Source organism: Xenopus laevis, chromosome 3S, assembly GCF_017654675.1.
Source record: "Xenopus laevis strain J_2021 chromosome 3S, Xenopus_laevis_v10.1, whole genome shotgun sequence".
Classification (NCBI taxonomy): domain Eukaryota; kingdom Metazoa; phylum Chordata; class Amphibia; order Anura; family Pipidae; genus Xenopus; species Xenopus laevis.
The window spans coordinates 23,129,037-23,189,984 of record NC_054376.1 but is presented as its reverse complement, the minus strand read 5'-3'; the positions used below and the strand labels follow the sequence as shown (position 1 = coordinate 23,189,984).

Below are 60,948 nucleotides of genomic sequence, written 5' to 3'. Positions count from 1 at the left end.
TTCATTTTATTCTATCCATTGCCCCACCCCCATTATTTCTGTTCTGTATTTCACTTTTAAAGCCCATTTACAGCAAGTTCCTTCCAAAATCTTATTTAGCAGGTGTGCCATGTGTTAATGTTGACAACTTGCATGTCTAAGCCATACAAAGGCAAAATACCTTCTTATCAGTCTCTTCTGGGCACGGGACATTCCTCCGCACGGTTACAGTTCTGCACAATTGGGTAGCATTTTTGATATACTTGTTGCATGTGTGGGCTGGGGGAAGCTATTTCTATGGCATCATGCTGTCTCTTCGCATAAAAGGTAACTGGACTTCTGATCAGGAAGTGAGCAGTGCAAACAGTGGCATAACTAGATGTTACTGGGCCCCACAGCAAAATAATTTTAGGGGCCCCCAAACTCTCCTGTTTTACCAATATATATTAAAAATACTTATTAATAAGAGCCTCATGGGACCCCTATACCTCCTGGGCCCCCTTGCAGCTGCAGGGTCTGCTTCCTCTGTAGTTACACCCCTGAGTGCAAAGACAAACGCTCTCCCCGGGCAGTGTGCTACAGTGTGCCCCTTCTCTATTATGCAACGTGTAGGATGGCTGTCCCTTTAATTATCCTGCATAATGCTGCCTACTCGTTTGTTCTGCATCACTCATTCTTTCCCATTACGAGTGCATTTCTTTATCCCTCACTCTGGGTCTCTCTTTTTCTTTCAAGCCGCAACTGTTTTGCCAATTCTGATTCTTTGCCTGTCCACTTTCCCACCCTAATCTCACTCTGTGTCTCCCATTTGTAACCCCCATTACCCCATTTTGTTTTGTTCTGTTCCTCCATTAATAAATTCTTTTTTTCACCCCTCCAATGCACTTTCTTTCCCCCTCCCCACTCTCATTCTCTTTCCCACACTTATTCTTCTACCATTGTCATTCTCTATCTCCGGCATTATTATCTCCTAATTTGTGACCTTTGTTGGCTGACTTGTTAAACATTCATCTGAGTGCAAGGGCAGAGTTCAAATGGGACCAGCAGAAACAGAGCAGGGTGTGTTTGGAAATGGAAAAAGAAAGGGGTGTGAGTAATCAGAGCTGGGTGTGTGCTTTGGAAGAATAGAGCATAGCAGTAAATACGTGGTGGAGCAGATACATTAGGGACTTTCTGAGAATATAGCCGGAGGTATACCTGATGTAAGTGAAGGGTTGTCATGCTCTGGGCTTTTGTAGCGCTGTGCTTCTGCATTTTTCTTTCTTCTTTTTCTGAAATCTGATGTGCACATTGGCTTATAAGAACAATATTTTGGTTAATATTAAATAATGGCAATGGTTTATTAGAAGAACTGAGTGTTCACCATGTTCATATAATGATGCTCATTGCATGGTTGCTTATTAGTTTCTCTTGCAAGATGTTTTGTTTTGTAATCAGCAGATGGACATAATGGACCTACAGGAGGTGATGAATGAGTTCTTGTTGACGCTGGATGATTTCATCCCTCCCCACCTGCAAAAAAAACAGCATTCCCCACTCAGTCCTTCAGAGCACAAGGTGAGACTACATGGGATGCTGAGGCATTCTTCATTGAGTTGCCTTGCTTAGCCTTTCTCAGAGTTGCCTGCCAATCAGGAACCCCAAAAAACTGTTACCCTAGGCTTCATTTCAGGGTATAGAGGAACCGCCAGCCTGTTAACTAGAAAATGACCTATATGATATCACAAATGACATTGCGTAGTGACTTATAGATTTTAATTAGACTTTTAGAGGTCTGGCTGCTACTGAATATACTTTACTCCCCCCTGAACTCTAGCAGTTGCCAGAGGAAAACTGCGAAGCAAGGGAGCAGATATCCAGGACCCATGTATCCTCCATCACCCAGGAGGCACTTGGCAGCCCAGGACAGTGTCGGAAAAGGCACTGGATTCGCTTTGATGGCATTGGCCCTACAGACAAGGATGGCATGCCCTTTGCGTCCAGATCGGTGAGTGTGCTTATTTAGTTCACCAAGACTGGGGTGATATCTGATTGCCATTGTTATTATAAAGTATTATAAAGTAGTGCTTCTAATAGGATGTCAGTCTTTTCCATGCCTCTCAGTTTAGCCCCAGACTTGTGCTGGTACATGGCCACTTTGCACTTCTGCATCCTTGGTGGTGGAGAGGCCTGTAGCAAGATACCCACTGTGCCCACCACATTATTTATGATTCAAATTGCAGCTCTCCAGCTCTAGCTGAACTACAGATCCCAGAATCCCTGCTCTCATATATATACAAATATATAGGATGTGTAACCCTTATTTGGATACAGCACAAAATGGCCCCATTGAAGGAATAGCAGAGGGAGTTGAAGTATACACCTTCCAGGTTGTCAGTACTTCATGTGGTCTGGATCCCTGCAATAGATGGGAAACAAAGATAACTGAATCCCTTGTCAGTACTGTATTCCTGCACCTAAGGCAAGCAGGGCCTGGGGGAGAGATACTCATGTCTATTCTCCTAGGTGGAGCTCAAAACTGCTCTTGCTAACTAAACTGACTCACCGACTCACTCATCCTAGAGAGTTCTATGACAGTGGCTATCCTGCATACTAGCTAACCTCACTCACAGGGTCCTTGCTCCCTGACTTCACTAAAGGGGTTGTCCCTTTAGGGCCTAACACTTCTGGGTCCTTGTTGACTCAAGACTCAGTGGACATCCACCCAGTTAAATTGTTGCAGGCCAACAAGGAAGGACCTCCCCCTGCCAAGAATTATGGTACAGTGAGGTAGGATATGGTCATCAACCTACGGGCCAATGAACTGGGTATGCAAAATAAGTAGAAATGGTTACATGGGTTTTAAGCCAGCAACATAGAAATGAGGTACTGGTAGGGACTGATTCCATATGGGCCATTGATCCTACGGGTCATTACAGATCCTTAGGGTGCAGTCTTCTGGTTGCAAACACAAGATTTTTCTGGTACAAGTGGCACCATTTTCAGCATGCCGATCTGCATGGTTTCAAAAATGTAGTTAGTGTGTGATTTGTTAGGTGCAAGTGAATTGCTTGTGTAGGTTTCAACTTGGAAACCCTAGATGTTTGCCATGTATGAGCCCCATATGTTGCAGATTGGGTGCTCTTCATTAGAACAGGCTGAACTAATACATAGCTGAGAAGTAATAAAATTACTTTGTGTTGTTTCAGAGTGTCGACAAACCAAGGGACTGGTACCGAAGCATGTTCAGAGTCCTGCACCGATTGTCAGGTTAGAGATCTAATAGTTATGGGACCAAAGAAGCAGGCTCATAAAATGGAATGAAAACAAAAAACAGAACTTGATCACCTTCATGTCTGTGCTGAAGTGGGGGGGTCACTCTATTATAAATTGATCCCCACTGTTGATCCCTCATTCTAAAGCTTGGTGCAACAAAGTCAGTATTGGAGTTCTAATGACTGAGCAATCACCAATCAGTCAGATCAGAATTAATCTCTAAAAATATAAGATGATACACCATTATTGTTTGTATAGGGAATGTCATTGATCAACCTTCATCCTTAAACATCTTTCAGCGGATTATTTTTATTAAATGACATTTGCTACCTTTATGGTCATCTTTAGATAGGTAGCTAAGGGTGAAAGCCAGAAGCTATTTGGTACAAAGTACCAATATCTAGGGCTGATTTATTGACATAGTCTCTCAGTTGCACCAGTGCAGATACCCATAGCAATGAGAAAGCATCAGGTTTCTGCTTACATTTTCTAACCTGTAGTAGTGATCTGATCAAACCTAATTCCTGGTTGGTTGCTGCTGGTAGCACTGATAGCAAATGAGCCATTCTGTATTAAGTTTTACTTTTCTTGCATGGATGTGGGTAAAGCTGCAAACCTAAACTTCCCTTTGGGCTATGTAAAATCTGAGCTCCATTTCAGGAATCTGTTAGTGAAACTGATAAGGTGTGACAGGATATACAGTTCTGCAGATACAGTGGTTTATGATCTTTTAGATCCACTTGACACTGATCACTATGCTATACAAGACTGGGGAGGGTTCAGTGGCCACTGGTCCTTCAGACTGTATACTTTCATATTATTGATTCTTGTCCAGCTGATTATGGGACTAAAACTATTCTTCAATTTACACATGGGGAGGGAGGGATGTTAGCATCACATAGGAGAGCCTTGTAATGACAATTCTCCTGGCTATGCTTGCAGATTCAGATGAGAGTGACAATGAAAGCAAAGAGAAAGAGACTATCACACTCCACAAGTCAGGGTAAGTATGTATTTACTTAGTACTGCTTCATTCATCCTTCTCTTCTTTTATATTGTGCATCATCTCTACATACCACCACAAATTTACTTCTTGGCTGTGGCTTTGGGATAGCAGGTATAGTAGTGTGAGATGGTGCCTATAGTAACAGTGGATTAATAGTCTCTGGGAAGGGACTGTGGCTGTGGGATAGCAAGTATAGTAGGGGGAGATGGTGCCTATAGTAGCAGTGGATAATAGTCTCTGGGAAGGGACTGTGGCTGTGGGATAGCAGGTATAGTAGGGAGAGATGGTGCCTATAGTAACGGGTATAAAAGTCTCTGGAAAGGGACTGTGGCTGTGGGATAGCAGGTGTAGTAGGGAGAGATGGTGCCTATAGTAACAGTGGGGATAATAGTCTCTGGGAAGGGACTGTGGCTGTGGGATAACAGGTATAGTAGGGAGAGATGGTGCCTATAGTAGCAGTGGATAATAGTCTCTGGGAAGGGACTGTGGCTGTGGGATAGCAGGTATAGTAGGGAGAGATGGTGCCTATAGTAACAGTGTGGATAATAGTCTCTGGGAAGAGACTGTGGCTGTGGGATAACAGGTATAGTAGGGAGAGATGGTGCCTATAGTAGCAGTGGATAATAGTCTCTGGGAAGGGACTGTGGCTGTGGGATAGCAGGTATAGTAGGGAGAGATGGTGCCTATAGTAACAGTGGGGATAATAGTCTCTGGGAAGGGACTGTGGCTGTGGGATAACAGGTATAGTAGGGAGAGATGGTGCCTAAAGTAGCAGTGGATAATAGTCTCTGGGAAGGGACTGTGGCTGTGGGATAGCATTATAGTAGGGAGAGATGGCGCCTATAGTAACAGTGGGATAATAGTCTCTGGGAAGGGACTGTGGCTGTGGGATAGCAGGTATAGTAGGCAGAGATGGTGCCAATAGTAGCAGTTGGATAATAGTTTCTGGGATAGCAGGTATGGGATGTTTTGTTGTCAGGTCCGAATTTCCTCCAGACAAAACATCCAAAATACCTTTACATATAAATTTTTGCTGGTTAAATATTTAAATCCCATCAGCACCAGAAAATGCCTGCTCCTGCATTTTTCAGTTAATTCACAAACCAATTCAGAGATATTTTCAGATGTTTTGTTGCTCATACTGGATGAAATTTATGCTGCCAAAAAAACTAAATCTTGTCTGCCATACCCTTAGAGGTGCTGGTAGTTGTAGGTGAGGAGCAGCTGGGGTCACAGGCTGGAAACTCCTACCGGATAAATGATTGGTGCCTCCTGCATACAAGGTAACTGCATTTGTAGTGCAGGGGTCCCCAATATTTTTTCCCATGAGACACATTCAGATGTAAAAAGGAGCAACATAATCATTAATATATTTCTGTGTGGTTCATAATAAGGACTGTGATTGGCTATTTGGTGGCTCTATGTAGACTGGCAGCCTAAAGGAGGCTCTGTTTGGCAGTACACCAGTTTTTAATGCAACCACAACTTGCCTTCAAGCCAGGAATTAAAATTAAGCAGCTGCTTTGAGGCCACTGGGAGATGTTGAGCAACAAGTTCATTCACTGTGGTAGAGTATCGCACTACTTTTATATGCCACACTAAACTTACATTTGAATACAATCAGTTTGCCATCAGTATAGCCCAGTAACTTTTAGAGTTATTCTGCCAATGATCTGGTAATCTTACTCTGCACAGCTCTAATTTAGCTCTGTCCATATATTCATTTATTCACAACTGAATGGAAGGGTTAACCATTTATTTCTTTAGTCATACAGATCACAAACAATGGAATCATGATGATAGAGTGGGACATGCAACCACTTCAAGCCCAATAAAACAGAGCTCCAACAGAACATTTAACCCTAACTCCAGAGAGTTGGAAAGATCACAAAGTTTTACCCTGAGTGACCCAAAAAGAACAATAAGCCCCATCCCCAGAACACCAGAGAGGACACTTTACTCCCCTACCATAGAATCACCAATCAGCTTAACGTCTACAGAGTTACAGCGGACCCCCAGCTCCAAATCCAGAGAACAACAGAGAGCACCCAGATCTCTACCAATAGACCCATACTCTGCACAGACCTTCACTTCCAAGAAGACACAAGGGACTGTAAACGCTACTCCCAGTGAGACACATAGGACACTATTCTTTGCTTCCAGTGAGCCAAGGAAGACACATAATTCAATATCCAGTCAGGGGAATAGAACCTTAAACCACTCAGCCAGTACACAAAGCTCATATTGTGGTGCTTTCTCTACACCACCTTCATCCAACCAGTCTTCATGTAAACAATTGCCCCCTGGTTTATCCAACCAGGGAACAAACTCAACATTTGAACGAAAACCATTCACTGTGTCAAGTAAAGCCTCCAGAGAACCACAGCGTGGGCTCTATAGCAGGCCTGTGCATACCTGCCCTGGAATGGTACCCGAATTACAGGAATTCTACCCTACAGATATAGAGTCACTGTTTTCACATTGCTTCTCCACAAAAGATAAAGTCCATTCATCAGATTCTACCCAGATGGAACCTACTTCTTCTATAAGTCCTATTGCCAAGAAAGCAGGTCTCTCTAAGAGTTCCACCTCCAAGGCCTTGGTAAGTGGCATCTGGACACTGTTTGTGTCCCTTAAGGCTGGTAGCACACAATAAGATTCGGGGGAAATTAGTCGCCCAGCCCATTGCCAAATCTCCTCTTCTTTGGGTGACTAATCTCCCCGTAATGTTTTACCGCCAGCTAGAATGTGAATTGTAGCTTTTAGTTTTTCCGAAGTTTCCTCGTAAGGCAACTTCGGGCAACTTTACAAAATTAATCATGTATGCCATTCTGCCGGCGTTTCGAATGCTTACGTCGGGAAGGCATTTGTGGAGATTAGTTTCCAGAAGAAGAGGAGATTTGTCGCTGGGCAACTAATCTTACCGTGTGCCACCAGCCTTAAGAGATTACTATAATATTTCATATTTTATATCATGCATGCTATTTGTAACGTGAGTCACTATTTACTCTTAGTTGGAGACTAAAAATGGCTGTTATGCAATATGTATTGTTTAGGATGTCATGGCTCTAGAAAAATAGAGCAATAAGTTCAATGGGACTATAGGGGACATAATTAATAAAATAATTAACACAGTTAGTTGTATGCAACTGGCCAAATTTGGAACCAATTAAAACACTAGTTTGAACAAGCCTGCTCTTGGACCCACCTATGTTTTTTTTGTGTAGCCTTAAAAATGCATCTTTTTTGGATTCCAATAAGTGACAGTTTGTACTGCTGCTCACTAACACTATGTACACATGGGACGTGTAGTTTCATTTGCAAAGTCCACATCGCGTGTGTATGGGTGCTTCTAATGCATGCCAAACACAGGACCTATGCTTGTCATGGGCAACACAATGAAAACACTCTGTGTCATTTTTGTGTTTTGCATGGACGTATTACACTTAGTAAGAACACAAATATTTACCTTGATTCTCTCTGTTTGCCCTACAGGAGAAACTAGAGGCTGAGCTACAACTGTTTAATGAGGAGCTGAATAGGGACCTGGTGGATCATATGCATACAACTGTGTATACATCATACGTGGTAAGTCTGCCTTGTGTAACTCTCCAAATCCTGGGGTCAGAATACTGCACCACTATTGTGTATAATGTTTAAATGATGCTAGTACTGATACACTTCTGTATCTATGTCTCTCCAAAACATTGTCCTTTGTTACTGTCTAGGGCTGTTGCACAAATCACCAGTGACCGTTGCATCCTAAATTATAACATTCTCCATTATACCCAAAATGTGCTGCTCAGCAGTAGTATATCATTTACCTTACATGCCCACCTTGGGAGATATTCGGCTGATCCGTTCATGGCCCCTTGGGCCCAACAATTGGATTACAATGCAGGAAATAAAGGCTGTCAGATGGAATACACAATCAATGAACTGATGCAGTCCTCAATCTGATGGGATTTTTAAACCTGGCCAATTGACATCTGCCGGAGATGTTTAAGGCCCCCATATACGGACCGATAAAAGCTGCAGACTCGGTCTGCCTTATTGGCCTCAAATGAGCCGATCTCTATGTCTATGGCCACCTTAACTCGCTAAATTAACTGATAAATAAAGAATACAACTGTATGCTTTAAGGCACTCAGAACAGACCCAGATAACAATACGTACATTGGGGGTGGGTATATTTCTTGCCAGGAGCTAATGGTGTTTGTTGGGGGTGTAGCAATATTCTAAATATCAGAACAATACAGGTTCAACTGAACTGAAGAAGTTTCTCAGAAAGAAAACTCCAGTTGCTTTAGACTTACCTCTACTAAATACTGTATATCATGACTTGGATGAATGAGAATCTCCATAGATTAAAAGCACTTTGGGAATGAAAAAGACAACCAGATTCTGCACAAGGATCCACTGGCCCCATCTACAGCCTTGTCACTGTTAGGGGGCCTTGCCAATGCTCCAAGGCATAGTAATAAGAAGGGGAGGGAAATTAGAATATGTGGTTTCGGGTTGCAGTTGCAGCAGTGGTGGTTTGTAGCAAGGCAAGTAGTTGGTCTTATTCTGTGTGTCTCTATGTGCAGGATATGCCAATGCAGAAATCTCCCGCCATGATAGGTAAGTAGATGTTCTTTTAGAGAAAATATTAAATAATACTATTTATCCATGAAGAAATATTAAATATAGACTGAGCCTTGTTAGCTTGTTATAGCATGGAGTGAATTGTAGTAATTGTTGTTGAACACCCCAAACTAGCCGGTAACCTGTGTGTGTTCTGTATCCTATGTCAATGGCTTCTGTAGGAGGAAGTCGCAGATCAGAATCCTGTAGGACAGTGGACACTCCCAGTACCTTGGAGGAGAAACTGGTCAGTGAACTGTTTCATTCTGTTGATATTCTGTCCTTTCAGTCTTTCTCCTAATCTCTTTCACTGTGTGTTTTCCACTGTCTCTGGAGCATCTCTTAAAGATAAATAGTGATGGATAATGACAAAACCATGAGTTTGTCCTTTTACTGCTGCGTTTTGTCTGTATTTCCGTTGCTCTCATAACAATTTCTGATGACCTCTCCTTCTGGCTCACAATTTCTTGCTCTCTCTCCCCTGTTTCTCTCATATTCACTGGGAGGTCTCGTTCCCTGAGAAAATCATTTCCTCTCTAAAGTCTATCATTTTCTTGCAATAAGTGCAAGAGTGATAGGTTTTTAAAATAATAAAGTCCAGTCTACACTCCAACCCTGCTGCTCTCTAGTCTCTCCATTCTAGGGTTGCCACCTTTTATGGAAAAAAATACCGGCCTTCCTATATATTTATCTTTTTTCCCTATTAATAACATTAGGATCAACCAGGTGGCAACCCTACTCCGTTCCATCATAACTCAATAAATGTGTCCCCCAATTGCATCCAAGGCACATGTCTCATTTGCCTAGCCACAGTTATGACCCTGGGGGCTTTAAAGTGATATGGACACTTGTAAATTATTGGCAATGCTGGATTCCCTGGATTTACAAAAAAAAAGGTGGTTTAACTCCTAAAACAGATTTACCAAGTCCTTAGTAATGACAGGCAGGAAGTCTTGCTATGTTCCAATAACAATGCCTCCAGTCTGTCAGTGCATCGCACCTCCCACAAACAAGAAAGCTCCTTCCTGTGACCCTCTGTAGAAAAGAGATATAGGCTATGTCAGGAAATATAATATTGTCTTTAAACTAATCTGAATTTATGACCATATGTCATCTAGGAAAGACCTACTGGTAAATAAAGTACTAGAGAGATTATTATATGATACCCTTATAAATTTATACATAGTTATCATATCACCCCTTTAAATGCCTCTTCAGGTTGAACATCCCCAATTTGGCCAGTCTTTCCTCATAGCTAAGATTTTCCATACCTTTTCCCAGCTTAGTTGGCATTCTCTGTACTCTCCTCTCTAATACAATAATGTCCTGTTTGAGCTTGGGAATGTTATGATGATTAAATGATGAGGAATAACTTTAGGGGTGATATAGAAAACAGTCTTGGTTGTCAGATCTTGCATTCCTGATAGTCTCTAGCTGACAGTTTCTCATATAAATTTCTCTCTCTCTCTCTCTCTCTCTCTCTCTCTCTCTCTCTCTCTCCCTCTCTCTGTCCAATATTGATCTTTACAGTGTCTCTTTCTCTTAGTTAGCGAGAGCTGTGGTCAAGTTTGATTTCTCAGCTGAGTCACCAAAGTGAGTACCCTGCTTCTTTTTCATGTCAGACGCTGTGTGGCCAACTTGTGTTCTTTGAATGAAAGGTCCTGGAGAGTTCTCTTTAAAAAATAACTGTGCCTACAGAGTTTGCCTTGCTTTGAATATATGTGTCCAAGTATAATAAATAAAAGATTGAACGCCAGAAATGATATATGACATACCTCCCAACCGTCCCGTTTTAGGCGGGACAGTCCCGCTTTTGTCCCCCTGTCCCGCTGTCCCGGAATGTGGCCTTGATTGTCCCGCACTGTGCTTGTGTGAGAGCGGCCGCCCGGATAAGCTCTCGGCCGGGCTTGGTTCTGGGCGTATAGGCATAATGAGATTAACAGGGACATTTGGGAGCTTCCTTGGGATCAGTTTGGGGTGCCCTATTGATCCGGTAGCGGCTAATTCCTATGCTTTCAATCACGTTCTTGCGATCACTCACTTCCTGTTAGAGAGGCGACACTTCCGTTTCCCTTCTGGTCACGTGGGTGCGAGATCACAAAGTGGCGTGTTTAGCGAAGCAGGAATATCGGCAACATGTCTGCGGCATTTAGAAAAGCTCTGAAGTCCCGGCAAAGGGATCACAAGGAGAGATCTCAGGTGGGAATGGGATGGGCAATGGGAAGGGTTCCGGAATGGGGAGATACGTTCTAAGAATGCGGTTCTTTGGGGGTGGGAGTTGTAGTTTAGTGACACTTTGAGACCATGTTATTGGGATAAGGGACCAGTGAAATTGATTGAACTATTCTGCTGTACATCTATTCCAGTTCACCTGTCCCCATTATGGCGTATTGTACTTAGAAATGACTATCGTTTTCACACTACTAAGTTACATTTATTGCAATTGGAACATGTATTTGCTAGAAGAAGCCGGACTGAAGAACACAACATGATAGATGAATACTATCATTTTAAGCTTCCTTTAACTACCCACTGTTTGTTGATGGCACACACTATAAAACGTCACTGTGTGTGTGTCATTGTATGTATGTGTTTCACTGTGTGTGTGTATCTGCCTGTATGTGTGTTTGTATGTGTGTGTTACTTATTTACAATTTGTAAAATGAACATGGTAATTAGGGGGTGTGGCCACAAAAATGGGCGTGGCCCAAAAATTTGCCGCGCTACGCACGGCACTACTTTTTGTCCCTCTTTTGAGTTCCAAAATGTTGGGAGGTATGTATGTATAGTGTTAAATATGAGTTAAAGTAATTGTGCCTGTTGAATCTGCTGATGCTGTTCTAGTACTAGAGTCTTATGTATAAGGCTTCCTGTTGAATCTGCTGTTATGTTTTCTATGCTACTTTTATCTTACTGAGTTATGGAGTTTCCTTCCTGTTAAGCATTACACAATTACTCCAGCAGCTACTTGTCTGTGTGTTTCACTATATTCCATGGACACAACAGATTGGTGACAAGGATGAGATTTTAGGAAGATCTGCTAAATGTGAGACACCAAAAGCTGCAGCTAAAAAAAAAAAAAAAAAAAAAAAAAGACAGAACAGTGGTAAGTCCCTGCAGAGAGAGTTGTATGCTATCTGGAAATATGGCTGGACATATTGGGAAAGTGGAAGCATTTGACAGCTCAATAGAGGACTGGGCTACATATATAGAGAGACTGGAACAGTAATTGGAAGTAAATGACATACCCCTAGAGAAACATGTGGCAGCATTACTCAGTGTAATAGGGGGCAAAACGTACAGCCTTGTGCGCAACTTAACAGCACCAGAAAAACCATCTTCTAAAAGCTTTAAAGAAATAGTGCAAATTGTTCAGGAACACATGTCACCTAAGCCCCTGGTTATAGCAGAAAGATTCAGATTCACAAAAGGAACCAGCAGGAGGGTGAGACAGTTTGTGTGTTTGCAGCAGAGTTAAGGAAACTGGCAGAACACTGTGATTTTAAGGATGGACTGAATGATGCACTAAGGGACAGATTTGTATGTGGTTTATGCAGTGAAAACATACAGAAAAGGCTGCTAACAGAGGATAACATCACATTTAAACGAGCAATAGAAATTGCAGTAGCAATGGAGACCGCTGCTAAGGACACATTAGAATTACAGAACAGAAGCAAAGCAGAAACACTAGAGAAAGCAGCAACTGATGTGCATAGAGTGGTGGCAGGTCAAAATAAAAGATATTCTAATCAGAATTCTGGATCTTGCTACAGGTGTGGGAAAGGATTCCATAATGCAGCAACCTGCAAATTCAAGAATGCTTACTGCAGAAAATGTAATAAAAAGGGCCATATCCAAGCAGTATGCCTAAGTGACAAAATGAGCTTCCCTGTTTCAAAACAGCCTTTTACAAATACACATGATGTTCATAATGCTTGTTTAGCTGATAGCACTGATTCTGAACTTGGAAGTATTGATGTGTATCATGCAGATACCGGTGACCGATCTGTCATCTGGCTAACACCAAAAATAGCTGGTATTCCAGTTAAGATGGAATTAGACACAGGGTCTGCTGTGTCAATAATAACACACCTGGAATATAAAAAAATATTTAAAGACACACCTCTTCAGAAAAGAAAACTGCTACTAAAAACATACACTGGACAGAAGATAGTGCCACTTGGAGTTTTAAATGCTGAGGTAGAGTACAACAATTTTAATTGCCAGCTGGACTTATATGTGGTGGAGACAGGTGGTCCTGCATTATGGGGCCGGGAGTGGTTACACAAAATACCCATTGACTAGAAATCCATAAAAATGTTACATTCAGTGTCTGCTGATAACACCAAACCAGTGGAACAATTAAAGGCCATTTTAGCTCAAGCCTCAGAAGTATTTAAAGAAGGCATGGGTACTTTAAAACACATCAAGGCTAATCTATGCACAGCCCAAATTTCACAAAGCTCGTCTAGTGCCTTATAGTATTCGTCCAAAAGTGGAAGCAGAATTGGATCGTCTAGAACAAGATGGAGTAATTTCAAAAGTCTCTTGGAGTGACTGGGGCACACCTATTGTGCCTATTATAAAAAGGGATGGTTCAGTTAGAATATGTGGAGATTTTAAAGTTTCCATTAACCCAGTTCTACAGTCTGATAAGTATCCCTTACCTTTGATTGAGGATATATTTGCCTCTCTTGCGGGTGGACTAAAATTCAGCAAAATTGATCTTGCTCAAGCCTACTTACAAATGGAGGTAGTGGAAAATGCCAAACACTACCTTACAATCAACACGCCAAAAGGACTATACCGATACAACAGATTAGTATTTGGCGTGGCCTCGGCACCTGCCATATGGCAAAGAGCCATGGATCAAGTTCTACAAGGCATTCCACATACTAAATGTTATCTGGATGACATAATTGTGACAGGCACAGATGATACAGAATATTTGGAAAACCTAAAGAGGGTTCTAACACGGCTGGAAGAATATGGGCTAAGAGCCAACAAAGAAAAATGTGCCTTCTTTAAGGACTCTATACAATATTGTGGACATATTATAGATGCCAATGGCTTGCACAAGTCTCCAGAGAAAATCCAAGCAGTGTTACAAGCACCACTGCCCAAGGATGTAACACAGCTCAGATCGTTTTTGGGATTTATTAATTATTACAGCCGGTTTGTTCCAAATCTTGCAACTGTGCTATACCCATTAAATCAATTGCTGCAGAAAGGTCAAAAATGGGAGTGGACTGTACAGTGTGACAAAGCCTTCAAGGAAGCAAAGACATTGGTCACGTCTGATGATGTCCTTGTGCATTTCAATGCTTCCTTGCCATTAAAACTGGCATGTGATGCTTCCCCATATGGCATTGGAGCTGTGATATCTCATGTTCTCCCAGACAAAAGTGAAAGGCCGATAGCATTTGCTTCAAGATCACTCACAAGTGCAGAACGCAACTATGCACAGATAGACAAGGAAGCACTTAGCCTTATCTGCGGAGTGAAAAGATTTAATCAATTTTTATATGGCCGGAAGTTTACACTCATAACAGACCATCAGCCATTGGTTGCAATACTTCATCCAAAGAAAGGAGTTTCTGCAACAGCTGCTGCACGCATGCAGCGCTGGGCTTTGTTTCTTGCTGGTTATGACTATGATATTGAGTTCAAGAGGACAGCTGCACACGCAAATGCAGATGGACTGTCACGTCTGCCACTACCAGATCAAGACAGTTCTGAGGAAAATTCTGAATATGTTAATGTACATCAGATTGATTGTCTTCCTCTAACCTGTAAAATGATTGAGAATGAAACCAAAAGAGATCCCACTCTAGCATGTGTCTATGAGGCAACTCTTAAAGGCTGGAAGTATACAGACAAGGCCCCACTAATTCCTTACTACTCACGTAGACATGAACTGACCATACATGAAGGATGTGTAATGTGGGGAGTTCGTGTTGTTATTCCCACAAAGTTGCAATCAAGAGTACTAGATGAGCTGCATGAAGGCCATCTAGGCATAGTAAAAATGAAGTCACTTGCAAGGAGTTTTGTGTGGTGGCCAGGAATTGATCAACAAATTGAGCAACTAGCAAACAAGTGCATTGGATGTCAAGAAGTGCAGTCTATGCCACAACCAGCTCCAGTTCATCTGTGGGAATGGCCCTCTGCTCCTTGGCAACGTATACACATTGATTTTGCTGGACCATTTCTGGGACTGATGTTTTTCATTATTGTGGATGCTCATTCTAAATGGCCAGAGGTTTTCTGCATGAAGTCTACTAGTACCTCATATACTATTGATATATTGAGAACCTTGTTTGCAAGAACTGGAATATCTGAACAGATTGTTAGTGATAATGGTCCTCAATTCATTTCTGAAGAATTTCAATTGTTTATGAAACGCAATGGAATTAAACATTCTACTTCAAATCCATACCATCCTGCAACAAATGGTTTAGCTGAAAGATTTGTACAAACTATGAAACAGTCACTGCGGTCAATGGCACATGACAGTGGATCCCTGCAGCATAAACTGGCAAGGTTTGTGTTATCCTATCGGAATTCAATTCATTCAACTACAAGCTGTACACCTGCAATGTTATTTATGGGCCGCAATCTTAGGTCTCGGTTAGACTTGCTGAAACCAGATCTCAATCGTCATGTGAGAAACCACCAATTTAAAATCAGGGGAGGAGAGAGGAGAACCTTGCGGCAGCTTAGTGTTGGGCAAACCGTCTTGGCAAGGAACTACAGAGGGCCTAATAAATGGCTACCAGCAATTGTCACTGCTCAAAGAGGTCCATGCAGTTACACCACGGTAAAAGTGGCAGGCAATCTATATTGGCGTCGTCATATTGACCAGCTACGTAATACTGCAGTTACCACTGAGCAAAACCAGACACAAAGCCTTGTTGGAATTCCCTATACTAATAACAACCCCTGCAAGTCCAACCGAAATGGAGAGTACATACTCTGAAGCATCGGTGGTACCTGATTGTTCCGAGCACCAGTTTCCTTCCATAGAAGAGGGCAACATTTCTAGGCGTTACCCACAAAGAGAGCATCGACCTCCTGATAGACTTAACTTATAACTTGTGACTTTTATTAACCATTTATTTTACAGGTGTTACCACCATGAATCTTGATGGGGGAGAGAACTGTTAAATATGAGTTAAAGGAATTGTGCCTGTTGAATCTGCTGATGCTGTTCTAGTACTAGAGTCTTATGTATAAGGCTTCCTGTTGAATCTGCTGTTATGTTTTCTATGCTACTTTTATCTTACTAAGTTATGGAGTTTCCTTCCTGTTAAGCATTACACAATTACTCCAGCAGCTACTTGTCTGTGTGTTTCACTATATTCCATGGACACAACATATAGGTAATGGGATTTGCTGCTTCCAGATCTTCATAAAAATGAAGCTATGTAAGTGTTGGTTTTAGATGATATTCTGGGCACTTTTATAGATATATCTGTATATAGCTATATTGACTGTATGTTAACTGGCCACAGTCTATGAATCATATCTCCTTTCTATTGTCTCTATAGAGAGCTATCGCTACAGCGAGGAACTACTCTCCTTATACTGAAGAGAGTGGATAAGAACTGGCTGCTGGGACAACAGGATGGCCGGAGGGGGCTCTTCCCCGAGAGCTACGTGAGGGTATCTAATGTTCCTCCAGTGCACAGTTTGTTTGTCTTTCTCAGTAGTTGGGTATTTAATGCTCCTCTTTTGTATAGTTTTTTGCTGTCTCAATAGCTAAGTAGTGTTGCCCTACACTGGTAAAACTGGCGTGTTTGCTTCAGAAACTCTGCTATAGTTTATATAAACAAGCTGCTGTGCAGCCATTCAGTTTTAAAAAAGGAGAAAAGCCACAAGATACATAGCAAATAACAGAAATGTTCTATAGCATACATTGGGATTTTATCTGCTTATCTGTTATCTGCCTGAGCAGTTTCCCCTTGAACAGTTGCTCCTATGGCTACACAGCAGCTATAGTAGTTTTTTGAAGCAAAACACACCAGTTTTACCAGTACAGGGCAACACTACTGTATATTTTCATTACTTAAATTTTTTTTTACATTTTTTGGTGTTACTGTTCCTTTAAACTGACCATAGATGTTCAGATTTTATTCTTAGCAGGGCAAACGTTCAGATGCCAATTGTTTGTTTTAATGCAGCAATCTAAAACAAAAACAAACTAAATAAATTGTAAGATTAAAGTGGGAAAAACAACAAATCAGACTACCTTCTAGCCAGGAATTGACAGCAATTGTACAAAAGTTATGTTGGAAATAGTAGTGATAGTCACTCATGGATATTGCCAGATAGGGAATACATGCAAATATATTATCCTTATCTGTCAAAAAATTTCTAACCTGTCTGATCGACTAAAAGGCCATGGTCCGAAAATTGTCAGAACTATGAAATGAACTGTATCTGTGCACCTATGGGCAGCTTTGCTAGAGGGGTATCTGCATGTTCCTCAATCCCACAGCTTGTGTGTCTTTCTCAGCAGTTGGGTGTCCGTATATTTCTCCAGGACACACTTTGCCTGTCTTTCTCAGCATTTGAGTAACTGTATGCTCCTCAAGCCCACAGCTTGCTCGTCTTTCTCATCTGTTTGGTGACTTATGTCCCTCAAGCCCAGAGTTTGTGTCTCTTTCTCAACAGCTGGGCATCTCTATGTCCCTCAAGCCCACAGCTTGTGTCTCTTTCTCAGCAGTTTGGCATCTCTATGTTCCTCAAGCCCAAGTGTCTCTTTGCAGCTGGGAATCTGCATGTTCCCCCAGTGCGCAGCTTGTCTGACTTTCTCACCATTTGGGTATCAATATGTTCCTCTATGTCCCTCAAGTCCACAGCTTGTGTCTCTTTCTCAGCAGCTGGGCATCTCTATGTCCTTCAAGCCCACAACTTGTGTCTCTTTCTCAACAACTGGGTATCTCTATGTCCCTCAAGTCCACAGCTTGTGTCTCTTTCTCAACAGCTGGGCATCTCTATGTCCCTCAAGTCCACAGCTTGTGTCTCTTTCTCAGCAGCTGGGCATCTCTATGTCCTTCAAGCCCACAACTTGTGTCTCTTTCTCAACAACTGGGTATCTCTATGTCCCTCAAGTCCACAGCTTGTGTCTCTTTCTCAACAGCTGGGCATCTCTATGTCCCTCAAGCCCACAGCTTGTGTCTCTTTCTCAGCAGTTTGGCATCTCTATGTTCCTCAAGCCCAAGTGTCTCTTTGCAGCTGGGAATCTGCATGTTCCCCCAGTGCGCAGCTTGTCTGACTTTCTCACCATTTGGGTATCAATATGTTCCTCTAGAACAAAGTTTGCCCATCTTTCTTAGCATATGGACATCTGTATGTCACTCAAGTTCACAGCTTGGGTGTAGTAAGGTATTAGTATGTTCCTCCAGTGCACAGCTTGTATAACTTTCTTACATTGTAGCAGCTGTATGATCCTTCTCCATGTTACTTCTCAGTTTCTGCAGATTGAGTGCATACCATAAAGTCCATAAAGTTCTTCCAACATACTTCTTCTCTTTCTGTGCATTTGTGTATCAACAGAACTCGTGTCTGTATTTGTGTGCCTGACCCCCTCCTCCTCCTGTGATTATATGTTTGTCTCCCCCTCTCTTTGACATATGTGTTGTAAAATAAGGCATTCCAGGCAGAGAATTATAGACTATTAGTAACATTATTAGCATTACTCATGGACATGATACTGTATATAAGAAAACAGAGCATAGCTCTCATCAGGTCTTAAAAAAGAATTTTTTTTTATATTTCAAGACATGATATATATATATATATATATATATATATATATATATATATATATATATATATATATATATATATATATATATATAACAAACAAGGAAAGTTGTGCTCACCACTATTTTTTAAAAACATTAGGCGGGGGTGCAATGAGGCTGTGACCACAAAATACATATAGTCAAATACAAGAGTCCTCTGCACTCAACCCATTATCAATATATTTAAGACAGCGACATTTTGTGCATACTGCTACTAAATGCCTTACCCTTTAAACAAAACAGGGATTGTTTGTCCATATATTGCAATATATTTAAGCTGGCCAACTACGTCAAAGTCATCCCATATCTGGCCAGTCCTATGCTCAATTTTATCTGATTCATTAAGAATTCTATTGCTTCATTATACATTTTACAAAGGGACTAGGTTTTACCTGCAACTTACTTGCTGCTTTCAAAGTAAACCCCCATACTTGGCTGCCCTTTTATTAGACACCAGTGGGATCACCTGACTATAGCTGGGAGGGGTGGGAGCTACAACATTGAGCTGGTCACTGCTCCTGTATAACTATAACAAACAAGGGAAAGTTGTGCTCACCACTATTTTTTAAAAACATTAGTCTTGTATTTGACTATATATATATATATATATATATATATATATATATATATATATATATATATATATATATATATATATATATATATATATATATAAAGTATATACAATGCAAGAGCATTCATGTTATGTAATGACATTTAATTGTATTTGGAGAAATGTGAGCTGCAATGTACAGAATATTTTAGATAAAATGCTTTTGAATTCAACAAAACAAGATATACAATATGTAAGCAAAAAGAATGATTCGTAAAGATAAGATTGTATTCATGTGAGTGTGTCAGTACATCTGTATCTCCACCTTTACTTCATTGTCTCGCTATCAGTCTGCGTGTTTAAGGCTAATGCCAGACGGGTCTGATCCCAGCCTGTGGGAAAATCCAGGCCAAAATTACCCCCTGCGCTACTATCTGCCCCTTACCCATACCTCCCAACTAAGTCCCAACTGTCCTGTTTTCTGCAGGACAGTCCCAATTTTGACAGCTCAGCCCGCAGTCCTGGCTTTTTTTTTCTGCACTGACACCTGAAAAAAGATTCTGAAACGTAATAAAAATAAGAGCCTTTTTGGCAGAGCCCAGAACACACCAGTACCTGCACATTGATACATTTGTAACAATTTACATTGCTTCCCAACCACACCCACATTGGTTCAAAAACACTGGGGATGGACGCAATAGTTTTTTTAAAAAAATTCCAATGTACCAATCCCCATTGCTTCAATCCTGATGATGAAAATTTGTGCGAATAAAGGGGAGGGGGTGGGGCGACAAACAGCAACAGGCCTAGGGGCGCCCGCTATGAAAATCTGGCCCTGGGTCCCTAAGCTCAGTAAGTGGCAGCAACACAGATCATGTGCAGTGAATCAGCAGAAAAGAAGATGGGGAGCTACTGGGGCATCTTTGGAGACAAAGATCTTTACTGCTGAAGGGCTGTGGTTGCCTTGGGCTGGTACAGAAGCCCAAAACATAATGTAAAAGGGCAATTTCTGCTTTATTAGTAAAACTATTATAACACATAAAATATTGCTGTAAAACTCCCAGAAATTAGTTCATAATCTGCCAAATTTTATAAAATTGACATAGTAATTAGGGGGTGTGACCATGAAATAGGTGTGGTCCAAACAATTTACACCATCGGTCAGATCTTATTGTCTTTCTTTCTATTTTTCAAATGATGGGAGGTCTGCCCTTACCCTTAGGCACGCACATCGGACTTCAGCACCAAAATGTGTGTTCTAGGTGCAAGCAAGGTAAGGGGCAGATTGTAGTGTAGGGGCTGATTTCTGACCTGCATTTTTCCACACATCACAACTTTAACAAATATAACCCACATACTGCATAGCTAAAATTAGAATAAATACTACATGGCCGCACAGAAACCATCCCAGTCTAATGCATGAATGTCAGTTAAGTGTCAATTGCCTATGCTGCAAATTAATATTATATGTATGATTTTTAAAGAAAAAAACTCTGTGTCTGTGTGGCTGTATGTCTGGCTGTATGTCTGTATATCTCTAAGCTCTGACTGTGATCTTTCTTATCCTGTTTCTGTAGGTTCTGTCACCAGGAGAGTCCGAGCAGCCTGTTGTACCCCATTTATCAGGAGTTGCCCTTTATGACTTCGAGGCTGAATCTGATGCAGAACTGTCCCTGACTAAAGTAAGATGGCATCCATGCCCTGGCACCCTTTATGTAGCTGTTCCTTAGTGCATGTGTTTGCCACCGCTCCTGTGCTTTGACACATGATCACCTTATCTGTCTCTGCTTTTGCTGTCTTTCTGTTTCAGAACCAGCACCTTCCCTCCGATCTCAGTGATTGCTACTCAGCTCACTGTCTGACTCCTGATTCAGATGAACTAATTAGAGCCTCCAGGCATGGGAGGATTGTGGGACTTGTTCAGCTGTAGCTGGCAAAGGAGAGGATGATGGGAATGGTAGATTAGCAATAAATGCATGAATTATTCTGGATGAAAATGATGATATTTTGGTGTGGTTACATTAAAAAGAAATCCAATGGATTCTGTCTCATCCACACCTACTACTCTCCTTGCCCAGGTGGCACATGCTGGTTTGACGAGAGGAGGGGGGAGTAATAGTGGTTGGGGCAGGAGAGCATATCATAGCAGCACAAGCAGCACAAGCAGCACAGCAGAAATGCTCTCTACAGTTACTTTCTGTTTAGGATAGTATTTTGCAAACAACAGTAATTAAACCTTCAAGATCATGGCCTAAACAAAAGCAAATATCAATCCCATAACTTTGCTACTATTACTATTATCTATAATGTATTTTGGTGCATACAGTATATAAAAGGTGGTACACCTGATTTTCTCTCTGTTAGGAAACTGGATAACTACAGGGAGTTAATATATCCAGGAAGGCTCAGGACTTTGTAATTTATAGGTTATATGCATAACCCTAGCACCTTTGGATACTATGTGCAGTTTGGATTTACGGACACATATAGTTACATAGTTACTTACATAGTCAAATTGGGTTGAAAAAAGACAAAGTCCAGCAAGTTCAATCCCTCCAAATGAAAACCCAGCATCCATACACACACCCCTCCCTACTTTCAAATAAATTCTATATACCCATACCTATACTAACTATAGAGCTTAGTATCACAATAGCCTTTGATATTATGTCTGTCCAAAAAATCATCCAAGCCATTCTTAAAGGCATTAACTGAATCAGCCATCACAACATCACCCGGCAGTGCATTCCACAACCTCACTGTCCTGACTGTGAAGAACCACCTACGTTGCTTCAAATGAAAGTTCTTTTCTTCTAGTTTAAAGGGGTGGCCTCTGGTACAGTGATCCACTTTATGGGTAAAAAGGTCCCCTGTTATTTGTCTATAATGTACTTGTAAAGTGTAATCATGTCCCCTCGCAAGCACCTTTTTTCCAGAGAAAACAACCCCAACCTTGACAGTCTACCCTCATAATTGAAGTCTTCCATCCCTCTAACGAATTTAGTTGCACTTAGTCTCTGCACTCTCTACAGCTCATTTATATCCCTCTTAAGGACTGGAGTCCAAAACTGCACTGCATACTCCAGATGAGGCCTCACCAGGGACCTATAAAGAGGCATAATTATGTTTTCATCCCTTGAGTTAATGCCCTTTTTTATGCAAGACAGAACTTTATTTGCTTTAGTAGCCACAGAATGACAGTGCCCAGAATTAGACAACTTGTTATCTACAGAAACCCCTAGATCCTTCTCATTTAAGGAAACTCCCAACACACTGCCATTTAGTATATAACTTGCATTTATATTATTTTTGCCAAACCGCATAACTTGCATTTATCAACATTTTCCAGTTTACTGCCCAGTTTTCCAACTTAGACAAAACACTCTGCAAAGTGGCAGCATCCTGCATAGAACCTATAGTTCTGCACAATTTAGTATCATCTGCAAAAATAGAAACAGTACTTTCAATGCCCACCTCCAGGTCATTAATAAACAAGTTGAAAAGCAAGGGACCTAGTACAGAGCCCTGTGGTACTCCACTAACAACACTAGTCCAATTAGAAAATGTTCCTTTTACCACCACTCTTTGTAGTCTATCTTTTAGCCAGTTCTCTATCCAGGTACAAATACTATGTTCCAGGCCAACATTCCTTAGTTTAACCAGTAACCTTATGTGTGGCACATAATGCTTTAGCAAAGTCTAAGTAAATTACATCCACTGCCATCCCAGAATCGAGGTCTCTACTTACCTTCTCATAAAAAGAAATTAAGTTAGTCTGGCAAAATCTATTACGCATAAAACCATGCTGGCACAAACTCATAGTATTATGATTTTCTATGAAGTCCAGTATCTTATCCTTTATTAACCCTTCGAAAAGCTTTCCTACCACTGATGTCAGACTAACTGGCCTATAGTTTTGAGGCTTAGAATGGGATCCTTTTTTGAATAGAGGCACCACATTAGCAATTCGTCAGTCTCTCTGCACTATGCCAGATCTCAATGAATCCTGAAAAATTAAGTAAAGAGGTCTGGCAATCACAGAGCTAAGATCGCTATATACCCTGGGATGAATAACATCTGGCCCCGGACCTTTGTTAATCTTAACATGTTCTAGTCTCTTTTGAATTTCATCATGTGTGAACCACACATCATTAGTTGTATTACTAGAATTGGGACTATTAAGAAGTAAACCTTCACTTACTGGTTCCTCTTTTGTGTAGACAGATGAAAAATATGAGTTCAGAATCTGCACTTTTATTTTGTTTTCATCAACCAGCTGACCCTCCTTCCTGCTTCATTATTTTACTATATATGTTGGGATTCCGACATTATTATTGCTGACCTTATGATCTTTCGTTCTTTCACTGCATCATAGTACATGTAAATGTTCGTATTATGGTAATCAAGGTGTAATTAAGTGCTATAATTAATATAGGAGGGGCCCCTTCTTTTACATAACAGCATTATTTAGTTTTTAAGTGTTTTTATATGTACTGTGATTTATTGGCACGGTGGTTAATAAACACTGCCTTTTTATTTATATACATATTGATCCAAATATTTGATCATTACCTAGCCGGTTCAAAGAGCATAAATCCCTTTTGTATATAGTCTTTTACTGACTGGTATGTGCCACATGTCTGTTTATGGAAAGGAAGGTGTCTAGTATGTTTAGTATTGATGGCGAATATGACACGTTGTTCTTTGCTGAAAATTCATGAAACTGCAACAAATTTGCCAAATGTATTGAAGTCAATGGCCATTTTTTTGTGCAACATTTTTCAAACCATGTGGTGAAATATTTCACTCATCCCTAAGGTTTAGTTAAAAAAACAAATTGGCTGGTACAGTAAAACCAGGCAATAATTCAGCCAACCATATTGCCTTATAATATTTCCTCTGGAGGGCTCTGTTTCACTGGAGAGTTTATATTTATGGGCTACATGACTTGTTCATAGGTTGTATTGTCCAATGACAGAAAAAGTCACATGGAAACCATTATTATAAGTAGGGTTTATACTCCCTTTAAGGATACTCAAAGAGAAAAACGTAAGTAAGGGACAGGTATGGGATCTGTTATTCTCTGGACCTGGGGGTTGTCAGCATTATGGATCTTTCCGTAATTTGGATCTTCATACCTTAAGTCTAGTAGAAAATCATGTAAACAGCAAATAAACATAACAGGCTTGTTCTGCTTCCAATAAGGATTAATTATATCATAGTTTGAATCAGTAGTAGTAAGTAAAATGTACAGATTTATTATTGCAGAGGAAAAGGAAAATCAATTTTTAAAATCTGCATTATTTAATTGTAATGGAGTCTATGGGAGACATTTCTATAATTCTGAGCTTCCTGGATAACGGGTTTCCAGATAACGGATCCCACACACACACACACACACATATATATATATATATATATATATATATATATATATATATATATATATATATATATATATATATGTGGGATCCGTTATCTGGAAACCCTTTATATATATATATAGTTTTGGATTCAACTGAACCCCAAAAATCCTTTGCGAAAGATTCGGCAGAATACCGAACTGAATGGTAAAGAGAAAACATTTTTTACTTTCTTGTTTTGTGGCAAAAAGTCACGCGATTTTCCCTCCTGCTGAAAAAGGCCGTATCCTTTCTGAATCCTGAACCGAATCCTGGATTCAGTTTATCACTAATATAAATACCTCAATATGCTGGTGCACTCAAAAATGTTGCCAATGCATGGGTGCTGGTTATAAATAGATAAATATCAAAAACAACAAGAAAACCGCACTCACAGGGCTTTTCTTAGTGCAAAAAGTATACTTTATTTTAACTTTCTGCTCCTAACTCAAGCTGTCCTCAAGTCATGAGTGCGCTTTTCTTGTTGCATATATATATATATATATATGAAACAATTGGAAGTTACTGATTATTGGACCCATTGGGTTACACTGGATGGCTCAGCCCCATGCACCTAGTAACTATGTGTTCTACATCTGGAAGCCGTCCGATCTCCAGCCCTTAAATTAAGTTACACAAGTATTTACAGATTTTTTTCTGCCATTTTAATTAGCAGTAAATGTTTAGCATGTGCCATAGTTACACAGTCACAGCCCTAATATACATTCCTGCAATCATGATTCATTTCATGAATCATGAACCTTTTCCTGCTAATTACCACATGATTTCCCCATGATTTCTAGCACTAATTTTAGCTATCCTGCTAGACGAGAAACAGGGCAGATGTGGAAGGCCTGCTTACATAAAGGCTGCTGTGCCGAGCGGCAGAGGGGGAGCCATTTTGTTAGACATTCCAGGGGGGTCACGTGTGGCAGACAGTAACTGGAAAGCTTTGCTATACATAATACCCTGTTATTGTGGTCTGGCATATTAGGCCCACATTCTACTACAGCCCTACCTGTGACTGCTTTCATAATGAGTCTCTTTTTCTGCAGTTCTTTTCCACAACATAATGGTTCCTAAGGCCTAAATGTGCTATTTTATGCCACAAACACAGCTAGAAAGCAGCCAGTAAGCCTAAACATCCTATAGTTTAAATGCTTAGCTCCCATGTATCTTCTAACATCAACACCCCTGACAGGAAATACTGCAGCTCTAACTGTAACAGGAAGAAGTGTGCGAGTAAAAGACACAGCTCTGTCCATTTAGTAGCCAAACTGTGGGGGGTGCGACTGCATCAGGGCCCACACTCACTCAGGGATGCCAGCAAAAAGGGACTGGTCGCGAGTCTATAAAACCGGAAGTCGGCAGTGTGAGGTCCCACGACCTGCAAATGGTGGAGCGAGTTCGACCTGAACCCGCCTGACCCTCGGGTAAACCCGCAGGTCCCGTGGCTATAAGGGATGCACCGAATGCACTATTTTGGATTCGGCCGAACCCCCGAATCCTTCGTGAAAGATTCGGCCAAATACCGAACCGAATCCTAATTTGCATATGCAAATTAGGGCGGGAAGGGGAAAACATTTTTTTCTTCCTTGTTTTGTGACAAATAGTCACGCAATTTCTCTCCCCATATTTTGCATATGCAAATTAAGTTTTGGATTCCATTTGGCCATGCAGAAGGATTCAAAATTCAAATCCAGCTGAAAAAGGCTGAATCCCAAACCGAATCCTGGATTTGGTGCATCCCTAGTGGCTATAGGTCCAGCCTGAACATCACTAGTGCCTTCTACAAGCCAGAGGAATGGCCTTTAGTAATTTCAGGACAGTGGTTGACGGGGAGATTTGTCATCCACGATAAAAATGCACATCACTTCATTCTTCCAAAGTTGCCCTAAGTTGCCTCTGGAGAAAACTTTTGGTGATTTAGCAATATGTAGGTTTTATTACCAGCAATTTCAGTTATTTCCAATGAAGGGCAGTTTTTGGGAGATTTAACACCTGCAGTCATGCATAAGCAATCGCAGGCAACAAATCTCCATGTCAGCCATTGCCCTTCAATAGCAGAGTTTCCCTGTAGGATTATCTAATGGCACATGCTATTAGAGTAGCAGTATGCTCTTCATGAGATGAGAGGTTGTCATTTATATAAAAAAATATGATATATTTTTTGTAGGGACCTACAATTTTGAACCAAAGGTCACATTCACATACAATTAAATGGTTGAAATGCTTTAGTCAGGAATATGGGCCAAAGAGGAGACAGGGTCCCAGCCTTGCTCTCATTAGTTTTTCTTTTCTCTGTGTGCCCCATGGCCATGCCATTGGATTCCACAAAGCCTGATAATAGCCGCCTATATTGGTCTCACCCTCTGGCATTGTCTTTGTCCTGCCGCATTTTGCTTTGAGTCATGTCATACCTTTGGTAACCCTGTAACTTGTGACCTATGGCCGAAAAAACAAACAAACCTGCTTAGACATTTTAGGGGTTGGAGAGGATCATTTAAATAAAAACAAAACAAAGATTATTATGAGCTTTCCCTCTTTCTTCCTCAATTGAAAAAGAGGTTATGATCTTTTCACACCTGTGTCGAGCCAGGGGAATGTTGGGCCATGGCCAGGCTCCCAAGAACAATAGGCTTGTTATTTTATACATGCAGGCTTCTAGAAATGCTGTGCAGAACCAATGTTTGCTGTCAGTAATGTTCTTGTTCTGCAGCTTCAGTACCTTTAGTGTTGGGCAGGTATTATTGAGTTCCTAAGTAGATCCAGACTCCTGGGTAGGATAAAGTAGTAGAGTGCACGTTTAGTGCTTTTCTAAAAACAAGTTGTTCCCCTGATGCATTCCGAGAAGAACATGCTCCTGGTTTTCAGTTTGCAAACAGCTTTTGTAGGTCTGATGCTCGTAGTCAGTTACTGTGGATAAAAATGCAGGTTGCTAGCCCAGGTGTGGGTCCATTAAATCCAACCTCCAAGTTTCTCACCTTCTACCACCAGTGACCCTCACAAGCAAATAGTCATGGTAATGATTTGCTTTTTCAATCAATGGGCAAAACAAGCAGTTCACAACTAGAGGTGGTGTTGTTTCCCATCGTTTTGTGCTAGAGAAATTAGAATTTTGGGAGGAATGATTAAACTGCAGTATGTGAATTGCAATGCCTGATCCAGATCTTTGCAATGTATGAGAAAAAAAGGTTGTGAGTAATTACATATGCTACATATAATGCCTTGTTAATTTAGGTTGTAGCAAGTGCCACTTTGCTTAATGCCACTAGAGAATGTTTGTGCATAAATGTACAACTCATGCTCCTGCCCTGATTCCTGCCTAGGGTTGCCACCTGGCTGGTATTTTACCGACCTGGCTGGTAAAAATGATGGTTGAACCCAATGTTATTAATAGGGAAAAAATATAAATATATAGGAAGGCCAGTATTTTTTTCCAGAAAAGGTGGCAACCCTATTCCTACCTATGGGTGAGCTCTGCCCACTGTTCCCACTATGAAATTCTCTTGTTCCCATTCAGTGAGTGCACTCTGAAAAGAATGCCTCTTCTGGAGGATGGTCAGCAGTGCAACTTCAAGGAGCCAAAAAAAGCAGCTGCATGTGAACAGTGAGCTATTCTACATGAGAGCGAGATGTGTTTCTGTGCCCTAGTTGTTTCTTTTTCATATTTTCATATGACCTGTGTTTATTAGGGATGCACCGAATCCACTATTTTGGATTCAGCCGAACTCCCGAATCCTTCTCGAAAGATTCGGCAGAATACTGAACCGAATTCGAATCCTAATTTGCATATGGAAATTGGGGGTGGGAAGGGGGAAACATTTTTTACTTCCTTGTTTTGTGACAAAAAGTCACGAGATTTCGCTCCCCACCCATAATTTGCATATCAAATTAGGATTCGGATTCTGTTCAGCCAGGCAGATGGATTCGGCCGAATCCGAATCCTGCTGAAAAAGGCTTAATCCTGGCCGCATCCCGAACCAAATCTTGGATTCGGTGCATCCCTAGTGTTTATACTGTTTCATTGTTTGTGTTCTGAACAAATCTCTGTCAGACCTTATGCTAAATCAATAAAACATTAGGCATACACCACTGTCTAATGATTCCAACCCATCGGTGATAAATTGTAAACGTATATGTCTTTCCTTTGGTAGCAAGGCCTGATTAATCCTTTGTTTTGTTCTTCATTAACTGTATAGGTCTGTGCAACCTATGTACATAATATATGCAAATAAATAGTAATCAAGCCTGTTAAATTGTTTACCCTGATACTACCTACTCCCATTTCTGTATAGTCTGTACCAACTTTATTTTGTCTGCTTCTCGCCATGCTCTGTGTTCCCAGTCTACTTTCCTCCTCACCCCGTTTGCCAACAGGGCTGCTTAAGGCTGTTTTGTACCAAGAAGTCAGTAACATCATGATAAGCTTGGAATGGTAGCTTACAGGCTCAGACTGGCAATCTGTGAATTCTGGTTAATGCCAAAGGGGCTGCTGTAAGATGCCTTAGTCAGTCACTATTTCTTAGGGCTGTTTGGGCTTTTGTGTACCTGAAATGGGCCAATCTTGAATCCTAGTCCAGTCCTGCGCTCTTCCTGCATTGTGTGCCCTGCAAGCACAATTGTCTAGTCATGGGCCTGCATATTTCCTTTGTGGGCACCTGATCAGACACTCTCACTCATGTCTTGCCTTATTTTTGAGTGCACCACCTGGTGCGTGATGCGCAGCCGGGCCCCGCCCCCTTCGTACGGCCGCATTTGGCCGCTTTTGTCAGTGGCGCATGGACTGCCGGGGGGCCCTGAGGGGGTGCGGGCCCTGGCCCGCTCGCACCCCCTGCTCCCCCGGTAGTTCCGCCACTGTATAAAATACTTGCCCCCAACCCTCTGATCCTGCTCTGTCACAGATATTTGTAGTGACAAGTCCATTCCATTGACAACAAATAGACCAATTCACTACTCAGACAATGTCCCACCACCCTGCCCACTTCCTTTCCATATTCTCTGTTTGTAAAGCAGAATGCTATTTTTTCTTGGTAGATCGCACAATGGTTTACACCACCAGAAAATGCTACCTGTGTACAAGTTGTGGCACCTTGCAGCACCCAGGAGCTAGCAGGCACAAAGTGAGTAAAAGGCTACACCACAATGTGGCTTTGAAACATAGGTAGTTATAACAGACACAGAGAAATGCCAGTCTGAACAAATCCTAGTCAAAGGACAGACTCATTAGATCAGAGGCCTTAAAGATTTTTGTGTTCAGGCTCAACGTTTATATACACCCCATTTGTGCTCCAAAAGGTTGCACATATATATAAGTGTTAATATGAAAGCTCACCCAAAATGGCCCTCAGGCTGGGACCCCAAGGTTACAGAGGGTTACAGAGATATATAGAAACATTGGGGTAACAGTCACCCTGCTATGGTTCCAGGGGTACCCGTGACACAAGTAAGCACTCACCCCAAATCTCCCCCTAACTGGCCTTCAGGCTGGGTCCCCTTAGCTCATAACAAGGTTAAAGATATATAGAAACATTGGGGTAACAGTCACCCTGCTGTAGTTACAAGGGTACCCAGAATACAAATTAGAACTCACCCCTAATCTCCCCCTAACTGGCATCAGGCTGGGCCCCCTTAGCTCATAACAAGGTTACAGAGATATAGAAACATTGGGGTAACAGTCACCTGCTATAGTTCCAGGGGTACCCAGGGCACAAATAAACACTCATCCTGAATGACACCCTAAGTGGCCTTTAGACTCTACCCCCATTCACTGATTTGAACTCCCCTGAAAGAAGTGGGAAATACAGGTGCACAGTTTGGGACACTAATTTAGACTGTTAGACTGTCTACATTTGACAACAGTTGATGTCTGATATTCACTATGTTATTTTTAGGTGCAGGGTTCTTTATTCATACACCCCCAATAATGAAGATGAGTTGCATCTGATTCCAGGAGACACAGTGACAGTGTCACAACACTGTGATGATGGCTGGTATGTAGGTGAGTGTCCCCGCGGGGCTGTGGGTGGGCCAGAGGCATGACGGTGACATCTAATCTATTGCTGTTGTGCAGGTGTCTGCTGGAGAACAAAACGCTTCGGAACTTTCCCGGGGAACTTTGTGGTACCTGTATGAGTGACCATGTCGAGATCTGTCACAGAGACAAACACAATAAAACATATTTTATAGAACAGAGTTAATGCTGATTATACTGCTATATAAGAATAAGACTGATGCCACCTCTTGTGTCACTTCTCATAGTGTGGAGACAGGTCCTAGTGCTTTCCTGTGCATTCACATTGACATTACCTTTCTATTTTATCCCTTTTTCTTATTATATTTGGCGTCTTTCACTGAATTTTATTTCTTCTCAGTTTACCTTATTTATTTTTACTGGTAGCTACTCCTTAATAATTCCCACCACCCCTCATATATCCTCTTCTTCATCTCTCATCCTCTCCTCTGTTTATCTATTTTATTTTCCTCCTGCCTCTGCTACCATTCACTTTCTCTGGTTTCTCTGCTGCCCTGCGGGTGTGACTTACGTAATTGCCCGGCCCCTACCTGACATTGTGCCCACGGCATTGAGACAGGGAGAGGTGAATGGAACAAAGATGTCTGCATTCCGCATCTTTACACCATGAATCAAGAGCAACTCCCTGCTCTCTGCTATCGTGAAGTGGCCAGTTCAGCGCTCTGCCAAGTACACTCCAACATTATTTTAACATTCTGTTCTTGAAGGCCAGGGACATGACTCCATGTTACATAATTGCTTTATAAATAATATAGAAGATAAGAAAGCTGAGCAGGGCACAGATCTCACTTTATTATATGCAAGGTATTTATTGTTTATGTGTTAGGCAAATGTGAACTCTGCACAGCCCTGCTAGCATACTGTCACATACATGTTATCCAGAAATACCCACGTCTCAGCCAGTAATACATCCAAATAAGACTGGCTAGAGGGAGGGAACAGGAACCAGGGGCATAACAAGAAGAAGAATTGGCATGGTGTCCAGTCAATAAAGGTAGAGCCTATGCCACATAATCCACTGGGTTAAAGGGCCATCATTTGCCCGGCCCAAACATTATGCCCTGTCTTGTCAACTACAAACAGGCTCCCTTGGTGCAGTGTTAAATTGGATTAACCATTGCTCCAAGAAATGATTGTGTAAGCTGCCAGCTGTAAAGGAATGCCAGCCATTGTAGCAACATGTAAGAAATGCAGGGCACAGGCCAAGGGTATTCAGCACAGGCCCAATGTGTTTATATTCCTTCCAATACTCATGAGCATCCAAGATATCAGCCTGAGGGCTGTACGGATGAGGGCCCATATACAATAAACTCCATTGGTCCTGGCTGACAGCTTGAATAATTGGAAGGGAAGGAACGGGAGAGGATCTGCTGCTCATTTTCACTTACCCATCTGTCATGAACCACACACAGACCAACATGGTGTATTGGCAGAGGACATTTTTAACATCACAATGTAACCATCAATTGACTTCCATAGTACAAAGATACTGGTTGGGATCTCTATCTCAACATACAGAAACTGAAACTCATACCAAATGCCTTTATCATTTACTGTATGGGCAGCTAAGGAGGTAGAAAACATCTGGGGGGAAAATGGAAATAACACCATTATGGTGTGTAACAATTGGATATTTGTGGCTTTTATGCCAGGGACACCAAAGCTGTGGCTCTCTAGCTGATACAAGTGCTGAAGGGACCACAGATTGGACAGGCTTAATTTCTGTAAGGACAAAGGGTGTGGCTGCATGTGCCAAATGCACAGGGGTGCACCTGCCAATTGGCACGATGAAAAAGAGCCGAATTTCAGGATAATAAATGGCCAACGCAACCAACACATCACAATGGTCGGCTTAGGGTCATGAATCGCCCTTGCAGATGTATCAAGCCCCACATCGAGAGGCAGTGGTGGGGGTAACTAGACATTACTGGGCTCCAAGAAACACATGCTGCAGCACTCCGAATCCAGCGACAGTGCTTTATTGTGCCAACAAACTGGTCTTGGAATGAAACCCAAGATTTGAGCAATTAGTATTAATTTGTAAGTAATGTGCATTTGAATGTATCAATGTATTTTCATTATGGGCAAATATAGCCGTTAGAATTTTTAGACATTCATACTTTGGAACATGGACATTTTTATTTAGGATACAATATGGATTTCTTGATACAAAGAAAATTACACATATCTTGTTAATTGTATTCATGGACACTGAGAGTGTGTGATTTACTAACAAAGACTTGTGAATTGCACTTATGGACACAAAGAATGTTAAACACGACATGGATTATTTTCACTGGATGTTTTGTATTGAATTGAGTATCACTAAGCATCATGGGAGTTGCACCTCATTGTGGAAGGTGGGGCTTGTTTACCACTTCCTCCCAACACATATATTTAGAGAGTGGTGTTACACAATAGCAAGGCTTGAGAAAGGGCCTAGTTTGTTGGCCCAATGGGGACAAGGTATTTGCCGGCAGCACCTTGCTTTAGTTCTAAATCTTCCCACAGTGGCTTTCTCTACCTATAGACACTTCCCACTTCCTGGCTGCTGTAACAAAAACTGAACAAGCAAAGTCACGCAATGGTCTACAGATGAGCGACAAAACACAGTAGCAGCGTCACACTGGTGGCAAGGAGGAATTTGTAGAAGGGTGAGGTATTACTCTGCTGCTCCTTTTCCCCAGCCCCATGTTTTATTGTGCACAATGGGAGGTAAACCCTGCATTTTGCTACCTGGAATGCCTTCATAATATTTATGTATGTGTATATATATATATATAATGTGCCGACTCAGAGCCTACACAGATGTTGACATAGGGAGGTGCTGTGCAATGTGATGGGTAAAACTGACTCTTCTTTATAACCTTTTTCAGTTTATCAGCTCTAGAAAAATGTACCCGCTGACTTCAGAGCCACTGACTACCCAAGAGCCCCTATGGGTTGATAAAGGGTTTGACACCCGAAACATGTAATGTAAATAAATAAACATACTTTGCAGTTATTTCTGCAGTGGCTCTTTCCTGATTTTGGAAAAAATTACTATTGCAATAGACGTCTAGATGGGATGCAAAAGGAAAACGCCTAGCTGGAAGGTATTGGTTGTGTATAGGAAAGCATACATTTTAAGGATTATCTACCCAAGAGCCCCATCAGTCTATGGTGCTCAGTGCTGAGAAAGGGGTGAAACTGTGGGATGTGCAATAGGGCATTTTGTTTAGGGCCACCCTTCCTGCTCAGTGCCACATTTGTCATACTCTCTGCCAGCTGTCTGTCTCTTGCTCCTGGCTGTTTGTGTCTGTGCATTCTACACTGTCTCTCTTTCTCCCTGCCTGCCTCCTGGTTCTCACAACCCTATTTCCACCCCTGGGTGTCTCTCAATCTCTTGATTTAGTGAGTGGTTAAACATAAAGCACATGTGGGAGGCACCCAAGGGGGTGACTGTGGGATTGGCTGATTTGGGGGTGTTGTTACTGGCCGGTAACCCAACTCCTGAATTCAATGCTGAGAAGAGGCAGCGCAAGGAAGAATTGAAAACATAAAGTACAGAGGGGCAGAGGGTGATGGTTGAAGAGGCATGACAGTTTTGGGGACAGAGGTGTGCCTATAATAAAGAGGTGGAGGCGGGTTCAGCAAGAGAGAGACAGGTGTGTCCTATGCACAGGAAGAAGAGACAGCGGTGACAGAGGAAGAGAAGCTGTGACAGAGATATAGTCTAAAGTGTTTGTTGGAGAGAGAACATCACTGGCAGAGACAAAGGAAGGCACCCAGAAACATCTGTCTGGTATGTGAGTCTCAGATTCTTCATCTGTTCAGCCTAAGGGATGGGAAGGGAGTGAAGTTCAAACAGAGAGAGGGATTGAGAAAGTGAAGAGGAAGAAACAAGTTAGTCACTACATAGAGTAATCAAAAGGTCTAAAGTTGTTTCTGCCTACAATTCCCAGCATTCTCAGAGAGTCCTCAGCTGGTACATGTACAGTAGCAACAGTTAGAGATCCCTGGCTTAGAGTTAGAGAGAAGGGTAGAGTGAGTTATGTGTGTTTGGATGTCTATGTCTGCTGGGGGTTATGAAAGGCAGAGGGGGATATAGAGAGAGTGGGGGGATTCGTAAATGATGTTCTAGTAGCAGAGAACCATGTGGTGTGGGAATGATCCCTTCACTGACTAAATGCAAGGGAAAACACTGCAAGCTTTCAGGGCACAAAGGCTCGCTTTTCAGGCTGGAGAGAGTACATTAGCAGAGCCAGAATTTGGGATGAGGGGGGCCCATCTGAGGCATGGGTTATATAATTGAGGTTTATACAACCTACAGATCTCCAGCTGGCTTTCAGCTAAAGGGAAACTTGGTGAGACACACAAATAATGAGGAATATTGGGGCAAGAACCTAATGTGGATCTTTGTGTCTGTAGCTTCTAGATTCCCTGTGAGAGCCCCTAGAGTTACAAGATGAGCTGGTTGCACCAGGACTCGGAGGTGTATAAGATGCTGCAGGGGAACCTGGAGAACAAGACGTCCCCACGACAGTCCAACAGCTTCAAATTGCTGCAGGAGGCCCTGGAGAGTAACCCTGATGGTAATGCAATCGGAACAGACAGTTTCACTAAAAGGACAGGGGTCTGACAACTAGTACTAGTTATAAATACCTACCTGCAGGGCCAGCTATTCTCACTGCTAGCAACGAGTATACAGTTAGCTATTTTGACCTTTAGGCTTTGCTGTTGACATGTCATAACAAGGGCTTTGTGTTGTCTGCTGCCTCCAGTCCTTTTCAGCAGGTATTCAATGCATTGTATCTCCATAGCTAAATTAGGTACTGACCCACCCCAACCCAAGCGCCACTCATAGCCACACAGTTTGCTGGTAGCAGGGGTACTGGTACTGACTGTGTAAGTAGCACACAGTGTTACCTCTATGATGGGGTATTACTGGTAGCAATAGTTTTATTGCTGACTGTCCTAGTACAGGTATAGGATCCATTATATGGAATGCTTGGGACTAGGGGTTTTCTTGATAAGGGGTATCAACATACCGTAAATGGATGGTTCACCTTTCTGTTAACTTTTAGTATATTATAGAATGGCTAATTTTAAGCAACTTTTCAATTGGTCGTCATTGTTTTTTTATATAGTTTTTGAATTATATACCATTTTTCCTTCAGACTCATTCCAGCTTTCAAATGGGGGTCACTGACCACATCTAAAAAGCAAATGATCTGCAAGGCCACACATGCATTGTTATTGCTATTTTTTATTATTCATCTTTCTATTCAGGCCTCTCCTATTCATATTTCAGTTTCTTATTCAAATCAGTGTATGGTTGCTATGGTAATTTGAACCCTAGCAACCAGACTGGTGAAGTTGCAAACTGGAGAGCTGCTGAATAAAAAGCTAAATAACTCAAAAACTACAAACTATAAAAAATGAAAACCAATTGCAAATTGTCTCAGAATATCACTCTCTACTAGAGATGTGCGGGCTGGCCTGATACCCGTGGGACCCACAGGTTTATCTGCTGGTCGGGCGGGTTCAGGACAACCTCGCACTCCTTTTCGCGGGTGGCGGCAGGTGCAGGTTGAGCTGCTCTCCTGCTTTCCCTGCCACATTGCAGTGCCAGCTTCCGACTTCCGGGCCTGCTCGCCCCTCCCCTTTTGTGATGTCATCGGCAGGGTGGGTCAGGCACGGGTCTATAAAAGGAACCCAGCAGTCGGGCGATGGTGGGGGCGGGCTGAGGGAGGGCAGGTACAGGTCGGGAAAAACACGACCCACACATCACTATTCTCTACTTCATACTAAAAGTGAATTTAAAGGTGAACAACCCCTTTAAGTCTACTAAAAACATTTAAAAGTTAAATAAACCCTCTAATATGGATTAATGCAACTTACTTTGGATCAAGTTCAAGGTACAGTTTTATTTTTACAGAGAAAATGGAAATCACTTTTAAAAATTAGAATTATTTTCTTAAAATGGGGAAGGAAGATGGCTTTCCTGGAGCTTTCTGAATAACAGGTTTTAACAGGTGGATTACAAGTCCTATACGTGTACCGTGTACTTACTGTTCTCACTGTTGAAGCATCCAAGTTAGCACCTCTAACCATCATCTACCAACGTTCCTATGTTATTTCAAAGCAGAGTGAGATGTGAAAAGCAAGGTCCACTTATTTTAGCTGGTTATTATGAACATATATGTGTGTGTGTATGGGTTGGTATTACTATTGATTTTCAGAGGTCTTTGATGGCTGTGAGCTTAATGGCGTCTGAGCAGGCAAACAGCCTCCATGTAATTAGGGTAAAAGCAAACGCAAGCATATACGTATCTTCATATGGGATAAATGAGCCGTGCAAAGCAAAGAATAACTGAATATTTCTGCGTTTTGTAATGCCTAGATCCTGGAGTCTTTCATCTACAGTGTAGTATTATGTAGTTCAGGGGGAAATTAGGGAATAAGCAAATGAAAGCAGGAAAGTCCTAAGGTCTGGACCAGTAAAAGATACCGACAGTCACATTGTCCTGTAGAACTGGATACTGACTGAGACAACATGGGACAGCACTGCAGTGTCTTTATCCTCTAGGCCTGTGTACTATTGTTACATACATTGCAGCATACATTTGGTCTAAATCACCTGTTATAGTAAGCTACAGGCAAAATGGTTAGAGGGATACTGTCACTAGTGATGGGCAAACAAATTCGGCAGGCATGGATATGCGGCACATGTTTGCGTTTCGCCGCCCGCAAGTGTTTTCATGAAACTGCTGCGAAAATTCCGCTGCCAGAAAAAAATTTTCACGGTCAGAATTGGCAAAATTATTTGGACGCCCATTGATTTTAATGCATTTGGACATAACAGTTGTGTGTATAAAAATTGTCAAACGCTGCGCTGCGTTGCGCATCAAAATAATTTTTTCACTCATTGACTTCAATGTGTTTCACAAATTTCGCTGTCACACGAAAAACATGTTTTTTCAAAATGCATCAGATTATAGTGCTGCTCCAGCAGATTTCTATACTAAGTTTTTTTTAATATTTAATTTTGAAATCTGACATGGGGCTAGTCATATAGTCAGTTTACCAGGAGCCCCCAGTCATGTGACTGATAAACTTTAGTCACTTATATACTGCTGTACTGCAAATTTGAGTGATATCACCCCCCTCAGCCTAATAACAGAACAATTGGAAGGTAACCAGATAGCAGCTCCCTAACACAAGATAACAGCTGCCTGGTAGATCTTAGAACAGCACTCAATAGTAAAAATCCAGGTCCCACTACAACACCTACCGTTACATTGAGTTGGGGAAACAGCAGCCTCTCAGAAAGCAGTTCCATCCTGAAGTTGGTTCTTTTTGAAAGCACATAACTAAGCAAAATGATCTCAGATGGCTGCCTACACACCAAAGTTAGTGGATAATATGCAGGCTGCTGTAGCACCTCTTTGTTGGGTGTGTCCAGGCAGAGAAGGATCCTCCTTGCATTGCTCAAGTCAAGATCTGAACCAAGGCAGCACTGAAACATGTTTTAGCACAACAAAATTAGAAGGGTGCACCCCCAATTTGCTCAGAAAAAGAGGGTGATATGGTCAACTACTACAGAAGTAGTATTTATTGAAAGAGGAGTGTGTGATGCATATTGCTGTGCCCTGCAACTTATAAAAATTGTGTTTATGCTCCTTGATGTCACAGAATGGGTTTGGCTGCACTTATTGTTGACTTCATGAAACAGGTGTATTCATGTCTGCTGACCTCATAAATGAGGAGAACTTGGTGGGTGGGAGTTGATCACCAGAAAAACATGTATCATGGACATGGCATGATTCATCTTCTTGGTATGCACTCTGTATATGATATGCAGTGCAATAAATGTGTTGCCGTGTGAGCCGTTGCTCCTGGACATATTACTGGTCTGGGAGACTTTTTTGCAACTTTCTGTTGTGATTTTTTTATTGTTGATGTTTTAATTAGTTATTTTCCAACATGGGTCAATTGCCCTTTGCCTTGTGCCTTGTGGGTCCCTGCAGAGCAGCAGTAGTAGTGATCAAGAGTAGAGGAATAGTGCCTTTACCATACAGTAAAAATTGTCATAAGCGAAAGTATTCAGCCCCTTTGAATGTTTCCAATTGCTGATGGCTTATAAGTGATTACCAGGATTACACACCGCTTTTTGTCAAGTGTTTATCTCGCTGTCTCATGCTCTCACACAGACTTTTTAAGTGTTTTCTCTTTTAATTGAAGTAAGGATGTTTTATGTTGCGAGGTGTGTGGCTGAACGGTGGGCGTGCAGTGACTTGCGTATGGATATGGATGAGCCAGTACCTTCTTTTGTAGTGCTAGAATCTAACATTAAGATTGTTACTATTATTCAGTGGCAGTATACAAAGTAAATTTTGTGTGTACTGAACAGATTTTATCTTTCCATAGTATAAAGTCTCGGCTCAGGCTTGAACTTGGATTCAAAATATGCCCTGGCATTTTAAGAGGGCCCAAACAGTCCCTCACAGGCCCACAGAATAGTGACTGTCTATGGCTGGAATGCCCCTACTTTAGTAATGCAGGGTCTACTTTTAGTGATGTTGTCCCATTATTATCTACATCCATAAAAGCATTGTTAGCATTCTGTTCCATGGAAAATATTACGTAAATATTATATTGATTTATGAGAGAATTTATATTACTATGTTTAACATAACTATTTCTTATGTAACCTTAACATAAATATTGAATGAAAAGCATGAAACAGGAGGGTGATTTAGACAAGCTGTTGACAAATGTCATGAGATCTACTGATCACCAACTAAAGGTCTACTGGTAGATCCCGATCTACCTTTTGGGCACCCCTGGTCTATGGCATCTTACAGCACAACCCAAAGATTGCCAGTTTGATCCTGTCATAGACTCCCGGGGGAATCTGCAAACACAGAATTCCTGCATCCTGCAAACCTAGACAATTCTGTCTAGGTTTGCAGGATAGTATTAATAGATAGTGATGGGCGAATTTGTCCCGTTTCGCCCAAAAATTTTCGAATTTCCCGCAAAATTTATGAAAAATTGCAGGAAAAATCATGAAATCTGAAAGTTCACAAAGAAATCGTGAAATTCAGACATTTTCACGTAAAAATATTGAAAATCTAATATTTGCACGAAAAAATCTTGAAATTTGGACATTTTCACGAAAATAAGAAGATCAGTCAATTTCACACAAATTTGGAAAAAGCAGAAATTGACGTGAAATGAGGAAATTCTCAGCAAATTCGTGCCAGACAAATTCATTCTACTATTAATAGAGAATAAAATTTTGTGCTTGCAGATTCCACAGGAGAACTTCTGACTTGAAAGGATTCTGTTCTCTAACCAATTGCAAATTGTCTCAGAATATCCCTCTCTACATCATACTAAAATTAACTCACAGGTGCACAACACCTTTCACTCTGTGTGTAGGGTTGCCACCTTTTCTGGAAAAAAAATACCGGCCTCCCTATAGATCTATCTTTTTTCCCTATTACGGCCACGACAGTATTGTGTTGGTGGGGAATGACCTACTGCAGTAGGAACAGAGAAATGGAGAAAAAAATCGCTATAGTACAGAATGTACAGCTAGGGTGCAGCTACAGCTTGGTTGAGAAGTCACTTCTGGACAGTAATCCCAGACAGAGAAACAGACAGCACGGTCATTGCTCAACATTTAATAGGTGAATGAACTTGAGTGGTTCGGTCAAAGTCCAGGCCTCAAGCCCACTATGAATCTGTAGCACAGTTTCTAAATCATGTGTCACAAGTGCAGCCCCAGAGTTAAAGGGTAGAGACCTCATTAGTGAGTATGGTGGGCAGACATCACTGCCATGACAAGACTATGTAAAACCCCCAATTAACAGCTGATATCAGACTGACAATGTGTATGTTCTTGTTTTATTGCAGGAGTTATTTCAATGCAAAATTCAAAGTTTTCACCCACTGTCCAGAAACAAACCTCCCTCTCCAACAGCCAGTCACCTGTTGTCCAAAATCGTCCAACTAACAGCCCCTCGGCCACGCTACGGGTGTGTGAGAAATGCAACCTGACCATCAGGTGAGTGTGGCAGATGTGGCCAATGGTTCCTGTTGCAGTACTGCCTGACCAAATTTAGGTCTGTATAGGCAGCATAAGCCATTTTTGCTGATGTATTATCCACCCTGCAGCTCCCCCTGCATCCCAATAGTACCCCAAGTTCCAGTTGAGATTCAACAATAGGGACAGTAATTACTATGTGGCACCAATAGCCTTTGGAGTAACACTTTTCCCTATTGCTTTGCAGTGAGGTGGCGGTGAAGATCTCAGAGGGGCACTACCGTCACCCTGGGTGCTATGTCTGTACAGACTGCGGCATGAACTTACGTATGAGGGGGCATTTCTGGGCAGGGGAGCAGCTGGTATGTGAAAAGCATGCTCGTGCCTGGAACCATAAACAAATGGGATCCCTGCGCTCATAAATTGCACTTGGACATTCTTAAAGGGGAATTAAAGACCAGCACAGTATCCATTATCACATATGCATTGCCTAGGTCTGTCAATTGCTAAACTTGCTTCTTTGCTCCCAGGTTGATGTTTTGCCTCCACCCCTTGTTGTGTGTTGATTCATGCATGTGGGGCATGTACCATGAGCACGCTTGCTGGCAGCGTCCATTGGAACACATATACTAGAGAAGAATTGGTTCATCTCATGGTGAAATGAATGCAGAAGCTCTCGAGACCTATTCTGTTCTGGCCTTTAGTTCTCCTTTAAATTGTGGCTGGTTTTATGGGTGAATAAACACAGAAAAAGCGCTAAGGACATTTTACATTGTGTAACAATTGCTAGATATATTCCGTATATACATGATTCTGAATGTTATCAGTTCATTCCCCACCTCCCAGATGGTGGCGTGGACTTACTGCCATATGGTCCGTCTTCCCTAGCGCCTTCCCTGCCTTATAATGTTCTTGCACTTCATTTTTCCTGGCTATAGCAAATCTATGGGAAAAAGAGATGTTACAGATTCCTTACACCATTCCATATGGGGCCAAATATGTGTTTCCTTAACCCTTCAGCCTCTTGGTGCAAGCTTAGTGCAAGAACAGAAGAATAGGCCCCAGAGTGTCATGAGGCCACTGCTTCCCCCTCCTGCTTTAATGTATGAATAATACTTACCCTTTTCCTGTCCTTTCTTCTGTGCCAACAGTGTAAAAGGCAACGCTCTCCATGTAAGTCATGTGAAATACTCAGCAGTTTGTTGGCATGCACTCTCTTTTTCTGTAGGCTGGGGAATAGAAAGTGCTGCATTTTTCCCTATAAGCTATAAAAGGCAAGAAATCCAGCATATCCCTTCTGGTTCCAGAAATCCATGGTTACATGAGGTGCCATAAAAAAAACTGCTGCAAAAGTTTAAAGGGAAGTTCACCTTTATATTAACTTTTAGTATGTTGAAGATGGACCTGTAACATTTTATTTGGAATGACTTGCTACCTGGTTGCTAAGGTAATTAAACCCTAGCAACTAGATAGAATCTGAACTTACAAGCCTGAGATCCAACAAATAAAAGATGTATATATTTCATAAAATTTTTTTTTAAGGTGAACTTACCCCTTTAATGCCCAAGATGACCGGTGGCTAGAAGGGATTGGGTATGGGTACCAGTCTCATGCTGGAACAGGGATGAGAGGATGGATTAGGAAGCAGAATAGGCATGCACCATGTGTCTTTAGCCCTGCGAGTACTCCCATGTTGCCGTGCATTGTGGGATACTTGTATATCCTTGAGAAAGGTCCTAGCAAGGACCGAAACGTTGGACATTGATTTAACAGAAATAAATGAGAATATTTTATACATGGGAGTGCTGGTTCTCTTGAATATCACGGTATATATATATATATATATATATATATATTTATATATGTCAGTTTCCCTAGCTCCTGTCATGATAATTTCTGATAGCTATTTGTTGTTTCACAGTGTAGTAACAGGAGCACTTTAAAGGAAGAGTATACCCTATTTGTACATCTAATACATAGTGGCTGCTTTATTGCTGCTTGTTTCTAGTGCAGGATGGCAAGCAATAAGGCAGCACATGCACATGTGTACAGAATAACACGACTGTACTGCTGTGCACCCAGTAAGCAATATAATTCTATATTCAGATTTAATGGCAATATAATGAGGGAAATTCTGCTCATAATCAGGGTATATTTCCCCTTTAGCCCTCTCAGAGCCCAGTACTGTAAATAAATGCTATGTTGTTAGCAATAAATACCCATGTTGCTGCCGAGGTCAATAAGGGATTAATGTAGAGATGATATTTATTCCTGTGTGTGCTTGTTCCAATAACGCTTTTCTTTTCAATGTATTACTCATACCAACCCCTAACCTCCTGTTACCATATCTGTTTGTAATAAACTGTTAAATGTTATTAAACTATTCTGTATGATACATGTGTGTCTGTTTCTGCTCATCAGCCTACCAATAAATTATAGTTTAAACAAATGCAAATTGAGAATTAACTAAAGGATAAATAAGCCTTAAAAATGATAAATTCTAAGCTTTTCTAAGCACTTTTTCAATTTACATAAATTATTTTTCCTGAGCAGAGCAACATCAGAACATTTCTCTGTTTTCCTTCTAAACTTATCTCTATCTCTCCTACTGTACAGTCAAAGGAACTGACCAGCAGGTGGCATTGTTCATTTAGTAAAATGTATTAATTATGTAATAATGTATATACATTATTAATGTAATGTGCTATAAACTGAGTAATATCAATGGAGATACAGGCCAGAGAAAAGCCCTATTGTATAAATGGGACATACACCGGGGATCCCTCCTATAAACTGGGAAACAGACCAGAGAAAGGCCCTATTGTAAAAATGGGATATAAACTGGGTATCCCTCCTATAAACTGAGATACACAACAGAGAAAAGCCCTATTGTATAAATGGGATATAAACCAGGGATCCCTCCTATAAACTGAGATACAGACCAGGGAAACCCCCTATTGTATAAATGGGATATACACTGGGGATCCCTCCTATTAACTGAGATACAGACCAGAGAAAAGCCCTATTGTATAATTGAGATTTACACTGAGGATCCCTCCTATAAACTGAGATACACACCAGAGAAAAGCCCTATTGTATAAATGGCATATACACCGGGGATCCCTCCTATAAACTGAGATACACACCAGAGAAAAGCCCTATTGTATAAATGGCATATACACCGGGGATCCCCCCTATAAACTGAGATACACCAGAAAAAAGCCCTATTGTATAAATGGGATATAAACCAGAGATCCCCCTATTAACTGAGATACAGACCAGAGAAACACCCTATTGTATAAATGCGATATACACCGGAGATCCCCACCCTATAAACTGAGAAAGAGACCAGGGAAAAGCCCTATTGTATAAATGGGATATACACCGGGGATCCCTCCTATAAACTGAGATACAGACCAGGGAAAAGCCCTATTGTATAAATGGGATATAAACCGGGGATCCTTCCTATAAACTGAGATACAGACCAGGGAAAAGCCCTATTGTATAAATGGGATATACACCAGGGATCCCTCCTATAAACTGAGATACAGACCAGGGAAAACCCCTATTGTATAAATGGGATATACACCGGGGATCCCTTCTATAAACTGAGATACAGACCAGAGAAAAGCCCTATTGTATAATTGAGATTTACACTGGGGATCCCTCCTATAAACTGAGATACAGACCAGGGAAAACCCCTTTTGTATAAATGGGATATACACTGGGGATCCCTCCTATAAACTGAGATACAGACCAGAGAAAAGCCCTATTGTATAAATGGGATATACACCGGGGATCCCTCCTATAAACTGAGATACAGACCAGGGAAAAGCCCTATTGTATAAATTGGATAAAAACTGGGGATCCCTCCTATAAACTGAGATACAGACCAGAGAAAAGCCCTATTGTATAAATGGGATATACACCAGGGATCCCTCCTATAAACTGAGATACAGACCAGGGAAAAGTCCTATTGTATAAATTGGATATACACTGGGGATCCCTCCTATAAACTGAGACACAGACCAGAGAAAAGCCCTATTGTATAAATGGGATATATACCAGGGATCCTTTCTATAAATCAGCCCCATTAGGGAGCTTTTTCTGTGTTTGTCTGGATTGGACCTGATTGAAACAGAGTGACTGTTTCTGAATTACTTTATGGGTAAATTATAGCTGTCGAGAAGTTATGGATGCAGAGCTCCCTCTAGTGGACAAAACCCCCTATTTGCAATAGCTGTGAAGAGGAGTGGAAGCAGAGTTTTTTCAATGTATACTTACGAATTTGTTTTAAAAAAAATTTGATGTTACTGGTCCTTTAAGTGACTGTTACGGGAAACACAGAGCGCTTGATTTTTCCTGAAGTTTCAGATCCTAATCTAAAAGCACCAATTAAAGTTTTCTGTAAGAATTTGTTGATGCAACAGATTCTTGTGGATTATAAAAACAGCTGATCTGCTAATTCTATAAACAGAACTCAGTGTATGAGGCTGTAGTTCTCCTGATTTACACGCTCATGCAGAAATGAGCATTCCAGTCAGCAGGGAAAAGGGGGCCATAGTGAATGGAGCACAAGGAAGGGAAGATGCCATTCAGAGTATAAGCAACATATTGGGAATAAGGCAAGTAATGAATGGCATTGTTATGGGAATGGCATTCGCTTCCCACGTGGCTGACCTCCCACCAGCATTCCGTCAGATAATAAGGAAGATCCCTCCAGGTTTAGGAAGCCAATGTGAAAAGATCAGTGAAATTTTTCTATCATGATGCCGGTGCAACATATTTTCACAGTATAGGATTTTGGTATAGAATGTTGCTAGTGGGGCTCCATGAACAGAGCAGGTACTGAGCTATAAATACACACAGTATCAGATGCAAAATCCATAAATATCTGTATATTCAAGGTGAAGTATCAGGCACTGGCAGGGGTGTAAATCTAGACTATAATGGCCATAGGCCCTTGGCCAAATCACCAAACATGAAGCTCTTTAGCCGACTGGGCCACAAATACCTTACAGAGATCGTTCACCAGTCCCTGCCCCATAGGAGCTTAAAGTTTATTATTATAATTATCCTTTATTTATGCACAACTGATTCTATTCCGCAGAGATTCTAGGGACCACAAGTGAAATTTCAGATGCAAATCGCCATGTTTTTTGTGCATGATGCAGCATTTCTCCCCACAATTCCAGCAGAATTGTGGATGCAAGGTGGTGATGTGTCTGAAATGCAGCCTATGTGTTAAAACAAGCTTAATTGCACATGTGTTTTAATACATATACATTAGGCATGCACTGAATCCAGGATTCAGTTCAGGATTCGGCCTTTTTCAGCAGGTTTGCATATGTAATATGCATATGTAAATTAGGGGCGGGAAGGGAAATCACTTGACTTTTAGTCACAAAAAAAGGAAGTGAAAAATGTTTTACTTTCCCTCAGCTAATTTACATATGCAAATTAGGAACCAGGCTCAGTTCAGTTTTCGAACAAATCTTTCACAAATGATTAGGCAATTCAGCTGAATCCCAAAAAGTGGATTCGATGCATCCCTAATACATACAGGCATTTCTATGAGTTCCATGGCATGAGATAACAGACTCCATTCTATCCTACAATGACACAGCTCCCCCCTGAGACGCAACATATAGCTTCTCCAGTAGCAAACTACAGAGGAAGCTGACCCTATAAACTCAATAAATATTGGTATAAAATGTCAATCTCTAGACATTTTGGGGGCCTGAAAAATAATTTGCTGTGGGGCCCAGTAATTTCTCCGGCTCTCTCAGGGGCGATCCTGGCCCCTCCGCCGCCTGAGGCAGCAGCAGTTGCTGCTGCCCCCCCTCCCCCGGAAATTCGCTCTTAAAGTACCAGGAGCAGCATTTTTGCTGCCCCTGGTACCTAATGGGGCGCTGCCGCCTGAGGCGACAGCCTCAACTCGCCTCATTGGCGAAGCACCCCTGGGCTCTCTTGGTTAGAAACTCCCAGACAGACGTGTATTACAGGAGAGTGATATTGGCACTCAGCATTGGTCTATAAATCCTTTGATTCTGTGTTTCCATTGCATCAAGCTTCCCATTCCATCCAGACTGAAGGTGCTGAAGAATATTCACCACTAGATGGCAGCAGCACCTTTGTGCAGTTTGCTGGCTGTATTGAACATGAAGGGTCAAATAGGGCTCATTATCAAAGCATAACTGCAGTTCCACTTGCACCTAATGGAAGGATTTTAGCCAGACAATAATTACCAACTTCAGTACGGACAGCAGATTCTCCTGTGATACAAGGCTATGCCTTGGGTGTATCTAAACTAGAAAACTAGAGGCAACTAATGAGGCTGTTGTGCTTCACTTGCTAGTGGTGGTCCAGACATTATATAATTTGGTCTGTTACTCAACTAAATTTGTTCACATAAAAACAAATGCATGGGAATATATAAGTTAACAGACCCCATTCTATTCGCCAATGGCAGTTTTCAGCAGTTCTGCGCAACATGCACGTACCTCCCAACTGTCCTGTTTTCTGTGGGACAGTCCCGATTCATTAGACAGTCAGCTTCATTAGCAAAACTTTTATAGCACATAAAACATGGCCCTAAAACTCTCAGAAATGTGTTCAAACTTTGGTAACCAAATTTTGTAAAATGGACATGGTAATTAGGGGGTGTGGTCATAAAATGGGCATGGTAAAACAAAATGTGGGCCTTTTTCCATATTTCAAATGTTGGGAGATAGACAAGCAGCCGGTCAGTTGGCTCTGGGTTAGAATCTCCCATAATCAATAGCGAAATGGGCAAATGGTCACTCTACAAGAGTCACAAAGGATTAAGCCCATGATTAAGTGTCCCTCGGACATGAAACGCGTAGTATGAAAGGAGATGTCTTTTTAATGCAACTTTAAATAAAATATTCTACTTTTATCCTTTGTGACCCCTCGTGGAATCCTTTTGAGTGCCCATTTGCCCATTTCGCACTCCCTATTCTGAGGGATCCGGGGCAAGGGCACCCGGACCACATTTCCTACTTGGGTGAGTGTTTTAACATTTCTTGTCAGCTCTTTTTTTCTACATTTGGTTTATGTTAGAATGTCCCATGGCACATAATTGTACCCAGACTTGTTTAGATATTTGCAGGAGCCATTGACCCTGTCTGAATGTTTTGGGGTTAAAAGTAGAGAGTTCAGGGTATGTGTCCCTAGAACTTGGTCAAGAAACCTGCCTGCCCCTGTTTAACCTCGCTCTCCCCTCTCACCTGAACTAGATTAAACCCTCCAACCCCACATACCTGCACAGTCTCCATATTAACACCTCCACCCCCACACACCTGTATTTCACTTACCCTTCTACCCCCTCACACATCCATAGAGACTAGATTGACCACTCCCCCCCCCCCCCCATGGCATCAAGCATAATTTTTAGCAGCCAGGCCACTAACTAGTGTCCTGACTAACGTAGCTGCAAGTGACACCTACTTACTAGATATCAGCAGAAAGATGCAACTGGAGCTCTTCCCTTGCAGCCTATGGGTCTGCCAGGCACACTGCCACTAACCAATGACAATGAGGCTGCTGGGACCCCACTAGGAATATTCTCAGTAAATAACGTACAGCTAACGTTCAACAGTATCTGCTAACTCATCAATGCTAAACGATATGTGAGGAGCTTTTTTTTCCCGTAACTTCGTTTAAAATGATTATACAGTTATGGGACCTGTTACCCAGAATGCTCGGAACCTGGAGTTTTCCATATAACAGATATTTCTGTAATTTGGATCTCCATACCTAAAGTTTGTTAAAAAATTAATGTAAAATAAATTGAACCCAATAGGCTAACATTAATAACTAATTGATAAGGATTAATTGTAACTTAGTTGGGATCAAGAATTATTATTATTGGGATCAAGTACTATTTTATTATTACAGAGGAATTACAGAGGAAATAATTGTAAATAATATGAATAATTTGGATAAAATGGAGCCTGTATTTGCATCACAAAATGGCCTTGTTATTTCTGTGCAATTCTTTTTGTTGTTTTCTTTTCTTTTTTCATTAAAAAAAGCGCACTGTGCTGTGTATGGCACTTCTGATTTGTGTTTAATTTATTTACCTTTTAATGGCCAAAATAGCACTTTGTTAATAGGTATAGAATAAAAAAAATAAACTATTGACCTTCTGTTTGTTTGATTTATTAGCTACAATTCACTGGCAGTCGGGTGGTGACATTTCATGGTATTGTGGGTACAAATGTAACTTTGTTTATTTTCACATTTAGCCAAACCCTGTAATTGACTGTTGGGATGATGTGGCCAGAACAACTGTGCATTTTGCATGGTTTGAACCCCATAAATGTACCCACAAGTAGACAATTTTAGCAGATTGTCCTAAAATCTGCCTGTGTATGGGCACCTTTAGTTATACTATGGAGCAGTACTGAATAGCAGTTGCACTCACAGAGGCAGTGCTCAGGAGTCACATTAGATAGTGATGGCCTTAGGTTACAGCTAGCAAGGGACAAGCAGATATAGAGAGCTTAGCTAAATGCTTGTCGGTGCCTTCACTCCATAGCTTGTGTAGAATACACTCAGGGAAATGAACATTCCAAACACAGAAAAAGCCAAACTCTGACTCACTGGACCGGGCAGCCAACTAACAAGGGTACTGTCCAGCAAATAAGAACAAACTGACATTCTTACTGTTCTTGGAGGAAGGAATCTAATGCTAAATACCCCAAATTCCTCCCTAGGCTCAAATTGTAACTAATCCTGAAGCAAAATATAATCCTCTAGGACTCTAGGTCACATTTCCCACCTGCCTGTCAGACAGGATTTCTGGTTTCACTGGAGGCCACTGGCCATTGGACTAGAAGGGTTTGTGGTTATTCTTAAGTAATAATTATTGTAACAAATTGGGAACAAATACTTTGATTGCATTTTGAACAGGTTGTGTCCACACATTCATCAAAAGAGCATTAGTAAGGCTGGGCACTTAAAAGGGCACTTAGAAGGGCATAAAAAATAGAGATATTAACAATAGGAATACTAGGGATTTAAAGCAGCAGGGCGCCCAACAGGCTTTACAGTAGTTATTTGGCAGGAGAGGTCACTGGGTGGTGGACCTTGCCAACTAGGCAATGGAGCCACAAGCAAAACAGATGACTTTGGGGTCTGCAAATCTGTACTGGTGTATCTGTCTCTGCCGCCTCACCGACACTGACCCTCTGGCTGGACCCCCACCTGCCCCACCATGATGGCAGCCCCTGCTGCTGCTGCTGCTGTGGTGAACCACTGGCTTCTATTGGCAGAGAAATAGGTAGTAGATATAGGAAGTAGATATAGGTAGTAGTAGCTATAGGTAGTAGATATAGGAAGTAGATATAGGTAGTAGATATAGGTAGCAGATAATTAGGAAGTAGATATAGGTAGTAGATATAGGAAGTAGATATAGGAAGTACATATAGGAAATAAATATAGGCAGTAGATATAGGAAGTAGATATAGGAAGTAGATATAGGTAGTAGATATAGGTAGTAGCTATAAGTAGTAGATATAGGAAGTAGATATAGGTAGGCCCCAGTGGCAGATGATGTTCAGATGAGGCTGGACTAGACAAGGACACATATAAGGTGGCCAACTGAACCACTGAGTCAGGGCAGCAGTAGACAAACTGATCGAATGATCACTCACGTTGTACTGACATCCAGGACTGATAAAATAGAAAAATAGAGCCACGAGAACCACAGGACTAAATGTCAGTGCTATGATCAGATAGACAGACTGTCAGTGCCAGGTAGGGCTGCCACCGGCCTTCCTATATTCTTGCCTTTTTTTCCTATTCATAACATTGGCATCAAGCATCATTTTTACCAGCCAGGCCATTGAAATACTGGCCAGGTGGCAACCAGGCATGGACTGGTAGACAAAATAGGCCCTGCAATTCCAAGTACACAGGGGCCCAAACGGCCCCCTACCAGCCCACTATATGGTAACTTTCTATGGAACCATACAGCAGCCCCTCTGGCATTTGCCAGAACCCACAGATTGCCAGTCCGGGCCTGGTGGCAACCCTAGTGCCAGGTGACCGTGAGTTTGTATTCTGGTGAGTACTTGAACCCATGTACAGGGGCAATAGTGATAGTGAGGATAGCGATGCTCTTGAATGCAGTTTATTAGGTTTCCTTACACTGAAAGAATAAATGATTAAAATGAAGTGCTGCTCTTTCTTTAATAAGGAAGCAACAGACACTCCATTCCTAGTCTATACAGCAGTGATCCCCAACCAGTAGCTTGTGAGCAACATGTTGCTCCCCAACTCCTTGGATGTTGCTCCCAGTGGCATCAAAGCAGGAGTTTATCTTTTAATTCCAGACTTGGAGGCAAGTTTTGGTTGTATTAAAACCAGGTGAACTGCCAAATAGAACCTCCTGTAGGCTGCCAGTCTATATAAGGGCCACCAATAGCCAATCACGGCCCTTATTTGGCACTCCAGGGACTTTTTTCATGCTTGTGTTGCTCTCCAACTCTTTTTACATTTGAATGTGGCTCACGGGTAAAAAAGGTTGGGGACCCCTGCTATACAGTGTAGGCAAGAGGAGTTGATAGAGATTAACCACTAGGTGGCAGTAGATAACATGCCAAGGTTTCGATCTGCTGATAATACGCTGATATTTCACTTTCACTGGGAAACAATGACACATGTCAACCGGGGCTGCACAAAAATCAGTTTCAATTTCAAATCCTTGTTAATTAAACAGAAGCCATGCACATGGTCACCATAGGACCCCTCTGCAACCAGACGCATTTAAAATTGTGCCACAATTGGGCCGGCTGTTATGGTGGCCATACACGGCCCTTGTCTGATGAGCCTGTAGTCTCCCTGTATCATTCAATCAATTAGGCCCATTCTGTTGGTTGGCAAATCAGGCTCAGATTTGGCAGTTTATGGTCAGCTTTACTTTACATAGATAAACTCATTGTACTTTTATCTACTCTACCCAAAATGTAGAAAGTAGTAGGTGCCCTGTTTTTCTGTGGCCTTTGATTACACCCAAATCTGTCTCCTATTATACCCTGTTTCTACCCATTATAGATTTGCTATGATCATTCTAAGCATTCTATTTCAAACAATGTAAATATTTAATAACATACTATTTATATTGCACCGGGACACAGTTTATAGACACCAAACAAATGTTAAGTACAGGTATGGGACCCATTATCTATAAACCCATTATCCAGAAAGCTACGAATTAAGGAAAGGCCGTCTCCCATAGACTCCATTATATAGTGAATAAAGTACCCCCTCTTGTAAAATATAAGGATATTATAAGTTACCGAGGAGTTTCATGACCATATAAAAACACGAGGCCGAAGGCCGAGTGTTTTTATACAGGTCATGGAACTCCGAGGTAACTTCTAATATCCTCATATTTTGCAACTGGGGGTACTTTATTTATTATAATACACAAGTTTCAGTGAGTCATGTGACAGAAATGACATCAGAACTCACCGTTTATAACTGATGACATCAGAACTCACCGTTTATAAGGATATAATTTACAGGATATTCATGGCTTTTGTGTATTATAATCAAATAATCCACATTTTTTAAAAATGATTTCCTTTTTCTCTGTAATAATAAAACAGTACTTTATACTTAATTCAAACAAAGATATAATTAATCCTTATTGGAAGTAAAATCAGCTTATTGGGTTTAGCTAATGTTTACATGATTTTCTAGTACATTTAAGGTATGAAGATCCAAATTACGGAAAGATCCGTTATCTGGAAAACCCCAGGTACCGAACATTCTGGATAACATGTCTTATACCTGTAGAAAGTCTGTGGCTCCCTTGAGCAGGTTGAGGGCTCTAAGGAATAAAGCAAACCTGGCATCACCATAGTGTAAAAATACTCTACTTCACCTTTTATGTATATATTATAAAAACTAGTTTTCCAGGTCCTCTTACAAAACAACAAATACCCAAGTATGTGATATTACTCAGAGCTTTCTTCTATGCACTTACACAATTGATATTCATTATTGTTTTCTAGTTTGCAAAATATAAGCAGTCTCTAAATTTCTACTATGATGAATTTAAAACAACACTGGTCCATTTTGCAGACAGTCTACACTTGAGGGGAAAAAACTAAGCCCCTGAAACTGTTGTGATGTAGCTCTGCTTATAATTGACCAGAGACAAGTAAGATAACTCTTCTAGTGTAATCTGCGAGTAATCCTCTTTTTATTGGACTTCATTTGTTCCCTTGAATAATCTGGTATCTACTCATAATCAGCCCTTAGTGATGTCATCAGTTATAATCAGTGCTTAATGATGTCACGGCAACATGATTCATTCAAGTTTGACCTGGACAGCATGGTTTTCAGAAGGGCTGCCCAGGTCAGGACAGTCTGCCTGGTTTTCCAAACAAGGAAAACCAGGCAGGATCTCCCTTGATTGACATGGCGATCAGCTAATGCCTGCTCACGCGTCACAATCCCACCCTGTTATGTTGGTCTCTCCATCGGCAATGGCGCTGGCCCGCCCCTCTGATGTCAAGGCTCCGCCCCCTACCTCGATCGTGGGCCACAGAAAGGTGGCAACCCTAGTAGAGGCAATTCTCAGTATGGCAGGGTATTTTGTAGCCACAACAAGTAGCTGCTACTAGTAGCTCTGTGTGTCTTCACCCAAAAGGTAATTTTGTTTTGTTTTTTACAAATATTGTGTTTTATATTCATCTTTACTCCCCTTTGTATTCTCTTTTACTAAAGTATTCCAACTGACCAGCAAAATTGCTACATAATCCCAATATAATAATACACAATGATCCATCGTCAGTTGGGTCTGCAGATAGAGTTACCACTTGGCACAACCTGCACCTGAACTCCCACTACCCAATCCACTACCCAATCAGCTACCCAAGCCTCTACCTGATGTCATCATAGCAAAAAGTGATGTCATAATAGACAACAAGAAGTGATGCCGATGTATTGCGATCAGATACCCAGCCTGCAGACACACTGACCCACACCTATATCCCCGTTTACAAATCCTATCCAAAACCTGCTTTTATGTGGGTCCCAAACGCACTGCATGGCTCTTGCTACTGGGCACCACTGTAAAATCACTTTAGTGCTTCCAAGACTGTGACTTGCAGCTTAAAGGGCAATTTCAGCTTTATTAGCAAAACTGTAATAACACATAAAATCTGACCCTAAAACCTCCAGAAATGTGTCCAAACTTTGTAAAATGGACACGGTAATTAGGGGGTATTTAAATGGCATGGTCAAAAAATGTTGACAGTCTGAGTGCAGCAAAACTTTTTGTCGCTCTTTCTATTTTCAAAATGTTGGGAGGAATGCACTTGGCTCTCTACACTCCTGGTGGACCCCTGTATGCCTCCATTATGTTGGGAACTATAGTTGGTTTAGCCATAAAACAAATTAAACGAGGGGATGTGGCCCAATGTCTTGTGATTAGCACATAATTAGTTCTTCTCAGGTACTTAGTAGGTGCAAATACAGAATATTGAGAGGAGCCAAACCATCACTTCCCTAACTGACCCCTTTAGGCTCCCATCAAAACTCTGCTTAGTGTAAATACTGTTGGTATATCACTATATAAACTAGCAGCAGGACACTTTATTAAACACTCTCTATTGAGCTGTCACAGCAGGACACTTGTTACAGGTCACTAGCAGGGGAATGTCAAAGTTAGAAGTTATCTGAGCAGCTCTGCAATTGGTCTTTGTTTTTTTGTTTTTACTTTTGTGGCGGGAGAGAGCGGGATAATGACTGTTTTAATTACAAGACAAAAAACTAGAGGTACAAAAGTAAATATTAAAATGAATTTAAAAATGACTGGAATTAATTTGGCCATTCATAAACTCACCGGCAGCCGGACCAAGTTAGCAGTTTTTTTGGCCTGTGTATGCAGCAAATTGACAACTTCTCCCAAAGACTGTGCCCACCCAGCTTTAGAGAACGGCGGGGGGAGGGCTGGCAATGCAAGAAGAATGGCAGCGGGGGTTGTGGTAGTACATAAAGCACGGGGAGCTGTCCTCCAGATATGGAGTATAAGGGTCGAGAGTTCTGGGATGGAGGGATACTGTGCAGGTTTCAAAGGAAAGAGAATAGCTAGAAACTCTACTCAGTTTTCTGGATCTGTCAGTTTCCTCTGGAGTTTTGCAAAGGCTAATATTGATTGTTATCATGTTTTAAGGGGTAAATATAAATGGCCAATGCTAAGCATCTTTTCAATTGTTCTTCATTTTTAATTATTTATAGTTTTTGCTTGATTTGCCTTCTTCTTCTTTCCAGATTTAAAATGGGGGTTACTGACACCAGCAGATTACAATTTTATTTTTATTGTTACTTTCAGATCGTCTCCTATTCATATTTCAGTCTCACATTCCAACTGCTGCCTGGTTGCTAGGGTAATTTGGACCCTAGCAATTAGATTGTGTCTGAAATTCCAAGCTGAAAAAAAATGCTAAATAAAAAAATAAAGTTCATTCAAGGTTAAACAACCCCTTTAATGCACCAGACCAGCGTTGAAGCACAGAAAGGGTTTGCTGAAACTTCCTACCGATATTTAATTGGGTCTGTAGACAATATCTAATTTTGACCAGCATGACAGCTTTCACAAATTTTCATAATCTCCTGTATGGGAATAAATTATTCTTTCTGTGCAGGATACCATATAAGTGTTATAATAATAATTAAATCTTATGGGCAAACTGGGTATATTTCCTCTGATTTTGAGTTTCCTTTTGACCAGCTTTGTATATTTGGCCCAAAGTCAATGGGGCCCAAGATTAGTGTTGAACTTGTCTACAGGCATACCAGTAGATGGGTTCTCAGTTGTGGGCCTGCTCAATTGTTTATTGAGTATCATTGAATACTGCCTGAAGATCTTCTAACACCTGCCTGACCCTCTGGGCTTAGGAGTGGCAGGAAGAGTTATATTGTGGGGCACATGTGTCTGGGAATTGGGAAATTAAGTCCTTCAGGCCTATGTGCTCCACCCATGGAGTGTTCCGAGGCAACAATGAGAGAGGGGGATGCCTTGGTGCCCTTTGATGTTCCTTGGAAAGGGTGGCCCCTTGTCCAATTATTCCCTGGAAACATCAGAGACCTGTAATTGCATTGTTCTTGGGCCCTATTATAAGAGAGAAACCCTCTAGCACAGCTTTTGTTTGGCCCATAAAGGATTTGGAAAGTTGGAGTTCCTCCAGACCACACATTTTTTATTAATATGGCAGTTGAGATATCCATGGGGCTTAATGGAGTTTCCCCTATTTAGCTCTTTCACTTTCATCTGACAAAAAAGAAAATTTTATAGAGATTGATATCTATAGTTTTTGGTCAATAGTCGTGTTGGAAGTTGAAATAATTCCCTTTTGAAAAATATAATTTTTTTAGACATTTTTACCCGGTACTCATGTCACTCTCTGTAATCCTGTGAAATACTCCTGTGTGCAGATTAATTTTGGGTTGGGTTCTATGGCCTTTAATTATACAGCCACTGTAGGGTGGAGAAAGTGACCGAGCCTAGGACCCTATTCAGATGAGCCAGGGAGATAACCTACAGACTAGACCTATGCCATGTCTGGTTGTCACCACTCTTATCTCCCAGAGATAAGGCTTTGCACCCCAACAGAGCGAGCATTAAACAAAACATAACTCAGAGATATCCGAGATACATATGAGAGTATGTACGAGTGTAAGTAGTAGCAGTATGGAGTAGGAACTTTGATCTGAAAACCAACCCATATCTGTCCTCAAATTCAAACAGCATCATAGACTACAAATCAGTCAAATGTCCCCATTTTGTCTGAGTAAAATTGGCCCATTTGCCTGTCCAGGATAGTCCTCTAATGTCCTGAATTACAAGTCCATGTGAATTTTCCATACCTTCTTGTCTCAGAAAGATATAAAAATATCAACCTCTATCTTGCTTCAATCACTGGAGAGCCCTGTCCCTATTTCAGACTTTCTTCCTCTCCTTTCCCATTCCCATACTTGTAAAGATCCAGCTTAAGTGAAAGTACATATTACATGTAAGCACTAGCTTGTCTATAAGGGCCTGTGACTTGGCACTACATTTTTGGACTACTTAAAAACGAGGCAGTCAATGTGCCTAAAACTATTAAGCCTAAAATCTGTTTTTACTGCAAGATCATGGTTGCCCTGTGTCCATGCTGGGCTTAGCTTTCTGTGTTTCTGTCCTCGCTAGTACATCTGAACTGCCCTGTGTTTAAATTTGGGGTTTCATCTAGGACTCATAAGCCTTATGCACAGGGCCCTGGCCACCAATGTTTTTTTGAAAACTTTTATGGGGGGGCACTGGGGCCAATTTTTTGTTTTTAACTTGTATGGGGGCTCGGACCACCAATGACCCTGACCACCAATGTTTTTAAAAACGTTTATGTGTGACCCTGGGCGCCAGTGTTTATTTTAACTTATAATAGGGTCCTGAAAACCAATAGCTTTTTATAACATGTGTGTGGAGGGGTTTACCGTTTTTAACGCTGTCTTTGTGGCCTTTTTACTGTGGTGCGGGGTGGGCGGGATCTGGGGTAGGGCTTGGGGGCTGGGGTGGGCGGATACTAGGGCGCCTAGAATTTTTTTTTGTACAGGGCCCAGTGATTTCTGATGAAGGCCCTGGGAGAGAGCTGGAGACATCTTGGATATGTGCCCTGATTTAAAATGGCAATTAAACTAAGAATGCACAATGCAGAGCTGCATCTCGTTAATGACACCCCCTCTATGGGTAGAACTCGACAGTGCGGCTGGAGCCGACACATCTCTATGCGATAAAACACATGCGACGTGTTGGATGTCCTGAAGATATAGGAATTGAAGGAAAAATCACAGGTAAGAACTACATTTATCCGACTGTCAGATGAAGACGCAGCTTGCAGCATTTTCATCCGACAGTCGGATAAATGTAGTTCTTACCTGCGATTTCTCCTTCACTTCCTGTATCTTCAGGACATCCAACAAAGGAAATATCATATTTCAGTGATTTTAGTCTAATGAGATGCAGAGAGGTCTTATGGGACTGCCTAAGTGGCCCTTAGGTATCATTTCTTATACCTTCAATAGTCTCTATAATTAGACTGAACACTCCTGATTCTCCTGAGCTTAGCCAAAGTGCAATCGCAATATTAAGGCCAGGGCAAACCTTGTATTTTTGCAGCAGAAAGGTATATAGTGTCCTAGTTTTACACACTCTTATTGTCAATATCATAATTGTAGATTTTATCATGACCAGCCCAATACATGACAGGCAAAACAGAGGATCAGTACCTGCATCCATGTTGCTCCCTTTAAGAGAATTTATGGAGTGACATGGTGTTCATGATCTTCTGCATACAACATGCTAAATATCCAGATAATCTGGTTTCCTGCTTATTGCAAAACTTCACATATTTCCCTAACAAAAACAAGACATACCAAGGTTTCAGTGAGGCATCGGTCATAAAACATTGTTATCTCCCTTTCTAAGAAAATATTCCATTTATGTCAAGTATTTTCAACAATGGGGCTTTCCACAGGAATATCAGATATACTGTATGTGTGATTTGGAGCACACATTTATGTTCCTACGAGCAAACCAGTATAATGAATATATAGACATACTGGGCAAAGAGGTGCCATTTAAATCAGTAGGGGTCATTTACTACAACCAGGGCAAAAAGTGCAAGAGCACTAAGGGGCACAAGAGGGTGCAATTTGGAGACCACAGTGTCAGGAAACACACGCTAACCCTATGCTTAATGACTGCTGTAGGGCCAAACAGACAGATATTGTAAGAGGGGGGCCATACGAGGCATTGGCTGGAGCAGTGAAAAAGTCACTAGCAGTGGATTCTGGAGCAGTAGAAATACTTCCACTGGAGTAAGAAATGGTGTTTTACTATCTGGAAGTCTGACAGAAACGTCTGGTGAACAATACTGTCACCATAATGTTAACATTAAAGTTTGGTGAAGGAAGAATAATTATTTGGACAATTGTTCATGGTTTTTCTAGGCCCATGGTTCACCTTCAGCAGTATAAAATACATTCTTGACAATGCCATACTTCCTAATTGAGGCAACACTTGGGGGAAGGTTCTGTCATGTTTCAGCACAATGATGCCCCTGTACACAAACCAAGGTCTTTAAAGAATGTGTTTGTTGTGATGGGAGCCAAAGGACTTGACTGTTCTGCACAGAGCCCCAACCTCAACCCTACTGAGCCCCTTTGGTGTGATCTGAAATGTCAATGCAAACAAGGCCTGATCCCCAACATCAATGTCCAACCTCTCAATGTGGCTGAATGGAAGCAAATCCCACCAAGAATGTTTTAACATCTAGTGGAAACCTTCCCAAAAGATCAGAGGTTGCTACAGCAGCCAGGCCTGGACTGGGAGTCAAAATAGGCCCTGACATTCCAAGTCCACAGAGGCCCAAACAGCCCCCTACCAGCCCACTATATGTGATTTTCTATGGAACCATACAGCAGCCCCTCTGGCATTTGCCAGAACCCACAGATTACCAGTCCGGGCCTGACAGCAGCACAGGAAAGAACCAACTTTATATCAATACCCTTGGTTTGGGAATGGGATGTTAGAGAGGTTGGATAATTACATGCTGTACATACATTTAAAACCAATGAGGAACACTCCTTTAAAAAATTACGTGAAAAATAGACGAATATAGATTTAAAAAAGAGCACAGCCCTGTCAGAATTTGCACAGCAAAATTAAAGACATTTATTGTATTAGTCCAACATGTTGGTCACTAAATGTGATCTTCTTCAGGGAAAACCACTGCAAGTTATTGGACCAATCCAATAAATTTCTTTATTTATATTGCAAATCCTGAGAGCATTGTGCTTTTTCAGGGGACCATAAAAATATGTAAAATCCAGTAAAATGAATTATGCATTATATGTTGATTAGACCACAAAAAATGGTGTAAAATGAGGGAAAACAGTTTAGTGGGTGTGCTGGACAGTTATTGGAAAAAGTTGTTAGGCTGGCCATGGCCATACAAGACCAACGTCCCTCTAGACTGAGTTACCAGCCTGTCCAACCAAAATCTTACAAGAAAAAAATTGGTTAGACATCTATAGGGCAGGTAAATATATCCTTTTGGGTGTAGGGGTGCTAATGCCACGAGGCAAGGTGAGAATCTTGCCTTAGGCCCTGCTGTTTATCAGGGGTGGCAAAATGCTATTTTTTTTTTTTCAATCTGAATTTTGACCCATTCTAGTGCAGAAAGCACAACATTGTCCACCTCAGAGTGGCCAAGGACACCCCTGGTTGGGTGAGGACCACATCCCCCCGTTATTGTATTTTTTTCCTGACACGTCAGATAGCAATAAAAGTTTCCTTTATTGTTATGTATGTTTCGGTTTTCTGCCTCCAGAAACTTCCATGCATCTTGCACTTCCTGCTCAGATATTAACAATAGGAACCCTGATTTCCACATTCATAGTCACTGACAATGAGGAACAATGAATATCTTTGCAAAAGGCTTTGGCCATTGAACATCACAGCGCCTCTGTTGACTAATCCCTCTAGCAAGCAGAAAAAAGACTTATCACTGAAACAAACTTGAATAAGTGCACACAGATCAGTTTTGACTCCCCGCTGGGTTTTTTTCCCCTATCTGGAAATTTGGTTTCAAATGCCTAAAATCTCCCACTCCATAACACCATGAGAAGATACAGAGGAGTTCTTTGACAACACAGCGGCATGATGTTATTACAGGTATGGGATCCAGTATCCAGAATGCTCAAAATTACGGAAAGGCTATCTCCCATAGACTCCGTTTTAGCAAAATTATACAATTTTTTTTTAAATGATTTCCTTTTTCTCTGTAATAATAAAACAGTAGCTTGTACTTGATTCAAACTAATATATAATAAATCCTTACTGGAATCAGAATCAGCCTATTGAGTTTCATGTTTACATGGTTTTCCAGTAGACTTAAGGTATGGAGATCCAAATTACACAAAAATCCATTATCCAGAAAGCCCCAGGTCCAGAGCATTCTGGATAACAGGTCCCAGGGTTGTAACTACAGAGGAAGCAGACCCTGTGGCTGCAGGGGGCCCAGGAGGTATCCATGAAGCCCTATATAATGAGCAATTTCAACATATACTGGTAAAAAATGACCACCTCTGGTAATGTTGGGGGCCCTATAATTAATTTGATGTGGGGCCCAGTAACATCTAGTTACACCACTGACAGGTCCCA

At 41.4% G+C, this 60,948-nt stretch overlaps 2 protein-coding genes across 7 annotated transcripts; both read left to right on the top strand.

Annotated features, from left to right (window-relative positions):
* The first annotated feature begins 575 nt into the window (after window positions 1-575).
* Window positions 576-30,821, top strand: LOC108712698 (sorbin and SH3 domain-containing protein 2). 6 transcript variants are annotated; one of them, XM_018255043.2, is made up of 15 exons: window positions 584-1,181; window positions 1,420-1,536; window positions 1,796-1,966; window positions 3,168-3,228; window positions 4,177-4,237; window positions 6,008-6,842; window positions 7,736-7,828; window positions 8,830-8,863; window positions 9,049-9,113; window positions 10,413-10,459; window positions 16,417-16,531; window positions 20,809-20,913; window positions 29,671-29,756; window positions 30,528-30,634; window positions 30,707-30,821. In XM_018255043.2, the coding sequence occupies exons 2-15, from the start codon at window positions 1,420-1,422 to the stop codon at window positions 30,766-30,768; spliced, it is 1,959 nt and encodes a 652-aa protein (XP_018110532.1). In that variant the 5' UTR covers window positions 584-1,181; the 3' UTR covers window positions 30,769-30,821. The 6 variants fall into 6 exon arrangements, 5 of the variants coding, with proteins under 5 accessions (XP_018110534.1, XP_018110532.1, XP_018110533.1 ...); XM_018255044.2 differs by having other exon boundaries at window positions 1,417-1,536; window positions 1,799-1,966; XM_018255041.2 differs by having other exon boundaries at window positions 1,417-1,536.
* Window positions 30,822-34,400: 3,579 nt separating this feature from the next.
* pdlim2.S (PDZ and LIM domain 2 (mystique) S homeolog) lies at window positions 34,401-43,078 on the top strand. The gene is given in 4 exon segments (NM_001095112.1): window positions 34,401-34,451; window positions 35,078-35,241; window positions 40,574-40,724; window positions 40,951-43,078. Coding segments are annotated over 3 exon segments (453 nt in total). The 5' UTR covers window positions 34,401-34,451; window positions 35,078-35,114; the 3' UTR covers window positions 41,126-43,078.
* Window positions 43,079-60,948: the final 17,870 nt, after the last annotated feature.

Bases quoted from the DNA above. Each gene is read 5' to 3' on its own strand.
- LOC108712698 (XM_018255043.2), top strand. From the start codon at position 1,420: ATGGACATAATGGACCTACAGGAGGTGATGAATGAGTTCTTGTTGACG. The intron at 4,238-6,007 runs GTAAGTATGTAT...TTATTTCTTTAG, and splicing joins ATCACACTCCACAAGTCAGG to TCATACAGATCACAAACAAT. The intron at 16,532-20,808 runs GTATCTAATGTT...CTGTTTCTGTAG, and splicing joins TCCCCGAGAGCTACGTGAGG to GTTCTGTCACCAGGAGAGTC.